Below are 72,089 nucleotides of genomic sequence, written 5' to 3' on the forward strand. Positions count from 1 at the left end.
TTGTGAGCGTTTTGATGACCAGCGTGTACAGTGCTCTGCATATTAATGAGGACAAAAAAGCAAAATGGATTGTGCTCCTTATTTTGCTCACTTAACAGACGCAATCCACTTTGCACACGTTTAGTAGATCAGTTTTGCGTGTGCTATCAGGTTTTTCCACATGTTGTAGTACACGCAAACCTTGAGAGAATCAGGCCCGAGTTGTTTGCCCTTTAGCAGAAATGGGTTAAATTCAGGTCTCTCAAGTTCTTGCACACAAACTATTTCAAATGTGTCTTTATAGTCCTTGTTTTGTGCAGGAGTACTGAGTTCAGTCCAATCTCCAATTAAAAGATTTGTCTCAAAACTTTTGTACATAGAGGGAGCTGCATGCCAAGATAAACAACAATGTCCACTTTATTAAAGTAACACAATCTGAATGAATGGAGCGTGGCAGTCAGTGTCAGTAGTGTTTAAGCGAATGTGTCGGCTAGCGTTGAAACAATACCACAAGGCGTTGTAAGATGAAAGAGTGGGCACTGGACTCGCAGTCTGGGCCAGTGGTCCAGTGTTCCCAGTTAATTCTCAAGACAGGCTCATCCAAGCAACAACATTTTTAGACACATTTAGAAAAGCCGCAGGAAATGTGAAGTACAAGACGGATTAAAAAGGGCAGTGATCTATGGGGTGCCAAATGTAAAGGTTCAGTCCCACTTTCCTCGCAGTTATATTTCTCAGCTTTAACTCACTTTTCTTACATTAAGCTCATTTTAATAACAATAAAGTGTACATTAAATGTTGACTCTAAACATTATATCTAAATGTTTAATATAAATGCTAAATCAAAATTTATACATTTAGATTTCAGATTTAGATTTAACATATATATTTAGATTAACATTTAGGTTTAAATTTAAGATTTAGATTTAACATTTATATTTATAATTTAAGTTTAGATTCAACATTTAGCGCTCACATTTAGATTTTTGATTTAATATTCATATTTCAATTTACAATTTAGGTTTGGATTAAACATTTAGATTCAGCATTTAGGTTTGGATTAAACATTTAGATTCAGCATTTAGGTTTGGATATAACATTTAGTATTAAGATTTAGATAAAAGATTTAGGTTTAGATGTAACATTTAGATTTTGATTCAACATTTAGATTTAACATTTAGATAGAATATTTACAGTCAACATTTCATTTAATCTTAAATGTGATGAAAATGAGCTAAATGTGAGAAAAGTGACTTAAATGTGAGAAAAGTGACTTAAATCTGAGAAAAATATCTGTTTGAAAAGTGTGACTGAACTTTGACATTCAGCACCCCATAGTGAACAACTATTCATCGATAAAATAGTGTTTTAAGAAATAACTAACTAAACGTTCCACTCTGTCTCACCTTGCTGATTAAATGTCATTCAATCTCGGCAAAGTCTATCCATCTCTTCCAGGCGAACGCAGAGGGCAACGTTTGGTGGACACGTGCATTGTTCTTGACAGCCACCCATCACACCTCAACGTCAGACCTCCTCTGTTTTCTGGCAGAGGCAGGAAAAAGAGACAGATAGAGAGCAGTTTGACAAATGGCGGCAGGATTTTCTCTGATGGCAGGTGTCAAGGTTGCTATTATGACTTTTTTAAGTTGCTCAGGCTACATTGAAATGTAATGTATTCTTTTTTTTTGGCACCTGACATCCTTCTCTGCAACATATTGTAGTAGTATGTTGCAAAAAATCAATGAAGCCAGTGAAGTTATACCGTGGAACCAGCAATCCATTGCACTGTTTTGTCATTTCAAATCAATTTGAAATAGTATTCTAAATTTGACTTTGAAAAGTTGCGGACGTGTTCATGTGACATGTACAACAAAATGATTGTGTGGGTTGGAGTTGTGCGTAGTTTCGCACTTTTGATACTGTAGTACAGTAGAGCCGTATAGTATTGGTATGTTTATATATACTATTTATTTATATAAAAACATTTGAGATATGATTTGTTTCGTGTTAGAGCTCACAACTCAAAATGCTACAAATACTGCAAATCTATTTGCCCCATTAAAATGAATTGAGATGCCATTGCTTTGTTTCGGGCCCCCGAAACCTAGTCATGTAATAATAAGTTACATTTACCCTGAAAAGTATCAGCTAATTTTTGTCCTTTTCACAACACTCCCTTCACCTTCCTGTTCTTTGCTGGTGTTACAGCCTTTAACTCCCTCTGCTTAAGTTAGTAAATTCGTAAAGTTATGATCTATGCTCATAATGCTTTGCAAAGTCAGCTTCAAACCTTGGTTGTAATTTTTGATGTTTTGTTTTTTTTCAATTTCTCAAGCCTGTCCTTCATATTCACACTTTCTTCGGACCCATGATTGGAAAAACAAAGTTATGTTTTTCTAGCTACAGAGGTACCTGGACTTCGGACCTCGATTGGTTCCACAACCGAGTTCGTATCTCAAAACTTAGACTTAGACTTAGACAAACTTTAATGATCCACAAGGGAAATTGTTCAACACAGTAACTCAGTTACAATGATGGAAAGTATAAGGATGGAAAGGACAATGCAGGTATAAATAGACTAATGTAGCGATAAAAAATCTAACATATATACAAATATATATATAATATGTGTACAGAATAATACAAAATACAGATATATTATATTATGTACACTTGTATAGACAGTTCACCCTCACTGTGTCAGACCCCCTGTCACGGTACAGGGAGCTTGCAAGAGATGTACCGCTCTGAACGATGTCACAACATTAGGCACACCTTGTGCGGTGCACAAAAACAGCTCTTTTAGGCAGCATTTACTGTATGTCACTGCATGTCACACGTCGTGCCGCGAATAGATGATAATACTATCATACTCTATCTTGTGTCTCTAACCAAGTGATAATGATGCAATGGCGCCGTCTTTTTGTTTGAGTTTAGCAACTAATTCAACTTTTTACTGATCCATGTGTGATGGGACACAAGTAGGGGATTTTATTTTTGATGTTTCGTTGCCATGCATGTTTTAGAGTGTTTTTATTGTTGTGGATTTTGTTTGCATGTTTTTATTGCTGTGGAATTTGATTGTAATTTTAGTTGCATGTTTTTACACTTTGTGGACTTTGATTGTATTTTTAATTGCATGTTTTTATTCTTTGTGGACTTTGCTGGCATTTTAAGACGTTGCCCCTTTTAGCTTGTTGCCCCTGACAACCAAAGCGCCGAATCGGACTGCACCTGAGAACAGCCGCACCTGTGGAGCATTAAGGCTGCACACATTTAAAAGGGAAGAGCGTCAGAGAGAAAGCAGGGACGAGGAAGGAAGAGCGACGGAGGGAAGGGACCGGGGGGACGCCCACAGGCTGGGAGGGATTCCAGGACTACACAGCAGACCCCGCAAGCTACCGGAGTGAACCCCAAGAAGCCCACAACACGCAGGGGCAGAGGAAACTCTGCCTCTGAAGTAAGTGTCGTGGATTGTGGATCTGTGGGGGTGATCAAACTGCCTTTGGCTGTGGGCTTGCGGGCTCGTGCGTTGTACGCTGGCTGTGTGGTCCTGTGGACAGGAGTGATCGGGACCTAGAGACCTGCGGTGACTCCCGGGAGCGGCCAAGAGGCGGAGCGAGACGGGACGGGTACGGCTACGTAGGTCCCGCGAGTGACCGGCGACTCACGAGGAGAGTGGGCGTACCCAATACCTCGACGCAGAACTACAGCAAGGGCAGGGGAAACCCTGCTTTGCGTGTAAGTGTGACGTCAGCCCGGAGAGCGTCTCCGTACTTTTAGAAGATTTTATCCCCGTGGCCTGCCTCTGTTTTAATTGTGTGTGCACGAGGATGCAGTGGAAGTGGGCGGAGCCAGGACGCTGACCCACTACGCCTGTCGCGGTTGTACCCTTACCATAATATTGTTTACCAATTGGTATTTTTAGTGTTATTTCCTTGACTGTTTTTAATTTGTATTGTAATAAATTTTAAATCAGCATCATTATATTTCCTTATTTTGGGACTGTTGCTCTCACTGCATTGGGTTCTTAATGTTTATTAGTTTTTATCAAAATTGTATTAGATTTTAAAATTTCCACCACTCGGGTCCATCACACATGTAAAATGCAGAGGTCAAATAAACAGGAAATAAAGTATTTTATAGATGTCAGAGCAGGCGGGAGGGCAGGAAAAGAGGATGCCATTGTTGAACATAAGTATCTATTTCATAAGTCAGAAAGGAGGAATATCATCGTAGGTCCCCTTTAAAGTGAAACTATACTCTTTGGGGAATTTTGCCTATCATTCACAATCATTATGAAAAACATGACAACGGCTAGGGATGATGTTCGTTAAGAAATTATCGAGTTCTAGCCCATTATCGAATCCTCTTATCGAACCGATTCCTTATCAAATCTCTTATCGAATCCAGATAGGTTGTTGTGTCTGCACTGAGTTCCAAAAGCCATAGATGTTATATGACTGGGCCGGCACGCTGTTTATATGGAGGAAAAGCAGACGTGACTGAGGACAGCATGCGGACGTGACTGAAGACAGCATCCGGCCGTTATAGAGTGAAGGTTTCAGGTGAGAGAGGACGCTAAAGGCACGCCCCCAATTTTGCATATAGTGCTGCTATGTGCGTTGTAAATTTAAAAAATTGCCGACAAACACATCACCAACATGGACGAGGTGCCGCTCACTTTCAACATCCCGGTGAAGCACACTGTGGAGAAGAAGTGGACCAGCACGGTAGCGAATCCATACGCACAACGGGGAAAGAGAAGTCGGCTTTAACAGTTGTGCTAGTTTGCTATGCTAATGGACAACGAGACTGACTTTGAAAATTAGGAGAGGGAATCTGGCGTGTTTGATGGAGAACTTGCCCAGCTGTTAATTTTGGACACAGAAGATGAGGACTTTGATGGATTTGTGGATGAAGATTGATCAAAAAATAATGTGAGTACATTGATAAATACTTCAATAAAGTACAACCCAACTCAGCTTTGCTCCTGCTGCCTTTTTAAAACAGCGTCCATACATGCTAGCATATGTTTTAAGCTAGCGTATGTTTTAAGCTAGCGTATGTTTTAAGCTAGCGTATGTTTTAAAGGCCTACTGAAATGCGATTTTCTTATTTAAACGGGGATAGCAGGTCCATTCTATATGTCATACTTGATCATTTCGCGATATTGCCATATTTTTGCTGAAAGGATTTAGTAGAGAACATCGACGATAAAGTTCGCAACTTTTGGTCACTGATAAAAAAGCCTTGCCTGTACCGGAAGTAGCAGACGATATGCGCGTGACGTCACCAGTTGTGGAGCTCCTCACATCTGCACATTGTTTACAATCATGGCCACCAGCAGCGAGAGCGATTCGGACCGAGAAAGCGACGATTTCCTCATTAATTTGAGCGAGGATGAAAGATTTGTGGATGAGTAAAGTGAGAGTGAAGGACTAGAGGGCAGTGGGAGCGATTCAGATAGGGAATGACTAAAACAGTAAACAAACACAAATCTATTAGCCACAACACAACCAGGTTTATATTTAATATGCCACAATTTAATCCCGCATAACAAACACCTCCCCCCTCCCGTCCATATAACCCGCCAATACAACCCAAACACCTGCACAACACACTCAATCCCACAGCCCAAAGTAACGTTCACCTCCCCAAAGTTCATACAGCACATATATTTCCCCAAAGTTACGTACGTGACATGCACATAGCGGCACGCACGTTCGGGCAAGCGATCAAATGTTTGGAAGCCGCAGCTGCGTACTCACGGTACTGCGTCTGCGTATCCAACTCAAAGTCCTCCTGGTAAGAGTCTCTGTTGTCCCAGTTCTCCACAGGCCAATGGTAAAGCTTGACTGTCATCTTTCGGGAATGTAAACAATGAAACACCGGCTGTGTTTGTATTGCTGCAGCCGGCTGCAATACACCGCTTCCCACCTACAGCTTTCTTCTTTGCTGTCTCCATTATTTATTGAACAAATTGCAAAAGATTCACCAACACAGATGTCCAGAATACTGTGGAATTTTGCGATGAAAACAGACGACTTAATAGCTGGCCACCATGCTGTCCCAAAATGTCCTCTACAATCCGTGACGTCACGCGCAGGCGTCATCATACCGAAACGTTTTCAGCTGGATATTTCGGCGCGAAATTTAAAATTGCACTTTAGTAAGCTATATAAACTATCAGACTGCGTGGTCGGTAGTAGTGGGTTTCAGTAGGCCTTTAACATAGCGTATGTTTTAAGGTAGCGTATGTTTTAAGCTAGCGTATGTTTAACCATGCCTGTGCCCAAAAATATGCTGCGCCTTATTTATGCGTTAAATACAAAAATAGCACCCGTAACTGACACGGCACCGTTTAATACGGTGCGCCCTATGGTCGCGAAAATACGGTATAGTGGCTTCGATAACGGGAACCGGTTCTCAAAAAGGGATTCAAATCCATGGAATCGGTTCTTTTCCTGTCAAACAACCGGTTTTGAACATCATCCCTAACAACGGCTGTATTTTTTTAAGCATTCTTAACTCGTAAATAAACGTGAACAAAAGTCCACGTACATCGGAGCCAGTGGGAGGTCCTCTATTTCGCCCATAAAACCCAATAAATAACCATCCAAAAAGCGTCAAAAATACTCCATTTACATTTTGTGACTTGAATATTAACCAAGTATTAGTGATATTGTTGTTATCGGCGCTAACGCAGACAAGCTTGCGTGCCAATATTGACATGATCGCCTGATCAGCTGCTTTCTCGTTTCCTTGCTCGTCAAACTTTATTGTAGATCATAAATCATGCCTCTCACCTTGACATTAGAAGAACGAGGACGTATTCCGACAAGTTGGTACACTTTGAAAGCCAATTTAAACAACATTAAAAGACGCTTGGTTGCACCTCCCCCTTTCCTCGCGAGGATTATGAGGCCCCTTCTACACTAAACCGCCTAAGGTTATCCAGGGTAAATCCCACCTAATTTTATTCGTCTCCACACACACACACAATGGTCGTTTAAGACCCCGTCGCCCCCTCCGTCCTCCGGCACAACGCAACCTAGTATGCATGCGTGGAAAAAAAATGCGAGAGTCATAGTCACCTCTGACCTGGAAGTGTATCTTTACCCTGTGTTTCAATGTAGACTATTGCCGCATTTCTTTTACCAGTAAACCTTGCCTGCCTCACCATCAGCAGCTGTTAGACTAGCCCTATTGTAGTGAATCACACCTGAGCCATCATACATGAATCATATCTTTAATGGACGTTTGAAAGTAAACATTGTGACAAAGAACATTTTACAACAATCATAGATATCTGTTCAGGACTCTCTGCTTGTAGGCTGAAATCAGCGATCGTATTTGACGGCTGCAATCACTTCATTGCTTCACAATAGTTATGGAGTACAAAACTAGACGTAGAGTAATCGCTCAACATACATCGCAGACAATTACTGCTTTGCCAGTCCAAATGTATTCGCTGCTTTTCGTAGTCTGTCGTTGTGTCCCCTTCGACAAATGGACAAAGTTTTTCCCTAAGTAGAATCACAGCTGACCTGGACATTCGAAAGTTCCCTTGCCGTTCCTCTGGCACAACACACTCGGTGACAAACATATCCCACCAGGCTGCCGCTCTTCCAGGCCTTATCCAAAACCGTCGCTCAACCGTCTATGTTGCCACCAGGGAAGTGTTGTATCCGAAATAGCTGCAATTGTGCGTTTGCATCTCTTAAGGTATTCATGTGTGATTTCCACACGGGCATGTCTGGTTGACTCACCTCCATCTTTCTGACGTCACTTACTGTGTGGTGCATGGTCTTTCTGCCGTTGATTCCTCTGCGAACTCAGTTTGTAAACAATCAATGAGTACTTACAAAGCTAAGAGCGGGAGATTCAAGAAATAGACGGTGCACTTACACGTGTAAAAAATTGTCTGAGGAGGGGGACCTTAAACGCTGGTTTAGTGTGGCTGACACGATGCTTAGGCTAAATAATTATTCGTTTAAGGGGTTATCCGGCTTAGTGTAGACATAGCCTGAGTCATTCTTCATCTAAATTGGAATAAATAAACATCCTAGCATCGGCGTCCTAATGACAGCAGACCTTGTACAGTAAGTGATGTTTTATTATGTTTGTTGGCTCTCATGAAGTCTGCAGTGAGTAATAATCAGTGATGTAGTTAAAAAAAGCAAACATTGTGATGCGTTTTTTAAATTAATGCGCAGTGGATGCTTAAAATATTAAACATTAAATGTTATTATAAATGTGCCTCTTACTACATTACATACATACTTACATCATGTATGTAAAACCCTAATGGAGGTGTTTGGATGTTTTTTAAAGGCTTATATAGGCAGAATAGAGCAGCTCCTATAGGCTCCATTGTAAGCACACTTTTGATCGCATTTATTTAATATTTAGAATGCTTTTTTTTTTTTAAATGCATCCGTAGTCATGTCTATTGTTATGATTGTGAACGACAGGCACATTTTTTGTTTTAAATTGCAGTTCCCCTTTAACATGAATGTTATTTTTTTAAATCCTGGAGATCATTGATTTACCTTAAAAACACCAACATTTCCCCCTGTGATCTTTTATTTCTGTGTTTGTATTTAAAAAGAGAAAGTGTTTTTTAAACACCCCTTCCTGTTACATTTGTTTGAATTATTTGCAGATGTTTTGTTTGAGTAGCCAACAGTATTTGGGTTTATGTGAATAGGTTTTTTGCTTGACTACATTAGGACTACTGTACTGTGCAATCTACTAATAAAAGCTTCAATCAATCAATCACTTGTGGTTTGAATAAGTAAATTGACCTTTGACTCATTAAATTATTGTTTTGGTAAGTAGCAATAGTATATGGATCATCCAGGTATTGACATACAACGGAAACCAAATATCATATGTAGTGTACACAAACTTGAATGTTAATCTGAGCTTTAACACAATTTTATTCCAAATATTTGCCTGTTTTAAAAGCAATACTCTGACTGAGGTGAAAATACTCTTATGTTATTTGCTGGGGTAGTGCTGAGTCTTTCCTAAGGGGAGAGAGGAACAAAAGGAAGAAAGGGAAGAAGAAAAACAGTCGAATGTGAGTAATGGAGCAGAGACAAAAAACTGCATATTTTCAAGGCTTTGCTGCGTGTACATTTCAGACAATCAGTGTCAGCCTGTCCGCTGTTTTGCAAACATTGTTGGGTTTGAAGACGGTTGTCATTGTGTCTTATAGCATCTCAGTTATTGTAATCTTCATGCTCCAGTGACAGTGACTTCAGGTGACGAGCTGTCAGATGCTCCATCTGTCGGGATGACTGTGGGGTCAGAAGTCATGTCGGGATGCAGACAGTGGAAAGAGATGCTTGTGGAAGCAGTGCTGTGCTGTGGCACGGCTCAAAGCTGTGTTTGAGGGTGTACGACAGGACATACTGGCAGTTTTTTTTCATTGCTCCCTGCAGCCCACGACACTGCTATCACGCTGTCTTTTTTGGTCTGAAGGAGCCTCAGAGGATACATTTGATGTAAATCATCTAGTAGAGCGTGGAGCCCTTAAGAAGAGATAACGAATCTTACTCTTTGTAATTGTATTTTGCATTTCAAGTGCTGTGCTGTCTCACTGCAGCTCTGCTTAAATCAACTAGTGACACTGTTACAATTGGGGGCAGTTTAATTTTAAAACTGAAAGATGTTTGATGGAATTAATATTGAAGTCATATTGAATGAAATTCCTACACCTGTGTGCTTACTCAAATCTTACCTCACATTTCAATTGAAACTTGCAAGCATTATAACCCGCCCTCGTCTTCCTTGTCTAACAATGTAAGCTACACACTACGAGTACGGATAACTTTATATTACAAAAGTAGTGTTTGTAAAACGAAATAATCACTCATTGTCTAAAGCATAGGGTTCAAGGCGTGGGTAAAAAGTTTCGGATTATAGATCACTATGGTATACTGTGTATACTGCTTGATTCTCAGACTACCACTAGAGGCAGAGTCATTTATAAAGAGATTATGGACAACTAAACAACAGGTGCTATGACTGCTACCACGGATGTGTGCGGCTGTGCCCATAAGCATGCAATTGTTTTGAAATTTGTTTTTCTGACAAAATAAACCAAAATAAAATGTTTATATATAGTTCATGTTTATACATAGCGCTGATGATGTGTCCCAGCGCATCCGCAGGATGTATCTTTCACCTTTGAAGCTGGTTTAGCCAGTGACACCCAGGATTAGACTGGGTGGCAACCAAGGACAGTTTGGTGACGATTGGAAAGACAATTTACAGCTCGGAAAGACGGCACCCGGGACAGGAAGGGCTCGCACCCTAACATGTGTCTTCCATGAGGGAGAAACCCAAAATTTCTACAAAAAAGGAGACCAAGAGGGGGGGAAGAATGAGAACCCCATCCGGACGGACTCAACAGTATCAAACCATGCAAACGGAATCCAAATGCATCTGCGGAAAAGTGTGCAAAAACACGCACGGCCTAAAAATAAATCCGGCCATTATGCAGGGAGACGACGGAGAACCTATTGCAACACACAGTATCTGATCCTGGTGAGACACAGGAGGAGCCCAGTCAGAAGGAGCCCCACAGAGCCCAGTCCATCCAAGCAGTAGAGCCTTCCAATTCCTGCAAAATAGTCCGACAGAAGCGGATCAAATGGCCTCCAGCTAAGAGCCAGTCAGCGTGGTCACAGTTTGACACTGACATGTGCAAGATCCTGGAAACCACTAGTAAGGGTGTAGTAGACCAGTGGCTCGAGACCATGACTGCAACCATGGTCAGCTATGCAGCTGAGAGGTTTGGCCACATTGAGAGGAGCAACATCAAGTCCAGCCACACTATGAACCGTAGAGCCAACCAGATCCACAAACCGCGTCAGGAACTTCAAAGTCTCAAACAACAGCATAAGGTGGCTAGCAAATACGAGAAGCTACTGCTTATCGAGCTTCACAACATCTTAAGGAAGAAACTCCTGACACTGCGCAGCGGGGGAAGGAAAGAGCAAGGAAGCGTGCCGCTTTCATCTCCAACCCTTTCACTTTCTCCAACAGGTTTCTGGTGGACAAGCGCAGTGGCAGCTTAGTCTGCTCAGCTGAAGAGGTAAACTCCTTTCTGCACAACACCTTGAGTGACCCAGAGAGAGAACTGGAGCTACAGCTACAGAAAGCCATCATAAGCCCACAACCACCATCAGTGGATTTTGCGCCATCTCAGTCATCCTTTTCGCCCTCGCCATGAACATGATAGTCAAGTCAGCGGAGGTAGAGTGCAGGGGCCCCTTGACAACATTAGGAATACGCCAGCCACCAATCAGTCCCTTCATGGACGACCTGACTGTCACCACTACGTCCGTACCAGGCAGCAGGTGGATTCACCAAGGCCTAAAGAAGCTCATCACCTGGGCTCGGATGAATTTTAAGCCAGCAAAATCAAGGTTTCGAGTGCTCAAGAGAGGGAAAGTAGTGGACAGGTTCCGCTTCTCACTGGCTGAGCCACCATCTTATCCATCACAGAAAAGCCAGTCAAGAGCCTTGGGAAGTACTTTGACTGTAGCCTTGAAGACTCTGCCTCCATCCAGAGAACTAGCAAAGAACTTGAGGACTGGCTCAGCCGGGTTGACAAGACTGGTCGGCCAGGGAGGTTCAAGGCCTGGATTTACCAGCATTCCGTCCTGCCTTGGATCCTGTGGCCTCTACTAGTGTACACAGTACCTATAAGAACAGTCGAGGGCATGGAGAGAAAGATCAGCAGCTACCTGTGAAGATGACTTGGTCTACCACGCAGCCTAAGCAGCTCTGCTCTGTATGGCACCAGCAACATACTGCAGCTCCCAATCAGTGGCCTCACTGAAGAGTTCATGGTGTCCAGATCACGGGAATCATTGCAATACAAAGAATCCAGAGATCCAAAGGTGGCATCAGCTGGTATCCAGATGCAAACAGGCAGGAAATGGAACGCAGGCAAAGCCATAGATGTGGCTGAGTCACGGCTGAGGCAGAAGGCACTGGTGGTGTCCATAGCAACAGGGCGTGCAGGCATTGGCTACTTTCCATCAACCAGAGTTGACAAGGCCCAGGGCAAAGAGCGTCATCATCTGATCCAGGAGGAAGTGCGGGCAGGCGTGGAGGAAGTACGAGCTAGCAGGATGGTGGGAATGGGGCAGAAAGGAGCTTGGACTAAATGGGAGAATGTTCTGCAACGTAAAATCACCTGGTCCAACATCTGGAAAGCAGACTTCCATCGAATCAGGTTCTTAGTCCAGGCTGTGTATGATGTCAAGCCCAGCAAACCTCCAAGTCTGGGGTAAAACAGAGACACTATTCTTCCCCCGTTGCTCAGGATGGTGCTCCCTGGAACACGTACTCAGCAGCTGCCCAAAAGCTCTTGGAGATGGGCGCTATCGCTGGCGTCACGACCAGGTGCTTAGGGCAGTCGCTGACAGCATCGCCACCGCCATCAACACAAGCAAAAGCCACCACAAGCTAAAGACCATCGCATTCCACAGAGCTGAAGAGAAGCCCAACCTACCACCACGGGCAAAGTCCGGCCTCCTCACCTCCTCCAACGACTGGCAACTGAAGTTCCCTTCTAGGATTACATCAACCAGGCTCCGCCCAGACATGGTCATTGTCTCAGATTCCACCAAGCAGCTGATTATTCTGGAGCTAACTGTGCCATGGGAAGAACGCATGGACGAGGCCAATGAGAGGAAGCGTGCCAAGTACCAGGAGCTGGAGAAAGTGTGTAGGAGGCAAGGATGGAAAACAATATGTAAGCCTCTGGGGGTGGGCTGTCGGGGATTCACAGGGCGGTCACTCTGCAGAGTGCTAGGACTTGTTAGGGAGGCTAAACGGAAGGCTATCAGATCCACAACTGAAGGCACAGAGAAAGCCACAAGATGGCTTTGGATTAAGAGAGCAGAACCGTGGGTAAACGCTGCTGGGACACAGGCTGGGGATTGAGGGGGTCTGATGTTGAAAGACCCGAAACCCCCGATGATCCCAGGAAACAACATCACTGATGATGTGTCCCAGCGCATCCGCATGATGTATCTTTCACCTAAACACACAACAGCTAATAAACTTACAATAAAACATGCGTCCGTATTTGACGCACTCTGCTGCTACATTAATGCAGTGTTTCGTGACCAGCACTCTTAACAAACATCCGACGGCATATTAAACGTAAAAAAAAAATACACATAACAACCAAAAAAATTACTTATTACCCTCATTTTGTCAAAACCTTTATTAGCTTTGGACCAGCAATCGTGGAGTAATTGTGACTTTTGTGTGAAAAATGTCAACTGTGGTGGTTGCCTCCAATGTATTTGTAATTACTCTATGTATCACTCATTATTAGGGTTGTCAAAAAAAATATGATTTTTGTATGGCTCACGATTCTAATTTGTAACGATTTCCAATCGATTAAAGGAAAAAATCTAAAATCTGTTTTTTTTAAAAGATATACATATATATATATATATATAATTTGGTACCGGTACCAAAATGTGTATCGATACTTTTCAAAATAAAGGGAACTACAAAAAATGTCAATTTTGGCTTTATTTTAAGAGAAAATCTTACAATACAATAAACGTATGTTTCCTATTGCACTCAAAGAACAATTTTAGAAGGTTAAAATATAAATTAAAAGGCATGTAGTTGGAGGAATGTAGTTATTCTTAGAACTGGCACCCAATATTATTAAAAAACTATTGATTGAGAATCGTTTTGAACCGAGAATCGATTGTAAATCGAATAGTTACCCCCAAGAAGCAAATCAAATTGTGTGGTGCCGAAAGATTCACCGTCCTACTCATTATGTTTTATTCCAACTGATATTTATTCTTTGTAACATGGTAAATGAATATGTGTACTTTTGTAGTTATTTCCCCATATTTCTGCACAATAACTCAATAATGGTAACACTTCTGTTATTAGTTGTATTAGCTTCTGTGTGTTCTGCCCTGGTCAAAACGCAGACATTGTGTCGTGTGTTTACCTCGCACAAGACACTTTATTCGGAGGCTGTCCAGTGTTGATGGCAAACCTTCTCTTGCCCTACTTCTTTTTTTTTCGGGTTGTTGGGAAAGCCCCATCTCGTGGTACGCCAAAGAATGTATACGGAGTATCATTATTAATTATGTTTGTGCATTGTGTGTAGGGATGTCCGATAATATCAGACTGCCGATATTATCGGCCGATAAATACAATAAATGTAATATCGGAAATTATCGGTATCGGTTTCAAAATTATCGGTATCTGTTTCAAAAAGTAAAATTTATGTTAAGAACTGGTCAAGGGGGTGACCCCGAGATGCAGAGACAGGAGGCAAGTTTGAATAACAAAAATGAATACATTTAATAAGTCCAAAAAGTGACGGGGCAGAAATGCACAACATGAATACTGACTAAAACAGGTTCCTCAGTGGTCGACAGGGGAAAAAACCAGGGCACACTCAGCACAGCATAATGTCCTTGCTGCCTCAAGGAGGCTAGAAAACAAACACAACAAAGTTAGAAATAACAGGACTAAGGAAAAGCAACATACCAGGACTGACGAGGCAAAGTAGGCGCATGCACGTGGGAGGTGCAGGATAAAATAACCGGCAAGACCCAGCTGTGGGTGACGAGCTTAAATACTCCTCTGAAGAAATAGGTTGCAGGTGTGCCTTAGTGTCCGCCCCTCGCTGGAGACTAATGAGCTGAGGAAACACATCACAATAAAAGAGAAGGCAGGGAAATAAAAACACAACAATTTATGACTTTTTAAAACGCCGCTGTGTACACAGACATATGGAGAAGTACAGAGCGCCAATAAACCTTAAAGGCACTTCCTTTGCGTACCGGCCCAGTCACATAATATCTACGGCTTTTCACACACACAAGTAAATGCAAAGCATACTTGGTCAACAGCCATATAGGTCACACTGACGGTGGCCGTATACACAACTTTAACACTGTTAGAAATATGCGCCACACTGTGAACCCACACCAAACAAGAATGACAAACACATTTCGGGAGAACATCCGCAGCGTAACACAACATAAACACAACATAACAAATACCCAGAACCCTTTGCAGCACTAACTCTTCCGGGACGCTACAATACACCCCCACTGCCCCCCGCTACCCCAAGCTCCCCCCCCCCAACCCCGCCCACCTCAACCTCCTCGTGCTCTCTCAGGGAGAGCATGTCCCAAATTCCAAGCTGCTGTTTTGAGGCATGTTAAAAAAAAATAATGCACTTTGTGACTTCAATAATAAATATGGCACTGCCATGTTGGCACTTTTTTCCATAACTTGAGTTGAAGTTGTTCTCTTATTTTGGAAAACCATGTTACATTGTTTAATGCCTTCAGCGGGGCATCACAACAGAATTAGGCATAATAATGTGTTAATTCCACAACTGTATATATCGGGATCGGTTGATATCGGTATCGATAATTAAGAGTTGGACAATATCGGAATATCGGATATCGGCAAAAAAGCCATTATCGGATATCTCTAATTGTGTGTCATGTTACAGTGACCAAAAATATTAAACATACTTGTTAAATAAAACCTCTGCCTTGTTTTTATTGAACTCTTAGTTCTACTACGCTACTGCATTTTAATGTTGGTCATTTTGGTGGTACTTGGAGAGCCAAGTGTTTTTTAAGGAGGTACTTAGTGAATAAACTTTGAGAACCACTGCTGTATTCTATATACTAGCAATTGTTCTTCTTATGTTTTTGATTTGAAAATTGTTTAATTGGAGCCCATTGCAATAAACTGCACCTTTAGGGACACCGTTGAAAACGAGACGCTGCCTCTCTGAGGGCTATGCCAAATACATTAAATCAAAAACTCTGCAGACAAATCTTTTTAGAAACACCAAAAAGAGGTTAAATGACAGCACTTTACTGTCCCACTCACATCTGGCATCCTTTTGCAACAGTATGGCAAAACTTTTCCCAACGATTGCAAGGAGATTGGTATTTTGTAAAGATACACTTCAATTCCCATGGTCTGAAAAAGGAAGGAAGGAAGAAAAAAGATAATGAATGTGAAACACAAAGCCTCTGAATGGCAATTACCACGCATTGCCTGGTGCAGCTGACAGTTTGAGAGAAGAGCTCTTAGCACGTTTTATTTCGGCCAACAAAAGAGACACCAAGGCAGTTGCACAAGAGTAGTGTACAAATGTTCCACTGCCAAGCCAGCTCTCCAAATGTGTCCTATATATTTGAAAAAACAAGTTGTTGAACTTGCACTTGACCCCTGTGACCTCCTCATAACTTAACCTCAGATTGCAGAGACGTCACAATGTTGTTGTGACAAAAATTGTTGGACACCAACTTCTACAAAAACACAGACTACTGCCTGATATGCTTTTTACTCCATGAGGTACAAACTTTGGATTTCAAGTGTGGGGGCCGGAGGAGGGAGGTAGGGGTTTAATGAATGGGAAACAAATTGTTCAATAATTTATTCTTGTATGAAATGAAATTAGCCTCAGAAAGACAATTAATGAGCTTGTGGGTGGTCTAAAGGGACAAGCTTCACCCTGAACAGCTGTTTTCTGCCTGGTGAAAAAGTGCAGCAAATGACATCCATAACTCCATTGGCAGTGTTATAATGTTAGTGCACTGCTTCCACAGCACCTGTGACCCTGAACAGGATGCCTTGAAGTAATGAATGAATGAATGACATTGTATGCAGTACCTCCACTTTCAAGGACTCAACTGTATTTGGACAATTGACACACTTATGCAAAACCAACTTTTCTTACCTGAGGGCACCTGTTTTTGTGTACAGTATTTGGAATCCCCATAAGTCCTAAAAATGTATCACTTTTGCCTTGTTCCAAACGAGTCTTTCGGAATTGGAGAAGATTGTGACGCATATTGTCATTATTACTGTATATCAGCAGATATGTCCATACTTGGTAAAAGGTATACCCAAAAAACGCTGGGCGGGTCCACCATTTTTTTTCAACACAGCCTTTATAGTGCAAACAAAAAAATGTCCACAGTCCAAACAATGACCGAAAATGGTCTGTTTTTGTTTGTATTACCAGCACAGGTCACTACATATGTACAGTATATGTACAAACTTGGAGTATCTAATGCGAGGACCAAGGAATATCACAGCCGGACATGAAGCTCAGAGCCTGGCTAATGCTCAACATACCGCCTTGGTTGTAAGACAATATACTGAAAGATTTACCCAAATCTACATTTATTCACTCAGACTGTACTTACAATTTATCGCGACTGCGTATACAAAGAAGTGGTAAATACAGTAACAGTAGATTGACAAATGTACAGTAACTATATACATCTGTAGAATTTGCGTGCAAATGCCCCAATTCTGAAGCTGAACTGAAATTTTGAAGGAATGTAAAATGCATTTTTGAAAATGTTTGAATGTAGAAATGGTTTCGATATTGAAAAACTTACGCTCAAAGGAAATGTTAGTGGAATGTAGATCAAACGGTAGAAACGGTTGGACTGTGAAAAGGTTTGAAGGTTGAAGAGCGGAAACTGTATGGAAAAGTAGTATAAATATTGAAATGTTAAATGTATGACGTAATAGTTGGAATTAATTCAACCTTTAAATGTAAACACTCCATTCGATTTGCCTAATGTACACAGTACTTTGGTGACTGCACAAGTCTCGCCATCATCCATCATAAGGCGCATGCATAGAGACTTGCACATACTGTACCTAACAAGTAATACTATTTACTAACACCTGCAAAAATTAATGCTGCACAACTTTAGAGGTACCAGTTCAGATAGATAGACAGACAGACAGACAGACATATAGATAGATAGATAAATAGATATAGATAGATAACCTGTATCGTCTGTTACAAAAAGAAAAATTCATATTCGACAGGCTGTAAGAGAACTTACAGGACAGAACAATAAGAGATAAGATATAAAAATATAACAAAACATTGACACAAAATGTAAGAGATATAAAAGATGACGCAAGAGTGTTCATCTTTTTTTGTTTAAAATGATGATGGCTCTGTAAATGAAAGTTTTTTTTATTTATTTTACAATTGTGAAAACAATTGAAGATACTGTAAATTCACTTTGTCTTGATAAACTGCAGCCTTTATTCACAGTTGATCTGCAGTTCACATGTATTTGATCTAATTCCCATGCTTCCTTCCTGTCAAGTCTAGTGATGTTATTCCATTCTGTCAATTACATATTCACAGTCAAAATAGTGAACGCACTTGTAGTTTTTTCAAACCACTCCTCATGCTTCTCTCTCTGCCTGTGGCTTCTCATGCAACTAATAATATTAATGCAATTTGAATCACTATGTACAAACCCCATTTCCATGAGTTGGGAAATTGTGTTAGAGGTAAATATAAACGGAATACAATGATTTGCAAATCCTTTTCAACCCATATTCAATTGAATGCACTACAAAGACAAGATATTTGATGTTCAAATTCATAAACTTAATTTTTTTTTGCAAATAATGATTAACTTTTAACGTTTTAAAGTGATTCCGACGTCGCAGAGTGATATAAGTTGACAGGCTGACACCCAAAATTGATCTCTGAACGGCGCAAGGTACGAAATTGTTGAAAAAACAAGTGAAAAGTACCGCAAGTTGCGAAAGAAGTAACTGCCGCTAAGACATAAGAGGCACTGACGTCATCGACTGCCGCGATGCCAAAAGGTAAAGGAAAGACTGAACAAGATTTGAGGCTGGACACAGGACATGATGGGAATCAAGAATGGATACAAAAAATACTCCATGATTTTAAAGAAGAAATGTTAGAAAAATGGAACTACACGATGGAGGGATGGAAAGAAGAAATGAAAGAAATGAAAGAAGAACACAGACAAGATGTGAAAAGTCTGCAGCAATGTATAGAAAGTCTGCAATCTCACAAAACCATCAGAAATAATGAAGCCACTGAAATGGGCAAACAAATAAAGATCCTTCAAGAAGACAACAACATGCTGAAGAATATCATAGATGGAATGGATCAGGATAAACGGATGAATGATATCATCGTGACAGGGTACCGAATTATACCAAGATCCTATGCGAAAGCTGTGAATAATGAAGGTGAACCAGATGAAATGGATATGGTCTCAGCAGAACAGCAAGTGGTCAACTTTCTGCAATCAAAAGAAATTGAAATTGACATTAATACCATCGAAACATGCATCCCACTGAACGGAAGAAACAACAACGCCACTCCAGTCGTGCTCGTGAAACTTGTAAACAGAAAATCTAAAATGGCATTGCTGAGACAGGGAAAGAAGCTGAAGGGAACAAATGTGTACATGAATGAGCATCTCACAAAACGTAATGCTGGAATTGCCAAGAAAGCACGCGACTTGAGAAAGCAGGGAAAAATCCAGGGAACTTGGAGCGCCAACTGTAAAATCTACATCAAGCTGAATGGAGGTCCAGAAGCAAGAGTACTTGCTGTCCATGACATCAAGGACCTGGACAATTTTTAAAGTTTACACAGCTTCCACAACAACGATGATAATGAACTCTGACAGAAAACAAGCACCTAAATTCAGCATCAACACTACTATGTTCCAAGGAACGACTAAACAAGAGGACCTAGATTCAGGATTGCATCCACCTACACTTGTAGAGATTATTGAAACAACATCAAAGATTGTTGAACAAGAAAACATGGAACTAAAACATTTCTGCAACAAAGATCACAAAAATCAGGATTTGGAAAATGATATAGATCCAGATACACATTTTTTCTCCCACTTCAGTAATAATTGTTTTTATTATACGGATGATCAATATAACAGCAACATTAAATGTGATAACAAATTGTCAATTATTCATTTTAATAGCAGAAGCTTGTATGCAAACTACAACAATATTAAGAACTTTTTGGAACACATCAACGAACCCTTCAAAGTGATTGCTGTCACGGAAACATGGATTGATGATAAAAAAGGAATAGATTTTGATCTGGATGGATATGAACTAAACTACATCAACAGAAACAACAAAAATGGAGGAGGAGTAGCTGTGTACGTGATGAAGAACTTGAACTACAAAGTGGTAAAAAACATGTAATTTGCTATAGATAATATTTTAGAATGTATAACAATTGAAATATGTCAGGAAAAAAGCAAAAACATATTCATCAGTTGTATATATAGATCACCTAAGTCAAGTATAGAAACATTTGAAGAATGGATCAAGGCTACTTACATGGACAATGGGCAAAGAATAATTTTCTTATGTGGTGACTTTAATATTGACTTATTGAACCCTAACAAGCAAAAGTCTATTGATGACTTCATTGATACAATGTACAGCATCAGTTTATATCCTAAAATCACAAAGCCAAGCAGAATTACAGGACACTGTGCCACGCTTATTGATAATATTTTTACCAATGATTTTTATAATAACACTACAAGTGGTCTACTTATAACCGATGTTAGTGATCATCTGCCAGTTTTTACAATATATGATGGAAACTACAAGAAGAACATGGAAGACAAAAGGACATTTCGAAGACTGTGCACAGAGAAAAGGATGATTGCTTTCAAAATTGAGCTACAAAAGCAAGATTGGGACAATGTGTACAATGAAAATGAGGTTGATGAAGCATATGAACATTTCTTAAACAAGTTCATAATACTTTATAACAAACATTGTCCATGGATACAACTCAGTAATAAGCAGAGAAAGAATAATCAACCATGGATGACAAAAGGATTAAAAAATGCTTGTAAGAAGAAGAATACACTATATAGGAAATTTATAGCACAAAGAACTACAGAGGCAGAAATTAAGTACAAAAAGTATAAAAACAAGTTAACATACATACTACGATTATGTAGAAAAGAATATTACAGTGAATTATTGGACAAGAACCAAACTAATATGAGAGCAACATGGGGCATCCTCAATAGCATTATTAAAAATGGCACTAAGAGGGACTACCCTCAATACTTAGACGGAAATAAAAAAATGACAACGTAAAGGAAGTAGTTGAAAGCTTCAATAATTATTTTGTAAATATTGGACCAAAATTGGAAGAAAGGATTCCAGACCCAGTTTCAATTGAGGACTATAATGATACCATAGAGCGAAATCCCAACTCCATGTTCCTCAGTAATGTGACACAGGAGGAAATAGTTACAATCGTGAAAAAATGTAAATCCAAGACTTCAACTGATTGTAATGAAATTTATATGGAAACGATAAAAAAGGTTATTGAAGAGATCTCAGGACCATTAATGTATATTAGTAACCTATCATTTCAAACAGGTACATTTCCAAACAAAATGAAAATAAGGTAGCTAAAGTTGCACCAATTTACAAGACTGGCGACAAGCATCAATTTACAAACTATAGACCTGTTTCCTTACTTCCACAATTTTCTAAAATCATTGAAAAACTGTTCAATAACAGATTAGAGAGTTTCATAAATAAAAATAGAATACTCGAAGAAAATCAATATGGATACAGAGCTAATGTTTCAACTTCGATGGCTTTAATTGAAATTACAGAAGAAATTACCAATGCTATAGACAATAAAAAATGTGCGGCAGCAGTTTTTATGGATCTAACTAAAGCATTTGACACAATTAATCACAATATTTTAATCAAAATACTAGAACGATATGGCATCAGAGGGTTAGTCTTAAACTGGATAAGAAGTTATCTAATGAACAGGAAACAATACGTGAAGGTAGGCGAACACACCTCTACAACGCTAAATATATGCTGTGGTGTACCTCAGGGATCAATACTAGGACCTAAATTATTCAATCTATATATAAATTACATTTGTAAAGTTACAAAAGATTTAAAGTTAGTATTATTTGCGGATGATACAACAGCGTTTTGTTCAGGAGAGAACACACAGAAGATACTACAAATAATAACAGAAGAAATTAACAAATTAAAAAGATGGTTTGACAAAAACAGACTATCGTTGAATCTCAGTAAAACTAAAATAATGCTATTTGGTAACAGTAGAAGAGAAAGTCAAACACAAATACAAATAGACGGAATAGAAATTGAAAGAGTAAATGAAACCAAATTTCTAGGTATAATGATTGATGATAAATTGAACTGGAAATCTCACGTAAAAAATATACAACATAAAGTAGCAAGAAACACGTCAATAATGAATAAAGCAAAACATGTTCTAGACAAAATATCACTCCATATTCTCTACTGCTCACTAGTGTTACCATATCTGAGTTATTGTGCAGAAATATGGGGAAATAATTACAAAAGTAATAATAATACCTGTGATTTATATAGCGCTTTTCTAAGTACCCAAAGTCGCTTTACATGTAGAACCCATCATTCATTCACACCTGGTGGTGGTAAGCTACTTTCATAGCCACAGCTGCCCTGGGGTAAACTGACGGAAGCGTGGCTGCAATTTGCGCCAACGGCCCCTCCGACCACCACCTATCATTCATCATTCAATTCACCGGTGTGAGTGGCACCGGGGGCAAAGGGTGAAGTGTCCCGCCCAAGGACACAACGGCAGCGATTTTTGGATGGTAAGAGGCGGGGAGCGAACCTGCAACCCTCAGGTTTCTGGCACGGTTGCTCTACCCACAACGCCATGCCGCCCCTGTAGTACACTTCATTCATTAACGGTGTTACAAAAAAGATCAGTTAGAATAATACATAATGTTGGATATAGAGAACACACAAATCCTTTATTTATTGAATCAAAGATTCTGAAATTCTACGACATATTGAATTTGCAAACAGCTAAAATTATACACAAAGCAAACTATAACCTGCTACCCAAGAATATACAACAATTCTTCTCAAAAAAAGAGGAGAAATATAATCTTAGGGAGAAATGTAATTTAAAACATTTGTATGCACGTACAACACTTAAGACCTTCAGTATATCAGTATGTGGAATTAAATTATGGAATGGATTAAGCAAAGCAATCAAACAATGTACTAATATGATCCACTTCAAGAAACTCTTCAAACTTAAAGTGTTTACAAAGTACAAAGAAGAAGAACCATGATAAACATTCTGAATTTATTTAACTCATCCATTCTTTCATTCTTTCACTCACAAAATAATCTTACTTATCTCAACATATGAAATGTAACTTACTTCACCAATTATTATTTATTTACTTATTTTATTGTGATTACTTATGGAGTATATTGTGAATAAATTGAGAACAGGAAGTGAACAAAAGTTTTAGCAACTGTTATGTAAAAGAAAAGGGGTAGGATTAAATAAGCTCTGCTTCTTCCTACTCCTTTTCGAACATGTTGAAAAGAGAAACTGGAGATTGTGATGTATCATGTTGTATACTTGCATGTTCGAAATAAATAAACTCAAACTCAAACTCAAAACTTAGAATTTTATGGCTGCAACACGTGCCAAAGTAGTTGGGAAAGGGCATGTTCACCACTGTGTCACATGGCCTTTCCTTTTAACAACACTCAATAATCGATTGGGAACTGAGGAGACACATTTTTTAAGCTTCTCAGGTGGAATTCTTTCCCATTCTAGCTTGATGTACAGCTTAAGTTGTTCAACAGTCCGGGGTCTCCGTTGTGGTATTTTAGGCTTCATAATGCGCCACACATTTTCAATGGGAGACAGGTCTGGACTACAGGCAGGCCAGTCTAGTACCCGCACTCTTTTACTATGAAGCCACGTTGATGTAACACGTGGCTTGGCATTGTCTTGCTGAAATAAGCAGGGGCATCCATGGTAACGCTGCTTGGATGGCAACATATGTTGCTCCAAAACCTGTATGTACCTTTCAGCATTAATGGCACCTTCACAGATGTGTAAGTTACCCATGTCTTGGGCACTAATACACCCCCATACCATCACAGATGCTGGCTTTTCAACTTTGCGCCTATAACAATCCGGATGGTTCTTTTCCTCTTTGGTCCGGAGGACACGACGTCCACAGTTTCCAAAAACAATTTGAAATGTGGACTCGTCAGACCACAGAACACTTTTCCACTTTGTATCAGTCCATCTTAGATGAGCTCAGGCCCAGCGAAGCCGACTGCGATTCTGGGTGTTGTTGATAAACGGTTTTCGCCTTGCATAGGAGAGTTTTAACTTGCACTTACAGATGTAGTTACTGACAGTGGGTTTCTGAAGTGTTCCTGAGCCCATGTGGTGATATCCTTTACACACTGATGTCGCTTGTTGATGCAGTACAGCCTGAGGGATCGAAGGTCACAGGCTTAGCTGCTTACGTGCAGTGATTTCTTCAGATTCTCTGAACCCTTTGATGATATATCGGACCGTAGATGTTGAAATCCCTAAATTCCTTGCAATAGCTGCTTGAGAAAGGTTTTTCTTAAACTGTTCAACAATTTGCTCACGCATTTGTTGACAAAGTGGTGACCCTCGCCCCATCCTTGTTTGTGAATGACTGAGCATTTCATGGAATCTACTTTTATACCCAATCATGGCACCCACCTGTTCCCAATTAGCCTGTTCACCGGATGTTCCAAATAAGTGTTTGATGAGCATTCCTCAACTTTATCAGTATTTATTGCCACCTTTCCCAACTTCTTTGTCACGTGTTGCTGGCATCAAATTCTAAAGTTAATGATTATTTGCAACAAAAAAAAAAAGTTTATCAGTTTGAACATCAAATATAAATGATAAATGATAAATGGGTTATACTTGTATAGCGCTTTTCTACCTTCAAGGTACTCAAAGCGCTTTGACAGTATTTCCACATTCACCCATTCACACACACATACACACACTGATGGCGGGAGCTGCCATGCAAGGCGCTAACCAGCAGCCATCAGGAGCAAGCAGTGAAGTGTCTTGCCCAAGGACACAACGGACGTGACTAGGATGGTAGAAGGTGGGGATTGAACCCCAGTAACCAGCAACCCTCCGATTGCTGGCACGGCCACTCTACCAACTTCGCCACGCCATAAATATGTTGTCTTTGTAGCATATTCAACTGAATATGGGTTGAAAATGATTTGCAAATAATTGTATTCCGTTTATATTTACATCTAACACAATTTCCCAACTCTTATGGAAACAGGGTTTGTACATATAACATGTTTAGAAAAGTGATCTCCTCTGGACAAAATAAAACCTAATTGCAAAAATCAACCCAAACAATAGTGCAATATTACAATAAGATTTAACAGTCCAATATTAAGTAAAATAACTAACTCTAACAGAGGAAAACAGGCTCACACAATCAGTTTTGAATGTTTCCTTCCTGAGTGTCTATAAATCATTGTTCAACACTGAATGATCATTCAGTGGACTCGTTGTTCACTCGGTATCTGTGATTCAGTGAGTCATAGTCAAGCACCCGCAGCAGCACCCACCAAATTGTGACACACCAAGTTATTCAGATCAGGCAGGAAGTGGAAAGAAGAGTTGATCAGGCAGGAAACATATGTGTTGCTATTTCTATGGTGCTAATATATTTGTACAAATGCTGTTAGACTATCACGCATGCTTAATTACATCCCATAGCAAGGATGTGCTTGCTCATCTGTTGCTTGATCTCGTATCTTGAGAACATTTTGAGCTTCTCATAGCTGTCTAATTCTGTGATCAATTGTTTCTCTTTTATTGCTCCTAAGGGACCCTTAGGAGCAATAAATAAGCTAAAAAGAGACAAGACATCACTAAGACAAAGGAGGTTGAGTTGAGACAACCATTTGAGCAATATTTGAGAAGTGGGATACACTGAGGAGAGCTCATATATGTATGCCACTGATCTCAATTATGTCTCATTTATTTTGAAGGAGAATTAAAGAGAAATGAATGAGATGTATGAGCAATAAAAGAGATCTTATGTATGTCTCTTTCGTGTCTTGATTATTTCTCTTAAATGTCTTAACAAAGCCATCATATCTCAAATTTGAGAATAATGAGAACAAATTGAGAGGGCAATTATCTGACTTAATTAGAAATAACAGTAAAAAAAATACTCAAATATTGAAAGGTGTATCACTTTATTTGGCTATACAAAAAAACAAAACATAAGGTATAAAAATAGATTAAATACAACAATTTAAATGTAATTAATTATTACATACATAATGTACATATTGACATTCACAATAATTAAAACAACATAGAAAACAATATACGAAAAATAAAACAAATACAAATATAAATGAATGTAACCCTAAGTACTCACTTAGTTGTTGTGAAAAAGTCAGGTGTAGTTTTTTTTAACTCCTTGTCGAGCAAACCATGTACCGTAGTTAAAAAAACCCACCTGACTTCATCTCAGTAAGAGGGTGAGTAAATGACTACATTTTCCATTTATTAAATATTCCAAGCAAAAACTGAAATACATTTATAAAATAGTAACCGTGCTGTTTGGAACTGGTGTACATACAAAAAATAATCACACATTGAAAACCAGGGTTACTTAACATTTTTTACCTCGGGGCCCGACCAACTTTTTCACTACAGGGGGGTGTGGGGCCCACGCAAACACAAACACTGAATTAGTCATCTTACACTAAAGTGTGTTAAAACTGAGTACCATTGCGGCCCATATGGACGGACCACAGCTAAGAAACAGATATTTATTGGCGGCCCCCAAGGGGTACTCGCAGCCAAACAGTGGGCCCCAGCCCTGTGATTAAGAAACAATGTTGTAAACAATAGAAAAGCCTTCTACGATAACAATATAACATTTGGTACATAAATTAATTGAAACATTTTGAAATTGGTTTGCACTGTGAAGGGATATTAGCTGCTAGCTTGTTAGTGAGGTTGCATCGGTGCCAAATTTGCGAGACACAGCAAAGCTCAATATGCATTGTCACAGTATAACGTGGTACTAAAAGCTACATCATAGGGCAATTTTATACAATATATACTGTGCAACCCCAGACCAAAATATTAACATGTTTATAAAGGAAACATCCTACCCCAGAATGAACTTGGCAGGTACAAGGGCCTACTTAAAACCTGCTCTGGCCCGACATTTGTTTACCAAAGCTTTCTTGAGCTTGGCCTCCTCAATATTGTCCCAATCAGGAAGGGTACCGCATCTCAGGACATACGCTGTAAGGCAAGAACATAATAATCAGGCATTCGTAATTTTGCCACATCAGAGTTTCTACAAGTATCAAACCTATGCAATGCAATAATAATAATAATGCAAATCTAATTTAATGCTTTTTAATCCCATTTTTTTGGTACTTAAAAAAATGTAATGCCCATGTGCAACTGCATATAGTTATTATATATAGTCAAAAGCCGACAATTATCTGTATACACACAGTTGTAAGCATTAGACAAGTTAATTAGTTGAAAAGTTTACATTAATTGTTACTATCTAGTGTATTAGAATTGGCCATACAAAGCTGTTTAATTGGAGAATGTATTTGTATTTATTTATTTTTCTGGAGTAGCATCTGGTGTTTTGACTAAGCATGGCCGTAGACATTTTAGAAAAACACAGAACGATATTTGGAAAAATGCCAATAAGATGCATAAAAAAAAAAAGCTATGTCATTGAATATATTGTATTTTACACCCTCTCTGTTGTTTAAAATGTTTACAGTAAATAGCAAGTTTTGTATCGAGTGTCATGTCTTGTATTCATTTATTGTGGGAATGTCAGAGAATAAAAAAGTTGTGGTCTGCTGTGAAAATTGCCTTGTTTGTCCATCCTAAGCCAGCGTAGATCACTTGAGGCGCCTGCGTCACGACAGTTGCTAATGTCAGCCAAGTTAGCTCATATGTGTTGAAGTGGAGGTGATTGAAATAAACGAGTTGTGTATGAAAAAAGCTCAGCTTCCCCATTATCCTGATATGGTGTCACAGTTAAGGACTACACGCCTACAGTGACCAAAGAATGGAAAAATTTAGGCCCCCAGTGCAGTTTCATTTTGCCGTATTGGGGCAGTGCTTTTGTCGCGTTCCCACCTTACAATACTTCTTGTATGCAGTTTAACAGCTACAGCTATAAAAAAAAAAAAACACACAGACAGACGTAGCAATTTCGATGACCGTAACGTTCTTAAGTTAATTTTCATTTACCGTTTGACATACCGTATTTTTCGGAGTATAAGTATGCATAATAAAGAAGGAAAAAAACATATATAAGTCGCACTGGAGTATAAGTCGCATTTTTTGGGGAAATGTATTTAATAAAACCCAACACCAAGAATAGACATTTGAAAGGCAATTTAAAATAAATAAAGAATAGTGAACAACAGGCTGAATAAGTGTACGTTATATGACACATAAATAACCAACTGAGAACGTGCCTGGTATGTTAACGTAACATATTATGGTAAGAGTCATTCAAATAACTATAACATATAGAACATGCTATACGTTTACCAAACAATCTGTCACTCCTAATCGCTAAATCCTTTGAAATCTTATACGTCTAGTCTCTTACGTGAATGAGCTAAATATTATTATTTGATATTTTACGGCAATGTGTTAATAATTTCACACATTAGTCGCTCCTGAGTATAAGTCTGGCCAAACTATGAAAAAAACTGTGACTTATAGTCCGAAAAATACGGTATTGACTATCGGCCATGTCCTACAATTGTATCACATTTTTTAAATGCCTCTAGACAACGCATTTAATGCTTTTTATTGCCGTTTAAGGCCTTAATTTACGCAAAATCCATTTAATGACTTAATGCCTTGCGAAAACCCTGAACATACAGTACATTAATACACACAACCACACTTCAAGTTGATGGACATAACACTATATTGCTTATCACAAAGCTAGTTTTTTGGCTAATCACAAACTGTAATTATGTAACATTCAGTTATGCTTCTAGTGTGATGTAATCAATAAGGGATCAAACTTTCTCGTATTGAACTTCTATTTAATTATTGTTACACAATTTTGGCCTGAAAACACCCTCAGTTTGGGAAAACTTACTTTCCAGGGTGACCAAAAGGGACAGCATTTTGACACTCCTCAACTGTAAAAAAGTGATCAAAAAGTGCGTGGAATAAACGCATACAATTGGGCTTTGAAGCATGACTCATGGCAGCAAGGCAGAACGATGATATGAATACGCCGCTCTCAGGAAAGAGCTCCTGCTGGCCCAATTGTTGAGGAGGGCCCTCGCTGTATTTGTCTACAACGAGGTCGCAGAGAGTTTGGAGTACTCTGACTTGGCCTGGATCTGAAAGGGAAAAAAATAGCACAAATACCAGAATGAGAAAAGAATGTGTTCAAGGCCCAATCACAAATTTAAGTAAACAAAACAATTACCTCATGAACAAATTAGCATGAATTACTTGCCTATTTTCAAGAGGACTTCTTCAATTCTTTGCTTTTCTCGCAGGATTTTTTCGAACTCCTCCCTACATCCATCACATGGCGTCCATGATTTTTCTGCCTGCGGTCGATATGAGATAGTGTCCTCAACAGATGGGTTGCCTGCATCTCTCCTGTCTGGTGCCAGGAAAGCTGGGTTTTCATTGTCAGGTGGATTCACCCTGCTAGCTGGCAAGCTATTGTGTACGCCGGGTGAAGGACCAGAGGTGTTGTAGACATTTGGTGATGGGCCAGCGGTGTTGAAGTCATGCAGTGATGGGCAGGATGCATGGCCTTCGTAGGGAGATGGACCTTTGATGTTGAGGCCATACGGTGGTAGGCTAGATGTATGGCCTCCATAGGGAAATTGACAATTGATGTGGAGACCATACGGTGATGGTATGGCTGTATTGCCGCTGTAGGGTGATGGACCAATGGTTCCCTCTTTGGTAAACCTATCATGAAATTTCATTGAACCATAGCTTACTATTCTATAAACTCAATTTGTCCATATATATATACAATATCAAAAGAGATGAGAAATACTGAACTACAAAAAAATGACTGAATTGACCCGCATTTTAACCTCCAGTGGACAAAGGAGAACAAGTATTTGATAGACTGGCGATTCTGTAAAATATAAAACAAAACAAAAAATGACATTGTATGATTTTCAGGTAATTTGCATTTGTTTCCTCTTTTTTACCTCTACTTCTCTGAAGTATAAAATATGGATTTCATGCAGTAAGATGCACATTAATTACTTAAAAATCAATACGATGTGATTTTACGGATTTTTGTTTTGGATTCTATCACTTACAATTGAAGTGTGCCTATAATGATATTATTAATAATAATAATAATAATAATAATAATATAAGTAAAAGACCTCGTACTACAAAATCAACAGTGTATAAATTATTTGTTCTCCTTACTCTATGATGGACGATACCAATAATGAAAAGGAATGTACCATGACCAAAATTGAACATATCTATAATCGTTCTGTACAGTACTCCTAAACAGAAACATTTCACATCAAAAACAAAGGAACTGGACCAATACTGAAGATGAAATCATCTTGACTGCAAGGAAATAGACAACTCACTTAGTCAACAATACCAACTAACAGATTATGACAGATTTTTTAATATGAAGTTATACATAACATTGACTATCACCAAGAAGTTATTACTTTATATATCTCAGGATTATTTATGAAATGTACAATTAAGTATAAACTGTCAAACCAGTACTTATATTTGGTTTAAATATGTTTTTTTAAACTATTGCTTATTGAGATTTCCGCCCTACCTCCTTTCTTTCACAGAGGAAGTACAGGCATGTGAGCAACCTTTGACAAAAGAAAAGGAAAATTCACAAAACAGAGGAACATTTCTATCCGCACGTAGTGCTCCCATGCAAGCCCCATTTTTTTTTTTTAAAGAATCAATACTACATAGCACCGGGGCAATAAAACAATAAATATATATCGCGATATACACTTAATCATATCAATATTAAATGTGTTCGATAAAAAATTTGAGCAAGCAATAGATTCGCTGCATTAGGTCACTCGTGCTTTGGGAACCCAGAAAACAGAAAACAGGAAGTGTCACTGAGCAATGGGAGGGACATACTATAACAGCATACTTGCCAACCTTGAGACCTCCAAATTCGGGAGATTGGGGGGGCGTGGGGAGGAGTATATTTATAGCTAGAATTCACTGAAATTAAAGTATTTCTTACATATACGTATACATATATATATATATATACATATATACATATACAGTATATATAGATATATATATATAACTTTTATATATGTAACCTTCAATACCTTCTCAAAACACACCTATCTCCGCTCGGGATGGTTTCCTGCTGACCCCACTGTGGACTGGACTCTTACTGTTATGCTGGATCCACTATGGACTGTACTCTCACAATATTATGTTAGACCCACTCGACATCCATTGCATTCGGTCTCCCCTAGAGGGGGGGGTTACCCACATATGCGGTCCTCTCCAAGGTATCTCATAGTCATTCACATCGACGTCCCACTGGGGTGAGTTTTTCCTTGCCCTTATGTGGGCTCTGTACCGAGGATGTCGTTGTGGCTTGTGCAGCCCTTTGAGACACTTGTGATTTAGGGCTATATAAATAAACATTGATTGATTGATTGATATTCAGATCTGCTTTTAACCAGTGATTAGTGATACTGTATTTTATATTATTACTTTAAACTGTTTCATATTTTAATTTTTTCTCCTGTAAAGCGTCTTTAAGTGCTTTGAAAAGCACTATACTAAATAAAATGTATTATTATTATTATAATTCAACCACACAACAGCTCCAATGTGTGTCTATCCCTTTTCCCGGCAAAACTCGATCACCCATTTCCTATTAACTTCCCTATCTCTCCCGGAAGTCCCGCCCCCCAGCCAAAGTCATTGGCTAACACCCCGTAGCCCAGTATTAACGTGCCGGCTGGAATAAACACATGCTGAGAAATAGCTCCGTGCCTGCCTACTTTATGGATAAACCTATAGATAACGGAGACATATACAGTATAATAGTCTCCTTTTCAGGTGAGAGATGACGTTAAGGGCAGTGCCTTTAAGGCACGCCCCCAATATTGTTGTCCAGCTGGAAATTGGGAGATTTTCGGGAGAATGGTTGTCCCGGGAGATTTTTGGGAGAGGCACTGAAATTCGAGTCTCCCAGAAAATTTGGGAAGGTTGGCAAGTATGATAACAGACAATCAGTTAACAGTATTTACTGAGCGATGGAATGGACACACCAACAGCCAATCACGTAACAGTATCAACAACAAGTAAGCTAGCACGATGATGCTAATTATGCTAACTAGCAAGCTTGTTTTGGTTTCCCTGTCCTGAAATTCAGTGCGGAGCAACAGCAAGTACCTGCGGCCGAGGCGAGCGTTCCACAAATTTTGCTTGGATCCTATTTTTTTATATTGTTTACTTAATTCATCCATGGAACTTTTGTTATTGTTGAAAGCTCCGGTCGGACAGGTTTCACAGGACACATTTCCGGTGTTGTGTGTTGCTCTGAGAACCCAAGGGTGTTTCGTTAATGCTCGATTGCTGATAAGAAAGCAAAGTTAGCTCTGTTTTTGACACTCATCCTTCAACTCCCATCCTTACACTACTTTTATTTATATTTGTATTTATATTTAATTTTAAAAATGCGGAATTTATATTTTGACGTCAAACTGAATGTTTAAAAACTTTGATTTCTTCTGTTAAGAAAGTATATATTGTGTAACCATTTTTTTCTCTCAATAAAACTTGTTTATAAGATTTCAGTGTGTGTTCAAGTACTTCTTGAGCACATTCATCAATACTGTGATAACAATTGTAACCATGACATGATATGTTCATTTTGTTACTCCCTAGTTTTGACACATGAGATTGTAGAGTGGATATTAACACTCTATGAACATTTTGACCATGGTTAAAAAGTAATAAATTATGGCAAATAATTGTTTTCAGGGTCCACAAGTTCAGAACTTTTAATCCTGAAATGAAAGTGGAAACAGATGTTGGGTTTTGGGCAATTAAATACATTAAATATTTGTATTTGTCATTCACATTCTATTTACTGAAACAATTATTTGATGGCAGATAAAATAATATTTCAGTTAATGCTGTTTTTTTGGTTTGGAAATACACCAAATTTGATTTTATAAAGATTAAAAGTTTTGAACTTGTAGCCCCATAGGCATGAGGTAAAAAATATCAAGCTTACCCATAGGGTGGTGGTGGTCCAACAGTGTTGCTGCCTGTTACAAGTCCCCTGTCACTTGATAGATTCAGCGCTGTGATATTATCATGTTCAGACAGTGGGTTCCGATCTACTGTAATGGTGTCAGACCCTGATGTTGAGTGTGATGGCTCAATGGCTTCCAACATATTTAAAAATGACTCCTGTGGAGTTTGGCAGCCTTTTGGTGACTGAGTCTGATCTTTTCCTGAAATATATTCAACAGTTGCCCTATAAAATTTACCATCTGACCACTTTGCTAAAACAGAATCTCCTGTTCTAAGATCTAAGATCGGCACAGGAGCTTCATCTCTTGACAAAATGTCTGCTCCTGTAAAGATTTTGCCGGTATAACCGTCCTCCCATCTGACGAATGCCAAACACCCTGAAAGAGAGAGTGCAAAAGAGAAAGTGTTTAAAATGTTTTATTTGAGTATGTGTACAGCTCCACTAATGGACATTGGAGTGTTACTTTCAAAGGCAAAATTAAAGTATTGCTAGAAACATAATTTTATATGGGACTTTATTGTATTATATGTATAGTACATGTTCCAAAAAGAAAAAAGCATAAAACACCACCAGAATTAGAGATATTACAAGTCAAAGTGATGGACCTTAGTGTTACGCTCATGACTTGGTGTAACTAAACATTAAAGTTAAAGTACCAATGATTGTCACACACACACCCTAGGTGTGGCGAAAATTATTACCCTATAAGATGAAGGCAATTGCATTTTATTGATATTTGAAATGTATTCAATGTTTATAAATTAATATTTAAATATACTAAATGTAAAAAAGGGAATACATATTCAAAATAAGATCATTAAATGAAATCTAGTTTGGTTACGCCATCATGAGCGCAACACAAGGTTGTAAAAGTTTCTGTCACGGCCCTGACGCGCACCAGTGCGCGTTCATCTGGGAGCCGCGCTGAGCACACCTGCGCTCGCGCACGCGTCACTCAAACTGCTGCAGGCAGCTGCGTTTCTTCAATCAACACACCGGCAACTGATGAGAGGGACGACTACTTAAACAACCGCCACCAGAGATCCTTTGCCAGAACGTAGCAATCTGTACATCGTACCCTTCCTGTGTGCGTCCCCGAGTCACGCTGTGTGTCGTGTGCTCCTGGATCTTCCCTGTCATCCTCTTGCTTCCTGGTTCTGGACTCATCGCTTCTTCCCCCCCCCCCCCCCCCCCGGACTACGACGACCCACTCCTGCCTCTCGACCAACGCTTCCGCCCCTGGACAAACCCTGTCTGACAGCACCGCTCCTCTCAACACGCACCTCCAACACTTACGGTAATACCCTCCAGTTAAATTCCACACATAGTCTGACACCCATTTCCTGTTTGGTTACATATACATCTAATATATATATATATATATATATATATATATATATATTGATATATATTGATATATATAATATAATATAATATAATATATAATATCATATAATATATTGGATAATATATTGTATGAATTATACATATATATTATTATTATTATTATTATTATTATTGTTATATAGATATATATTTATATAGAGATATATATATAATTCCCTTTTGAATAAATACGCCCCAGGCTAAACGCTCTCCCTGTCTCAGTGCCGTCTCCTTCTACCCGGTACCATCACAGTACGTTCTGGCCATGTCGGAACCAGACGGCACGAGAAGAGCACGCTCCACTCCCTCTCCCCGACCCCCCACGAACCCCGATCTTCCCACCGTGTACACTATTGTCCAGCAGCAACAGTCCCGCTTCGATCACTTGGAGACCCAGCTTACTGCTTGCTTTGCCAACCTGCTGTCAAGGCTGGACACCATTGATCCAAGACCCCCCCCTCCACCTGCGCTGAATACGGGTGCCTCAGCGGCTGCCTCAGCGGCTGCCACATGGGACACCTCCCTCACCAGGGAACCCAAGATTGCCACCCCCAAGACATTTGAGGGAGATTTTGAACTCTGCCGGGGATTTTTGGTCCAGTGCGAGCTCATATTTCAGCACCAGCCTTCTCGCTACTCATCTGATGGGGCAAAAATTGCCTTCCTGTTCTCCCTCCTGTCAGGCAGAGCGCTGCGATGGGCCACAGCGGCAATCGACCAGAGCAACGGACTCGGTACTGACTACTCAGCCTTCCGCGCCGAGTTCCGCGCTGTTTTTGACCACCCAGTGGACGGGGGGGATGCCGCCTCCCACCTCCACTCCATTCAGCAGGGCTCCCGCTCCGTTGCTGATTACACCCTGGAGTTTCGCACCCTCGCAGCTGACAGCGGGTGGGGGGACAAGGCACTCCAGAGCGCGTACCGACGCGGGCTCAGTGACTCAGTGAAGGACGGACTTCTTCGGGACCGACCAACGTCCTACCAGGCCTTAATTGACCTCGCTCTCCAGATGGACCAAAGACTAATCGAGCGAGCGGCAGAGCGAGCACACAGCAGGTCAAGCCCAAGTGCTCGCACCAGAACGCCCGCTGTCATGTGGCCACCACTATCGGCCCCTGAGACCACCGGCACGGATGATCCCATGCAGCTAGGCAGATCCCGCCTGGCAGCCGAAGAACGAGAGAGACGCTTCCGGCAACGCCTCTGTCTCTACTGCGGGGTGGCAGGTCATGAGATCAGGAACTGCCCGATACGGCCAAAAGACAAGGCTCACTAGTCAGGGGAATCCTGGTGAGCCATACGTCCGTTCCCCACAAGCTGAAGAATCCAGGCATCCTTTTCCCAGCGACTTTATCATGGAACTCCAAGAACTTAACCATCGGAGCCTACCTGGATTCTGGAGCGGACGACAGTCTCATGGATCGGGAGTTCGCACAACAGGCTGGTATACAGCTTCTACCCCTTGAGACCCCCCTACCGGCTCAAGCCCTGGACGGACACCCCCTCGGTCCCATAACCCACCGGACGGAACCCCTCTCACTTACCCTCTCAGGGAACCACACTGAAACTATTAGTCTCTGGGTTCTGGATGCCCCCATTGCCCCCCTAGTCCTTGGTCGCTCTTGGCTCTGCAAGCACGATCCCCACATTGCCTGGTCTACAGGCAAAATCCTGGCCTGGAGCGCTACATGCCACGCTAACTGCCTCGGATCCGCAGTTCCTCCGAGTGGCAGCCCCAAGACCACCTTACCCCCCACAGACCTCTCTAATGTGCCCCCCGTCTATCACGACCTTGCCGCGGTCTTCAACAAGGAACAGGCACTCTCCCTTCCCCCGCATCGACCATATGATTGCTCCATAGACCTAGTTCCCAATGCTGTCCTCCCATCTAGCCGCCTATACAATCTGTCCCTGCCCGAGAAGAAGGCCATGCAGGACTACATTTCGGACTCTCTCGCCTCCGGCATCATTACTCCCTCTAAGTCCCCGGTGGCAGCAGGATTCTTCTTTGTGGGCAAGAAGGACGGATCTCTACGCCCCTGTATTGACTATCGGCAACTAAATAACATCACAATCAAGAACAGATACCCCCTCCCCCTCCTGAGCTCTTCCTTCGAGCCACTCGCACCCGCCACAGTTTTTAGTAAATTGGATCTCCGCAACGCGTACCACCTGGTACGCATCAGGAAGGGGGACGAATGGAAAACCGCCTTCAATACGCACCTGGGCCACTTCGAATACAGGGTAATGCCCTTCGGCCTGACGAACGCCCCGGCGGTTTTCCAGGCTCTGGTCAACGACGTATTGCGGGACATGTTGGACCAGTTTGTGGTGGTGTACCTTGATGACATTCTTATTTTTTCTAAAACCCTACAGGAACACCAACAGCATGTCCGACTGGTCCTGCAGCGTCTACTGGAGAACCGCCTGTTCGTCAAGGCCGAAAAATGTGAGTTCCACAATTCTGCAATTAACTTTCTGGGTCACATTATACAAAAAGGGACACATCAAGGCAGACCCCAAAAAGGTCGAGGCAGTAATGGAGTGGCCACAGCCCTCCACACGGACGGAGTTGAGACGCTTTCTGGGCTTCGCAGGATTCTACCGCCGCTTCATAAAGGACTTCAGTAAGGTGGCCGCCCCTCTCCATAACCTCACTTCCACCCTCATCCCATTTCAATGGACCAAGAAAGCCAATGTCGCCTTCCAGGGGCTGAAGAGGAGCTTCACCTCCGCACCTGTGCTCGTCCACCCCGATCCTGATTGTCCATTTATCGTCGAGGTGGACGCATCAGATTCGGGTATCGGGGCAGTACTCTCCCAGCGTGCCCGAGAGAATAATGTCTTGCATCCATGTGCATTTTTTTCCAGAAGACTCACACCATCGGAGCGCAACTACGACGCAGGTAATCGGGAACTGCTGGCAGTTCACGACGCCCTAACCAAGTGGAGACACTGGCTGGAGGGGGCAAAACATCCGTTCCTGGTACTCACCGATCATCGCAACCTCATCCATATTCGCTCTGCCAAGAGACTTAATGACCGTCAGGCACGATGGGCACAATTTTTCAGTAGATTTGACTACACGCTCTCATTCAGACCAGGCTCCCGCAATACAAAGACTGATGCCCTCTCCAGACAGTTCTCTGTGGAGACCATCAGCACACACTCAGCGGAACCCATTCTCCCCCCTGCCCGGGTGGTGGGGATGGTCACCTGGGAGATCGAGGCACTGGTAAAAGCGGCACTCCTCGTGAACCCAGGACCTGGTGGTGGACCCCCCGACAGACTGTTTGTTCCACCTGACCTTCGATCCAAGGTACTGGACTGGGGTCACTCCAGTATTTTCGCTTGCCATCCGGGGGTCCACCGCTCGCTATCATTTATCCGGCGCTCATTCTGGTGGCCATCTATGGAGACCGACACCAGAGAGTTCATTGCCGCTTGTTCCACGTGCGCCCGCAACAAGGCTTCCCACAGCCCTCCGGCGGGACTCTTACGCCCCCTACCTATTCCTGGTCGACCCTGGTCTCACATTGCTCTGGATTTTGTGACCGGATTCCCCGCCTCCCAAGGTAATACCATTATCCTAACCATAATTGATAGATTCTCCAAGGCTGCACATTTTGTCCCCCTCCCCAAGCTTCCCTCCGCAGCTGAGACTGCCGATTTACTCATCAGACATGTGGTCAGACTGCACGGCATCCCCCAGGACATCCTCTCTGACCGTGGCCCCCAGTTCACCTCCCGTGTGTGGCAGTCATTCTGCAAGGGAATTGGGGCAACAGTCAGCCTTACCTCTGGATATCACCCACAGAGTAACGGACAAGCAGAGAGAGCCAACCAGGGGTTAGAGACAATGCTCCGCTGTGTCTCCGCCCGCCAACCCTCTCACTGGAGCAAATACATACCCTGGGTGGAGTATGCCTTTAACTCCATGACCAGTTCCGCCACAGGTATGTCCCCTTTCGAGTGCTCTCTAGGCTACCAACCACCCATGTTTTTACAGCAAGAGGTCGAGGCAGCGGTACCCTCCACCCGGGCCCACCTTAAACGTTGCCAGACCATTTGGAAGACTGCTCGGGCTGCCTTAGTGAAGACATCAGACAGGATGCGCCGCAACGCCGACCGGCACCGCATCCCGGCACCCTCCTATCAGCCCGGGCAGCAGGTGATGTTACGGGCCAAGGACCTCCACCTCAAGGTACAGTCCTCTAAATTGGCACCCCGCTACGTGGGACCTTTCCCCATCAACGCCATTGTCAACCCTGCTGCCGTTCGTCTCTCTCTCCCATCTTCCATGAAGATCCACCCAAGTTTTCACGTGTCCCAAATCAAGCCTGTGTCTATCAGCCCTCTCTCACCCCCCACCCTTGCCCCCCCTCCTCCCAGGGTCCTCAAGAGCGGTGATCGGGTTTGGACTGTTAAGGAGATCCTCAGGGTTCGTCGGCAGGGTAGAGGGTTGGTCTATCTGGTCGACTGGGAAGGCTATGGACCGGAGGACCGATCCTGGGTGCCGGCCTCCTACTTCGCGGACCCCTCTCTTATAGAAGATTTTTACCATGCCAACCCGGATGCACCCCGTAGCTCGTCTGGAGTCTCGCATAAGGTGGGGGGTACTGTCACGGCCCTGACGCGCACCAGTGCGCGTTCATCTGGGAGCCGCGCTGAGCACACCTGCGCTCGCGCACGCGTCACTCAAACTGCTGCAGGCAGCTGCGTTTCTTCAATCAACACACCGGCAACTGATGAGAGGGACGACTACTTAAACAACCGCCACCAGAGATCCTTTGCCAGAACGTAGCAATCTGTACATCGTACCCTTCCTGTGTGCGTCCCCGAGTCACGCTGTGTGTCGTGTGCTCCTGGATCTTCCCTGTCATCCTCTTGCTTCCTGGTTCTGGACTCATCGCTTCTTTCCCCCCCCCCCCCCCCCCCGGACTACGACGACCCACTCCTGCCTCTCGACCAACGCTTCCGCCCCTGGACAAACCCTGTCTGACAGCACCGCTCCTCTCAACACGCACCTCCAACACTTACGGTAATACCCTCCAGTTAAATTCCACACATAGTCTGACACCCATTTCCTGTTTGGTTACATATACATCTAATATATATATATATATATATATATATATATATATTGATATATATAATATAATATAATATAATATAATATAATATAATATATAATATCATATAATATATTGGATAATATATTGTATGAATTATACATATATATTATTATTATTATTATTATTATTATTGTTATATAGATATATATTTATATAGAGATATATATATAATTCCCTTTTGAATAAATACGCCCCAGGCTAAACGCTCTCCCTGTCTCAGTGCCGTCTCCTTCTACCCGGTACCATCACAGTTTCAACTACAATTCTAAATAAGATGTCAAAAGCAAACTGAAATCAAATACACACAGCTTAAAGATTGATCAATACCTATTTAAATGTAGTAATACATAAATATGATGATTTATCAAAATATAAAAGAAATATACCTAAACAGAACACTCATGATGGTTACACCAAAAAGTAACGCTATGAATCGCGTTTTTCCGAGTTTTTGGGGCATTTTTATGCTATTTCCAAGCATCTCCTTTTCATTATCGTTGATTTTAAATAGTGAAACTAATGCATATTATATATGCATGCCCTAGTAAACAAAAAAAAAGTCATATTTATTTTGATTGTTACATTTTGAAGTACATTTGTGCAGGTGGGTGCAAATGTACCCATTACCAGAGCTGTACACGTATACAAATTTGGACTGGTATTTGTCGCCTCATTTGGACAACAATATTATGATTATTCCCTCTCCCCATCCCTATTTGCATTTTAAAGCATATGCAGTAGGATGAGCTTGCCCATCGCTGTCTTAGAGGTGTGTGGCCTCATTACAATTAGGGTACTGTTACCTAACTTCCTTGGGGCGACTTTTTCAAGGTGGCATTCTCAGCTGTTCTTTAAATACTAAACAAACTAATAAAGTCATTTTTCCAGTTTGTTAGCTACATGTAACACTGCAATTTGGCTTAACCGTAGTCCGCTTTGCCACACATACATAGAGACTTACCAGATTGCCCATTTGGGGGAGGAGAATTATGCAGGTCCTTCATTTTCTTTGTGGGAACTCTTAACCTCTTTTTTGTTGTCATTTTCTTTTTGTCCATCCTGTTAATGAAAAAATAAATTTTGGATCACAAACTGGGGATAGGTTGATTGGCAACACTGAATTGACGCGAGCGTGTGAATGTTGTCTGTCGATCTGTGTTGACTTGTCCAGGGTGTACCCCGCCTTCCTACCGAGCGCAGCTGGGATAAGCTCCAGCACCCCCCACGACACGGAAGGGAAAAGCAGTAGAAAATAGATGGATGGAACTATAATATAAATGGAAAGTATTTACATATATGGGGTCACTCCATATGGATGTTAACTTTTTGAGTGAATCATATTTAACTTCTGTCAAAAACAAGTAAACAAAATGATCGTTTATGATCATTCTGGCTATAGTAAAAAAAAATCTAAAATCAGACAGTTTAATTCTTATTTTAATTTGTATCTATTTTGGGGTGCGGGGGGCTTGATGGCACTTTTTTATAATAGGGTACATATTAAGAAAGTTATGGCATTTTTAACAAAAAAGGTCATGAATAAAATCTCGAGCCCCAATGACTTTGTATTGAAGAGTTTGACCATAAATTAGTACATTTTGACCAGGTTAAAACAATCATAACTTTTTAAACATGTATCACAGCAAAATTATTCTTATATCACGTAACTAGTCTTAACAAGACCTGTCTGATAATACTGGTTTTATTTAAATGAATGAATGTTTAAAATTTTACACACATACCTACTTTATTTTCAAATATATATGCAGTTTATATAATCAATAGCATGATACAAAACTGCCACTGCCAGCGAGTAAGCAAATGTTTGCTGCTTTCAAAATGGCGGGGAAAATTGGTTAATCATTGAACACTTTTGGATGTCATCTCTTATCAATTACAACTAGCCAGCCATACCAATAAAATGCAGCCCTGACCTTCTTTGTCGATTGTTACTTTACCTACAACAGTATTATAAAACATTTTAAAGTCAATGCACTGTAGAATCTAATCATGAAGGTCATTATGTATACTAACATTACTTGTTGGGCAGACGCCATTAGCGTCACTGCAACCTCCCAAAGGACCACTTCGTTGTCACAACAGTTAAATATTTTCACTTCACAACATTACATGGTTGAACAACTAAACAATATTAGGATACTTTCCTCTCCAAGTCTAATGTCGCAGGCATTGTGGTCGTCGTTTCCAAAAACGTTCCCGCTCCTTCTTCTCTTTCTTCTTCTTCTTCGTTTTAGTTTAAGGTTGGCGCAGACAACGTTACAATTTTACGCCACCTACTGTTTTCCCGCTTCTTCGTCTTCTGACGTTAATTGATGGCAAACAACGAGTGATGTCCGCCACTGTCTGGTAGAAAGCGTGAATTTTCTGAATTGCCTTCCTTTGAAAGTTACACATAGTCAAAAATGGCTATTTTCAGATGGACATATAAGGAGAAAATAAACTTTATCTGAATTCTGAGATGTGGATTTGTCTCAACAACATTCTCGCGAGATTTGGCACGGCGCCCCATGAATCTGTCCAATCATATTTGCTCTTCCTGGAAAACACGCATGCGCGGTTCACACTCCATTACAGTAGGTGGCGGTAATGCACATTACAAGGTTGATTGCCAACCGCCATAAAAAAAAAAGAAGAAGAAGAAGAGGAACACGCGTGCACATTTAGTGGGCGGATGTGACTTTTTCGATTGGAAGAAGCAATTCAGCATCGAAAGAATAACGACTGAAAGTAAGTAATACCATTTATTGTTTTTGTTTTGGTATTTAAATAACTTTAACACACACGAGTTATTATTTATTAAACTAATGTAACGTCACTGTGTTACGAAAATATAGCTATAAATGTCGCATTCAACGCCACAAATACCTTGCTAAAAGCTATGATACTTTCCTCCACCGAGGCATCGCAAGTGATAAGCTACACTATACATCCCATAGTGAAATAACAATGATATAAATAAATGTACAGAGAACATTGGAAGTGGAACAATATAAATTACTGAACATACACTGCTTCATCATAATATAGAGTTTTACATTTACAAGAATTTCCACTGTATATTCCAGCAACCTTTGTCTGTATTTACATAGTATTGGTGTGTCAAAATGACAAAACGAAAACCTGGAAAACGATGGAGAAGAACTGGAAAAGAAGTCGACTCAAATAAACGATCAAGAAGGACTGTACAATTGGTGAGTAGACTGGCATAGTGGTGGTGCATTAAACTGGCAGCAGATATACGGTATGTGATACTTTATTTTTCCTCCTGCAGTCATCCCGTCCTGCAGCCAACAATGTGAATGTCGAGACTGATGAGCAATGTCTAAGTAAGTTATATGTATATGCATGTTCTTTGTTTATGTGAATTAGTTCTGATTGAGATTTACAGACCAGATAGATGGATAAAAAGCTGTCCACAGTTTGTCAGGAACAAGCATGGCAATATTGCTTTCTTTTACCCTGATTACAGTAGCACATATATGAAGAATGAAACTTGAAATATAAGTTATCTCAGCATGTGTAATTATTCTTCTTTGAACCTTTCATCTTCAAGTTAAGGCTGGTAGGTAACATCAAGTCATGATTAGGGATGTAACAATATCAAAATTTCATGGTATGATATCGTCACAGTGTTAAAGCCACGGTAAGATATTGTTACAAAAATGTCAAAGTGTGTTAAATGAAGTGGCAGGAATGTTTAGGATAAACACACTTACTGTAATTGAACACAAACATAATGTTCATATGTTGTAGTCCTATTTATTATTATAAACAGGTATTTTAAGTGCAAGTGAATGGTGCAAAATCATCCAGAATTTCAAGTAACACACAAAGACAAACAAAACACAAAACTTCCAAATAAGTGTCTTTTAAACTGACATAAACAGTAAGCATCCAGTGTAACAAATGTATAATAATGTTTATTCTGCCAAGAAAATATATTGTGTGTCTGGTAAGGTTTTTTTTAATACAACTTGGTATGATTGTGGGTATGATTACTTTTTGAGCACATTCAACAATACTGCAATGATAATGCAAACAGTAATCATTTTGGTCACAGTAACGGTGATATGGCATTTTGATATTGTTACATCACTGCTGTTTAGTTTATTGTCTTTAAACTTTTAACTTCCTAAAAAACTGTCCTTGGCAGTGGACATTTTTATATTAGTTGGTAGAATACTGATTCTTAAGAGTTAACTAATTATTTGACTTTTAATCATTAATCCTGTTTGAACTTTGTTGTCCCACACTGTGCGGGTTATCATGGGAGATCGAGTTTACTTCTCAGATCAGCCGACTTAATATTGTCAGAAAAAAACACACTGACAGGAGTTCTCATTTGATAGCGTCACACATCACGGCATTATTGTGAGAATTTTGAAACCAAAATAACGCAATATTTACAATAATGTTGCATCCCTCGTCAAGATCCTTTCTCATAGGTTTGGTTTGCTGCTGTGTATTTACTAATCATTGGCATTGTTTATCACTGAAGTTCCACAATTTCTTTTTATAGTGCGTGTTGTATTGTGATGAGTTACATTTAATACTGTGGATTATGTGTTACCACAAACACAGAAGATATGTAAACATGAACTACAATGTGATCAAGATGTGGGGAAAAAGTAAATGCATTCTATTAGCTGGATTTGTATAATTAAGGCTCTGGATGTTGTGGGGCTGTCTTGGTTGACAAGACTCTGCAACATCGCGTGGACATCGGGGGCGGTACCTCTGGATTGGCAGACCGGGGTGGTGGTTCCTCTCTTTAAGAAGGGGAACCGGAGGGTGTGTTCCAATTATCGTGGGATCACACTCCTCAGCCTTCCCGGTAAGGTCTATTCAGGTGTACTGGAGAGAAGGCTACGCCGGATAGTCGAACCTCGGATTCAGGAGGAACAGTGTGGTTTTCGTCCTGGTCGTGGAACTGTGGACCAGCTCTATACTCTCGGCAGGGTCCTTGAGGGTGCATGGGAGTTTGCCCAACCAGTCTACATGTGCTTTGTGGACTTGGAGAAGGCATTCGACCGTGTACCCCGGGAAGTCCTGTGGGGAGTGCTCAGAGAATATGGGGTAACGGACTGTCTTATTGTGGCAGTTCGCTCCCTGTATAATCAGTGCCAGAGTTTGGTCCGCATTGCCGGCAGTAAGTCGGACTCGTTTCCAGTGAGGGTTGGACTCCGCCAAGGCTGCCCTTTGTCACCGATTCTGTTCATAACTTTTATGGACAGAATTTCTAGGCGCAGTCAGGGCGTTGAGGGGATCTGGTTTGGTGGCTGCAGGATTAGGTCACTGCTATTTGCAGATGATGTGGTCCTGATGGCTTCCTCCGGCCAAGATCTTCAGCTCTCACTGGATCGGTTCGCAGCCGAGTGTGAAGCGACTGGGATGGGAATCAGCACCTCCAAGTCCGAGTCCATGGTTCTCTCCCGGAAAAGGGTGGAGTGCCATCTCCGGGTTGGGGAGGAGATCTTGCCCCAAGTGGAGGAGTTCAAGTACCTCGGAGTCTTGTTCACGAGTGGGGGAAGAGTGGATCGTGAGATCGACAGGCGGATCGGTGCGGCGTCTTCAGTAATGCGGACGCTGTATCGATCCGTTGTGGTAAAGAAGGAGCTGAGCCGGAAGGCAAAGCTCTCGATTTACCGGTCGATCTACGTTCCCATCCTCACCTATGGTCATGAGCTTTGGGTCATGACCGAAAGGACAAGATCACGGGTACAAGCGGCCGAAATGAGTTTCCTCCGCCGAGTGGCGGGGCTCTCCCTTAGAGATAGGGTGAGAAGCTCTGTCATTCGGGGGGAGCTCAAAGTAAAGCCGCTGCTCCTCCACATCGAGAGGAGCCAGATGAGGTGGTTCGGGCATCTGGTCAGGATGCCACCCGAACGCCTCCCTAGGAAGGTGTTTCGGGCACGTCCGACCGGTAGGAGGCCACGGGGAAGACCCAGGACACGCTGGGAAGACTATCTCTCCCGGCTGGCCTGGGAACGCCTCGGGATCCCCCGGGAGGAGCTGGACGAAGTGGCTGGGGAGAGGGAAGTCTGGGCTTCCCTGCTTAAGCTGCTGCCCCCGCGACCCGACCTCGGATAAGCGGAAGAAGATGGATGGATGGATGGATTTGTATAATGTGTTCAATTTATGTAAACTTGCTTCTTGTTTTGCATGTTTTCTTTTTTTCTTTTAATTATTTTAATCTTTAGAGTTTTTTGGTTCCTCTCCTTTGTGTCAGGAGGTAGCAGCAGGGGAACACTGCAGAAGGCAGTGCCTCCTGAAGGAGCCCAAAACACTGCTCTTCAAATGGAACACATCCAACCTCCAGGTGTCCATGCAGGATGTACCACTCTGGAACACCAAGCCTCTCCCTACCAGCCAGGTACACCCACCGTCTTCTGTGTCTGACTAATGTTTTGTTGTGAATTTTGTCACGAAGCATATCCTGCTAAAATATGACAAACTTTTGAGTGGAAGAATGTGAGCAATATGCTGAGATGTTATACGTTTTGTCTTGTGACAAAATGTTCTAAAAACCTTTAATGATTGTTATTCTATTTTAATTTCAGCACATGAAAATATTTCTACTTTTCCATTTTCCAGATCAGCCCTCATAGATCCTCCTGATGGCCTAACAACTGAACTACATGTCGATGCTGAGTATGATCCATCTCAATCATTTGAGGAATCTCTCCCTGATATGGGGGATTGGATGTACAATGACGGACATACGTTTAATGAAGGATTTGAAGATAGTTTGAGTGAGGAGTGTGCAGAAGAGTCACATTTAAAGGACACAACAGACAAACCAATATATGACAATGCATGAGTAACTGTGGCAGAGTGCCTTCTGATCATCATGGGTTATGTAAACTGTCATAAAGTCACTGATAAGGCCCTAAGCGATTTGTTGAAAATGTTCAAGTTGCTTTGTCCCGATAGTCTGAATACAGACTGCTTAAACAGTGTGCAGAAGTTCAAAAAAATTTTTTTATCCCGCTCTGCATCATCGCCTATTTTATTACATAAATACTGCAGTAATTGTTTTGGGCCATTAGAAAGTAAACAAATGAAATGCCTGTCTTGTGGGACCAGTGTGTCAGAAGAAAGATCCCCATCCTTTATAGAGGTTCCAATTAAGGCTCAAATAAGGTCATTGTTCCTCAAGCCAGGTTTTCAGGAGAAGCTTAACTTTAGATTAAGCAGAAAGAAGGCAAAAGCTAACAACATTGAAGATATATATGATGCAGAAGTTTACAAACAGCTTGTCGATAGGGGTGGTCCTCTTAGTGACCCTAAAAACATCTCACTTACTTGGAACACCGATGGGGTACCTATTTTCAAATCATCCAAGTTTTCAGTGTGGCCTTTTTATTGTATCATCAATGAATTGAGCTTCATGGAACGCACAAAAAGAGAGAATATGATATTTGCTGGACTTTGGTATGGGGATTCAAAACCATCCATGGTTACATTTTTGAGACCACTAAGTGACACACTGAGTAAGCTTGCAGAAGATGCAATTATTGTGCAACCTGCAGAGTTGACATCTGAACCTTTTGTGTGTAAAGTGCTCACCATTGCTGGAACATGCGACTTGCCTGCGAAAGCATTAGTCCTTAATTCAGTGCAATACAATGGAAAATTTGGATGTCATAAATGCGAACAGCCAGGAAAGACTGTGAAAACTGGGAAAAGAGGACATGCCCATGTATTTCCATTCCAACATAGAGATCCAAAGGGGCCACTGCGCACCAATGAAAAGTTTGTACTGGATATGAAAATCGCAAATGAAACCAAAACCATTGTGAAAGGGGTAAAGGGTCCCTGTTGCCTGAGCAAACTTAAAATGTATAACCTTATCAAAGGCACTGCCGTAGATTACATGCACTCAGTCCTCCTCGGAGTAATGCGCCTTTTGATGGTGTTGTGGTTTTCTACAGAGTTTTCTCGTCAGCCCTTTAGCATGGCAAATAATACCAAAGAAATTGACAGGCGATTTCAGGAAGTCTGTCCTCCATCCTCAACTAGATATCCTCGATCAGTGGCATCTCACAGAATGTTTTTAAAAGCATCAGAATACCGGGATATTTTGCTGTTCTATGGACCGGTTATTTTCCATGGAATTCTTGCAACAATGTACTACAACCACTTCTACTAAGTGAAGCCATTTTCATTTTGTTGATGGAATCTATATCGGTTGAACAGATCCATCATGCAGAAAAACTATTGTGAAATTTTTGTTCTCAAATGGCTACACTCTATGGTGAGCGGTACGAAACTGCAAATGTACACCTTCTCGTGCACCTGGCAGACAGTGTCAGGGCCCTTGGTCCATTATGGACTCATTCATGTTTTCACTTTGAAGACAAAAATGGATATTTGTTAAGGCTCATACATGGTACTCAAAATATACCTATGCAGATGGTAAATGCAGTCAAACTTGTGCAGTCTCTTCCTGTTATTTCACAAACTATTAAACCAGGGAATGTCATAGCTGAATTTTACAGACATATGACTAAAGATGATAGTTTCTGTCAGGAAAACAAATATTTGTCTTGGATTAAACTATATGGAGCATCTAGTGAACTTCTATTGGACACAGTTCACCTCTCTGCATTGCAAATACATGCTGGTCACTGCATCAATTCTGGAACAGTAAGCATCTTTCACAGGGCACAAGTTAAGAGAAATTATCTCACATCAAAACACTATGGTAAAGGTAATAGAAGAAACAATTTTACAGGTTTTTTTTCAAATGACGGACAAACAAAGTATGGACAGATTGATTTCTTCTTTACCATAGCACAATCATGTTCCAAATGGGCCCTCGTTCGTGAATTTAAACATGCAGGTTTTTCTTTGCTGCAAGATAGTGTAACAAATGGTACATGCAGTCATGTTATTCCCCTATTGGAAACCTCCGCCAGTACAGTAGTATCCTTGGATGACATATTGGGTAAAGTTGTTTTCCTTGACTTCACATCTATGCCTGGCATTGTGTTTGCAGTTCATTTCCCAAACACACTTGAAAAGTTTTAACTAATCAAGAACTGAACTGGCTTAAGAAGCCACAAATCAAATATTTGATAATTGTTATAAATGCTCTGAAAATACACACCGTTGTGATGTTGCCGTGGATGCTGTAAAAGTCTGTAAATATGTACTGTATATGGAGTATCATTGTTGATTAAGTTTTTGCATTGTCGGTAATATTTCAGTGGCCAATATATTAAATTTACTTGTTAAATAAAACCACTGTCTTTTTTTTAATGCTTATTTAGGCCTACTACGCTACTGTATTTTAATATTAGTCCTTGTCATGGTGGTTGGAAAGCCAAATGTTTTCTGAAGTGGTACTTTGTGAAAAGAGTTTGAGAACCACTGCTCTAGAAAGTTCACAAATGTTAAAAGGTCTCAAAAAGTGTCTTGTGATCATAACAGTATTGTTTGGGTTCAGTTTTAAATCTCACAATTGTAGTCACTGTACATGGCATGTGTATAAGAAATCAACAAATTAAGTAGAACATTATGTAAATAAACCATATAGATTACAGACCATATATCCATATTGCCTGAATTAATTATTTTCTCCAAATGTTGGCATGAGATAAACTGGAGTATGATTGAGGTATAATTAAATTGCCAATTAAAATGTATTATTCCTAAGATAGAAAAGAGGCATATCTGACAACTCAAATGGTGAGCAGTGAGAGACAAAACCAAGTATATCTCTCACTGAGAGATCATTGAGAGATATTGAAACCAATACTCATCAATTTTCTTTTTGCCGAAATAGAAAAGAGACATCTGAGAACTCAAACAGTGAGTAGTGAGAAACAAAACCATGTGTATCTCTCACTGAGACATAATTGAGACATATTGGAGACCGGCTCATTCATCTCTCATTTTGCTCTTAGTTGAAATCAGGAAAAGAGATAACTGTTAGACAACTTTGAGATCTCTCACAGTGCTCACTGTGAGCCTTATTTCTCAGGAGATACATCTGAGAAGAATGAGAAAACTACTTTGGTCTCGATTAGTGCTCTTTTATGTCTAGGAGATGTATATAAGACACACATGAGATCTCATCTTCAATTTTGCTTTGCTATGGGATAGTTTATTCCCCTAATTTTGCTAGCATAGCAGGGCTGAGCCATTGACCGTGTTAATGACGACGAGAACCCGTGAGTGCCGATTCAGTAAAAAGACTCACACATCACTACTGCGTACACTTAATGCAACAGGTCAGAGCGTCATGCCATGATGCATTGCAGCAAAGGTAATAAACTATGTTTTTGGCTAATTTCTGTCTAAAATGTTTTAAATATATTTCCTGATAGTGTTGAACATTTACTTGCAGACATGGTTAGTTTTATGGGGAAAAGGGAACGGTAAGTAAGAATGGTGGAAGGAGTGCCGATTATTTTGTCCGATGTAGAAGAATGTGAATATCTAACAAAACGTGAATTTTCCCAGTTAAAGAAATAGCAAGTTTTATTGTCCTGATAAATATGAATGTTTTGATGTTTGAACGGTTGAAAAATGTGGGAAGAGTAGTCGAAAAAAAAGGTTAGAAATACCAGAAAATTATGAATTCCGGTGAAACCGGTAATTTGGGAAAACATTGTTGAATGAGCCAGCGTGTCCTGAATGCAGCATCCACTTCCGCAGTTGTAACATTGTTAGCTTGTAGCATTAGCTTAACCGACCTGCAGGAGATTTATACAATATTCTTACATCCAGTGTTAAGTCGTATGAAATAGGGAGACACACATTATAATAAAACAAAACTTGTATACTTAAAGCTTTACGGACTAAAATAAATAAATTAACATTTGAGAAGCCTTTATCTCTTTGGTTCTGAAGTTCCTTACTTTTCTCTGTCCTCTTGTTGTGGGGCAGACTGTCTCGTACATGCACATGCATGCTAAAATCCTCTGCAGTTGCCATTTCTAATAAAAGGTAGCGTATAGTTCTAAATATAGTTCGAACTTATATCTGTCAGTGAACTCGATAAGGAAGTTCAAGTCAGAAAGCAGCTTGAAAACAGGCTGTAAAACTAAATCCATGCAAATATTTGGCAAAGCACCACGATTAGATGTTGTATAGACCACAAGGAGAAATCATATGACCCCTTTAAATATTATTATTAATACTTGATTGGAATTATTTTGCTCCCAATAGCTATGTGCACATGCACACAATTAATCAGAATTAAAGCCTAAATGGAATAAAAATGCTTAATGTAAACATGCCATTCGGAATATTCCGACTCTATCAAACACGTTCGAATCAAAATGTAATTCCCATCGAGACCTGTGGTTTATGCCGATAGTAATTCAGATTGGAGCGAAGTTTAATATTCTCGAAATGAAGCGATCATCTTGCTGCTGTCTCCCCCATTCAACATGTACAAAAGTAGCGTTATATACTGTTTAGTTTGTTGCTCTAAAGCCGAGACGAGCAAAAACAAAAGTATGGTATGGAGTGTAGGGCAGCACGGTGGAAGAGGGGTTAGCGCATCTGCCTCACAATACAAAGGTCCTGAGTAGTCCTGGGTTCAATCCCGGGCTCGGGATCTTTCTGTGTGGAGTTTGCATGTTCTCCCCGTGACTGCGTGGGTTCCCTCCGGGTACTCCGGCTTCCTCCCACCTCCAAAGACATGCACCTGGGGATAGGTTGATTGGCAACACTAACATGGCCCTAGTGTGTGAATGTGAGTGTGAATGTTGTCTGTCTATCTGTGTTGGCCCTGTGATGAGGTGACGATTTGTCCAGGGTGTACCCCGCCTTCCGCCCGAATGCAGCTGAGAAAGGCTCCAGCGACCCCCCTGCGACCCCAAAAGGGACAAGCGGTAGAAAATGGATGGATGGATGGATGAATATAGAGTGTCATGTGTTGATGTAACAATAAAAGAAGGGATCCAGTTGTCGTCTTAACTAGCTGTTTTATTCACGACTTCACAGCTACTCCAAGTGCTAACTGCTAGCCTCAAACATACACAGACTGTTGTGATATGAAGTCGCATTGCAACCCATATCACAACATGGAGTGCACAGAAAAGTTGTGTTTCAAAAAGAAAGGTTAAAAAAAAAGTAGCAAACAAAAGAAAAATTTAACGTGACAACGTCGGATAAACATAAATGCACAGAGCCATGTTTGTTTACTGCGAAAGTCACTGCTTCTTCTTCTACTTCTGTTTACGGTATGTGCTGCGCATGTCAAAATAAAGGTGTGATGCATTAAAAATGCATCACAAGATTACAGTTGGTACAAAATGCGGCTGCTAGACTTTTGGGCAAGAACAAGAAAGTTTGATCATATTACGCCTATACTGGCTCACCTGCACTGGCTTCCTGTGCACTTAAGATGTGACTTTTAAGGTTTTACTACTTACGTATAAAATACTACACGGTCTAGCTCCATCCTATCTTGCCGATTGTATTGTACCATATGTCCCGGCAAGAAATCTGCGTTCAAAGAACTCCGGCTTATTATTTACCATGAATTGATTTATGTGGACCTCGACTTAAACAAGTTGAAAAACTTATTCGGGTGTTACCATTTAGTGGTCAATTGTACGGAATATGTACTGTACTGTGCAATCTACTAATAAAAGTTTCAATTAATCAAATTCAATCAATCAATAGTGATTCCCAGAGCCCAAAAAAAGTCTACGAGCTATAGAGCGTTTTCTATTTGGGCTCCAGTACTATGGAATGCCCTCCCAGTAACGGTTAGAGATGCTACCTCAGTAGAAGCTTTTAAGTCCCATCTTAAAACTCATTTGTATACTCTAGCCTTTAAATAGACCCCCTTTTTAGACCAGTTGATCTGCCGTTTCTTTTCTTTTCTGCTTTGCCCCCCTCTCCCTTGTGGAGGGGGGGGCACAGGTCCGGTGGCCATGGATGAAGTGCTGGCTGTCCAGAGTCGGGACCCGGGGTGGACCGCTCGCCTGTGCATCAGTTGGGGACATCTCTGCACTGCTGACCTGTCTCCACTCGGGATGGTCTCCTGCTGGCCCCACTATGGACTGGACTCTCACTATTATGTTAGATCCACTATGGACTGGACTTTCACAATATTATGCTAGACCCACTCGACGTCCATTGCACTGGTCTCCCCTAGAGGGGAGGGGGTCACCCACATCTGCGGTCCTCTCCAAAGTTTCTCATTGTCATCCCACTGGGTTGAGTTTTTCCTTGCCCTGATGTGGGCTCTGAACCAAGGATGTCATTGTGGCTTGTGCAGCCCTTTGAGACACTCGTGATTTAGGGCTATAAACATTAATTGATTGATTGATTTCATAATCTGATCATTTTTTTCATTGTCCATGTACACAGTAACATTCTAATCTGAATTATAATCAGATTAAATACATGCCCATGTACACACGGTTAATGTCTTCCTGAAGTCTGAAACTCATGGATTCGGGTTTCTGGGTTTTCTTCCTGGAAATGTTTTGCCAAGCCAACACTGCAGTCGCCTTCACTTCTTTTTTCTTTCTATCTCGGTCTACTTCCGTTCAAAAACTTCACTCAATGGCACGGAAGCAGCGTGCTCTGGTAATTTATTATGCAATTGAATCATTACTTTGTATTACTTTTACAATACATACAATAATAAATAAACATGGTGGTTACTGCTGGAACTAGTGAAGCCTTTCCCCTATCATATTCTGTTCCTTCTATATATTCAATCGACTTCAAAGTGTTATTGCTTGTAAGGACGTTTGCAAGCTCTCAGCTGCTGCCTTTGTCTTCCTCCTTCACCCCAACAACTACTCCCACCAATTGTGATGCTGTGCTGCTGAAAATCACAGGAAAAAATGTGGGAATGAAAGCGGGGGCATAGTGCGGGCTCTGGCTCCGCCGCTGCTAATGAGCAGTAATCTGGAGCAGCAGGAGGCAGCTCAAGGAGTGGGCTACGTTTGTTCACTAAAAGAGGGGGAGGCCTCAGAGCTCAGGTGCTCATTTCCTGAGACCCAAGGAAATGAAAGGAGGAGGCGCGAGAAGAAATCTCGTTGGGGATCATAAGCTTCCAGGGATGTTTGTACCTTCGTAGCCGTGCTGGGTATGTGGGTGGAAACTGAAGACGTCTGTTCCACTTTACTTGCTCCGTTATTTTTCACCTTGGACCTTGAATGCAACATCTTGCTTGATCACCTTATGAGTTCCACATCAACAACAAGTTGGTCATGTGGAAATGATGATTAATAAGCAGATATTTTCTTGGAAAGAGAGAACTGTCATGAAATACTCCTTAATTCCCATTGACAGCCTTAGAAATATGACACTACTTGTGAAGTAATTTAAAACATTTCTACGCACGTACAACACTTAAGACCTTCAGTATATCAGTATGTGGAATTAAATTATGGAATGGATTAAGCAAAGCAATCAAACAATGTACTAATATGATCCACTTCAAGAAACTCTTCAAACTTAAAGTGTTTACAAAGTACAAAGAAGAAGAACCATGATAAACATTCTGAATTTATTTAATTCATCCATTCTTTCATTATTTCACTCTCAAAATAATCTTACTTATCGCATCATATGAAATGTAACTTACTTCACCAACTATTATTTATTTATTTATTTTTATTGTGATTACTTATGGAGTATATTGTGAATAAATTGAGAACAGGAAGTGAACAAAAGTTTTAGCAACTGTTATGTAAAAGAAAAGGGGTAGGATTAAATAAGCTTTGCTTCTTCCTACTCCTTTTCGAACATGTTGAAAAGAGAAACTGGACATTGTGATGTATCATGTTGTATGCTTGCATGTTCGAAATAAACTCAAACTCAATAGTAAGTAAGTAAGTACATTTTTATTTATAAAGCGCTTTTCACAGATAAAATCTCAAAGCGCTGTACAAATTATAGGTGAAGTAAAACAACAATTCAATTCAAAACATCATAAAAAGGATACAAAGTGGATTCAAAACGATAGTTGAAAGGTGCATTAATTAAAAGCTTTACTAAAAAGAGAAGTTTTCAAATGTTTCTTAAACATTTCAACAAAGTCAAGATCATGGAGGGACTGGTGCAAATTGTTCCAGAGTCTGGGAGCTATAGCCTGGAATGCCAGGTCTACACGGATTTTAAAACAAGTTTTTGGGATCTTTAGAAGACCCTGGCCTGAAGAGTAGAGGCATAGCAAGTCAGTGATGTACTGAGGGGCCCCACCATGCAACGCACGGAATGTCAGGACTAAAATCTTAAACTCAATGCGGAATTTGACTGGAAGCCAATGAAGACTGGATAAAACTGGGGTGATATGGGCGGTTCTGGGTGCACCGGTCAAAATAGGTGATATGTTTCAATGACAGCCCTCTCTGTTCAATAAAGAAAATGGTTTATGTGTATGGCAGCACCAGCTTGAAAGGGAACAGAAATTAATTTATTTCAATTCAGACCTGCCTGAGAGAGAATAAAAGGCAGTACCAAAGCAAAACAAAGTGCTTGGAAGAAGAAAGATGTGAGTGCAAAAGAGATGAAGAAAAAAGGGACGACGGAGAGAGCACAATCTTTTTTCACCTCAGGGTAGAGTGCTAAAAGCTATGTGTTCCCCTGGTGAAAAAGCACAGTAGGTCGGCGAACAGAAGAAGAAGAAACACTCTCCCCTCGCCTGTACTTCGCCGTATTTTTCCCCAATACAGCTTCCCATGGCCCTTTCACCCTTCCTGTCCACACCTCATTTGCAGGCATCTGTTAGCCACTAATTACATTTTTGCAGAGAACATACATACTTCTCGGCATCTCTCCCCCTCCATTCCGCTCCAGAAAGGAAGCCAGGCTCAGTCGGCAGCCACAGCCAGCATTAGCCCCAAACAGTATCAGGCGTTCTTTATTACATGTCAGCATCTCTTCCTTTCATTTTTTGTCAGGCGAGGAGATTATGCCTCAGGCCAGAAAGATATGCAGCAGCAGGGGTGGGAGGGAGTGGCAGTGTTGGTGAAATGGAGGATGAGCGAGGCAATGATAGCAGGACGAGAGGAAAAAGAGAGCAAGGGGGGCAGCCAGGGATCTCTTCTATAGCTCAAACCACAGGTGTTTATTTAATACCTTGCTTTGTTGGAAATGATGAGGAAATGAGGGGAGTTCTTTCCTCTCTCTTTTCCTTCCTCAACCCCAAGGAGCTTTAACATATTTTCTAGATCTATTTCCCTTTTACACAAAGTCAGTTTAATCTCCGCTTTGCAGTCCATCGGTGCCACCCTCGCTCTTACAATCGGGCCACTTTCACTGTGTATTCCGTTTCAGTTATTTCAAGCTTCGTCCACAAATTGAACAAGGTTGTAGCAGAAAAAGAAAGAGCTGAAACATGGAAATGTTTTTCGTTTTATTTCAAACATGCACTCAAGGAAGGGGTACAGCTCAGTGACACAATTCAACATGTCCGAAAAAGGAGTAGGAAGAAGCAGAGCTTACTGTACTTATTATGCGTTCCATTAACCTCGGAGCTGGGCATGACATCACAGTCCAGCTATGAGCGTTCCAGTTACAAGGTCTGGAATCAAGATGGCTACATCCACGTAAAATGTTTTTGCATTTGCCTTATCTGAATATAAACAACTTATGGAAAACATATGGATTCCTTCTGCAACCTTCAAACATAGAGGATTAAGAGAAAACACAGACGCTGTTGATAGCGATGTAGAACGTATAAAACACATTAAAACATTTTAATTTGCACGAGGGTAACATTCCTATGTGACACAAAATAGTCAGAAGTGAAAATAACGGATATTACAGAAGCTTCTTGTGGTGTTTGTCTCCGCTGCTCTGCTGCCGCCTGTCTGACTTCCTTTGCAGTACCGTATTTTCCGCACTATAAGGCGCACCTAAAAACCACAATTTTTCTCAAAAGATGACAGTGCGCCTTATAACCCGGTGCGCTTTATTACGATTAATTTTCATAAAGTTTCGATCTCGCAACTTCGGTAAACAGCCGCCATCTTTTTTCCCGGTAGAACAGGAAGTGCTTCTTCTTCTACGCAAGCAACCGCCAAGGTAAGCACCCGCCCCCATAGAACAGGAAGCGCTACCGCCCGCCCCCGGAAGAAAAAGAAGCGCGCGGATATTTCGTTTCATTTCCTTTGTTTGTCTACATCTGTAAAGACCAGACTACAAAATGGCTCCTACTAAACGACACGCTTATAACGCAGAATTTAAACTTAAGGCAATAAGTCATGCCGAAGAACACGGAAATAGAGCAGCAGCAAGAGAATATAACATAAATGAATCAATGGTGCGTAGGTGGAGGAAGCAAGAAGATGACCTGCGCCAGGTAAAGAAGACAAAACAGAGCTTCCGAGGGAACAAAGCACGATGGCAACAGTTGGAGGACGAACTCGAACAGTGGGTTGTTGAGCAGAGAGCAGCAAGCAGAAGTGTCAGCACCATCACTATTCGAATGAAGGCAACAACGCTAGCAAGCGAACTTCACCTGGATGATTTTAAAGGTGGTGCTTCTTGGTGTTTTCGGTTTATGAAAAGACGCAATCTCTCCATCCGCACACGGACCACTGTTTCACAGCAACTGCCTAACGACTTTAAAGAAAAGCTGGCTACTTTCCGTGCATATTGTAAAAAGAAGATAGCGGAAAAAAAGATCCGGCCAGAGAACATTATCAACATGGACGAGGTTCCACTGACTTTTGATATTCCTGTGAACCGCACTGTTGATACAACGGGAGCACGTACGGTGAATATTCGCACCACTGGGAATGAAAAGTCGTCCTTCACTGTGGTTCTAGCTTGCCATGCTAATGGCCAGAAACTTCCTCCCATGGTCATATTCAAAAGGAAGACCTTGCCAAAAGAGACCTTTCCAGCCGGCGTCATCATAAAAGCTAACTCGAAGGGATGGATGGATGAAGAAAAGATGAGCGAGTGGTTAAGGGAAGTTTACGCGAAGCGGCCGGGTGGCTTTTTTCACGCTGCTCCGTCCATGTTGATATATGACTCTATGCGCGCCCACATCACAGATGGTGTCAAAAAACAAGTGAAGCACACAAATACAACACTCGCCGTCATTCCGGGTGGATTAACCAAAGAACTCCAACCGCTGGATATTGGTGTCAACAGGGCATTCAAATCACGACTGCGAACTGCGTGGGAAAAATGGATGACCGAAGGCGAACACACCTTCACTAAGACGGGCAGACAACGCCGGACGACATACGCCAACATCTGCCAGTGGATTGTAAATGCCTGGGCAGATATTTCTGTCACAACTGTGGTCCGAGCTTTCCGGAAGGCAGGATTCACAGGACTGCTGCACAACAACAGCGACACTGAATCCGATGATTTCGAAGAGACGGAGCCCGCCATTTTGGAAGCCACGCTAGCGCAACTTTTCAATTCGGACACCGAAGACGAAGAATTCGAAGGATTTACCGGTACGAATGAAGAATAACTTCAGAAAGTGAGCGCTATGTTTATTTTGTGTGTTGTGTGTTGTGACATTAACGTTCGAGCAACATTACCGGTATGTTGCTATTGCTCTACACCATTTTGAATTTTACTATGTTTGTGATTGCACATTTGTACATTTTGGGACAGAGTTGTTAGAACGCTGGTTTTCAATATATTATTAAAGTTTGACTGAACTATCTGACTGTTTTTTTGACATTCACTTTAGCGCAGCGTTTTTTTGACATTCACTTTAGCGCAGCGTAGGCGCGGCTTATAGTCCGGGGCGGCTTATTGGTGGACAAAATTATGAAATATGTAATTCATAGAAGGTGCGGCTAATAATCCGGTGCGCCTTATAGTGCGGAAAATACGGTACTTCTCTGGCATGGAGCATAACTCTAACACTTGCTGGCAGTTGATAGTTGCTAAACGGCTCCCCAGCTATCGTGTATTCCGCCCACATAGCTTTTCTCTGTGTAGATTCCGTGTTGGTTACTACTCGTTTTCTGGACACTGTGTGAGTAATCGTTTCATAGTTTTCCCCCACACTCCTTTTGTTCTGTCCTTATTTATGTGGCTTTGTCCCCTTTATGTTTGTACTTTGTATTTTTCTACACTCGATCAGGGTTCACTTTTTTAAATTAAAACCTTTTTATATTTTTGTAACCTGTCTCTCTGTCTCTGCTTTGTGGCCCTTAAATCGATCTAACACTTCTATTATTATTTAAATTCAGAGCAGCTATCTTTGAAGCCAAGTCAGTGGGTGGTGAGGACTGTCCGACTTTCCAAGTAGGAAAACCGATCTCGGAATGCGTTACAGTTAAAACTTCCGACTGGGAACTTGGCAATTCTGACTTCCCAGTACAAATAGAACACACCATTATCCTTTCCCAGTTCTCTGTATCAAAGTAATCACTTATAAGCAGAGGTGGTTAGTAAATGATAAATGATAAATGGGTTGTACTTGTATAGCGCTTTTCTACCTTCAAGGTACTCAAAGCGCTTTGACACTACTTCCACATTTACCCATTCACACACACATTCACACACTGATGGAGGGAGCTGCCATGCAAGGCGCTAACCAGCACCCATCAGGAGCAAGGGTGAAGTGTCTTGCTCAGGACACAACGGACATGACGAGGTTGGTACTAGGTGGGGATTGAACCAGGGACCCTCGGGTCGCGCACGGCCACTCTTCCACTGCGCCACGCCGTCCCAGTAAGGGGCTATATTTACTTCATTACTAACTTTTTGGATAAATTGTATTTGTCAGTGTAGTTTTAATGCAACATACTTTTTACTTTGACTTGAGTATTTTTGTGAAGAAGAAACACTACTTTTACTTTTTCAGGTCGCTGCATGTTTTTGCGTCAATATATTTATTTATAAAGACAAAGTAGTTGGTTTGTCAGGGAGACTTCTTCCCGCAAGCACAGTCACATGACTTGGTTTCACCAAAACAACATAAACACTATTGACGTTTGACTCCATTTCCTCAATTAAACAGAGCCTGGAAGTCACATGACCTCACAGTTGGTCAATCAATCAATCAAAGTTTAATTATATAGCCCTAAATCACGGGTGTCTCAAAGGGCTGCGCAAGCCACAACAACATCCTCGGCTCAGATCCCACATCAGGGCAAGAAAAAAACTCAACCCGATGGGATGACAATGAGAAACCTTGGAGGGGACCGCAGATGTGGGTCTCCCCCACCCCCCGACCTCCTTGGGCGACCGGTGCAATGAAAGTCGAGTGGATCTAGCATAATATTGTGAGAGTACAGTCCATAGTGGATCTACCATAACAGTGTGAGAGTCCAGTCCATAGTGAGGCCAGCAGGAGATCATCTTCAGTCCCAGTGACATGACTTCGAAAGGCCGAACAGCAATGGAACTTTAATTCTTCCCCAGCCAGAGGAGCAGCTTTTAATCCTGTAGCTGCACCAGGTGACCTCAACCCTGAGCAAGATCTACATCAACAAGAAGGCAGGAACAGATAAGATGTAAAGAACATCAAGGACACTAAGACCAGCTAGGAGTTGATTTCTTGGACATTTTCAAAATGTCCCTGCGTCTGTCCATGGTTCCTGTCTGCCTCAAGTCCTACATTTTTGTACCTGTACCAACAAATTATACTATCCCCTTCCTCAATGACTATTTCCCCGTCGCTCTCATCCTGGTTATTATGAAGTGCTTTGAGAGGATCCTTCTGAAGAACATCTAGGACACTGAGGGTGTTGTCTCACTAGTACTTCATACAGCCCTGACTCACCTATAGCACCCTAACACGCATGTTATGGTACTATTTCTGGATTTTACTTCAGCTTTTAATACTGTACTCCCAAACCTTTTGGCCCTAATGCTCTACTACCTGGGACTGTCTACTTCACTCTGCTTGTGTATCAGAGATTTCTGAACCAACTGGCCACAGGCGGTGTTGATAGGCGACTCCACATCTTCCCTACTGATCCTTAACACCGGCAAACCGCAGGGTTGTGTGCTAAGCCCTGCCCTCTTCATGCACGATTGTTCTGCCACCACTCCAGATATATGGTTGTAAAGTAGCCTAAAAACACAACGTAGTAGATCTTGTATCCAGTAATGATAAGACCCACTACAGCAGTGGTCCCCAACCACTAGTGCGGGGACTGTTACCAGTCTGTGACACATTTACGACCAGACATAGAAACATAAATCATTTCTAAACAACCACATTTTCTCCGGCTTAACTTTCACCTGTTCCACTAGACACACCAAAAAGCTTGTTCATAGATATATAATAAAACTGCTGATAGGAAGTCACCATTTGTTATATCTTTGTTGCTTGAGCCAATGCCTATTAATGAACATGAATATGCCTGATTGTAGCCAAAGGCTAAGGTTCATTTGCAGTCTGCCGGCTACCTTCTCATCGTAAAGAAATAAGCCAAGGGCTCCCACTAATGCAGCGTTATGGGTTGTTGTATTTTTAATGCGCTTATTTTTGCTGTATTATTCTGTCACACATGACAGTCGGTCCGGGAAAATAATGCCTAAATTAAACTGGTCCCTGGTGCAAAATAGGTCGGGAACCCCATGCACTAGAAAGGACACGGTGGTGCTGAAGCCATAACGTTGTCCTGAACACCAGCAAGACCAAGGAGGTCATAGTGACTACAGGAGGTCCAGGACCACTGAACACGCTTCTCTCTGTATACAGGGGGAGGTGGTGGACGGTGTGGACAACAACTTCCTGGGCATTTATAGATCCTCTGACTTCTCCTGGAAGCTTAGTACTAGACACTGGGTGAAGAAGGCCCAACAACGGCTCTTTTTCCTCAGGAAGCTGAAGCGGGCAGGACTCTCCTCTCAGCTGTTTGTGAACTTCTACAGAGTAACCATGGAAAGTAGCCTGTGTCTAAGTGCAACAGTTTGGTAAGGCAGTTACACTGCACAAGAGACAAAAGGCCTTAACTCGAGTGGTAAAGACAGCTCAGTGGATCAAAGGCCGTTGTCTGCCAGAGCTGGACTCAGTTTATAGTTCACAAGTCAAGAGGAAGGCCGGATGTATTGCCAAGGCTCCCACCCACTTGGGATATGGACTGTTTGTACCGTTTCCATCAGGAAAAAGGTACAAATACTTTAAACTTACACTACATGACTTTGAAACACTTATTTTTCCAGGTCTGTGAAGGCAATCACAATTTGTCAATCGCCACAACAGAACATTAACAGAAAATAAGATAAAACTTCTGTAGAGAACCCACAAGAAGAACATCAGAGAAGCTTATCCGGAAAGCCAAAGTTAAGTGGCCAAAAGCCAACGACAAAGACTCCTGGAGCAGCTTCGATTTGAACTTATGCACCATCCTCCAAAGTGCGCTAAGAGGCAGTATAACTTCCAAACTAAACATTATAGGAGACATAAACTACAAAGAAGGGAAAGAGCGTTTTGGATTGATGCCACAGAGGAAGATCGTTCCCAAACAGAGCGGGAGACGGGAGAGGGAAATCCTCCAGCTCGTAAAGGAACGCCGCCTCTTGCGCAAGCAGTGGAGGAAAGCCAATGACCAGGAGAAAGTCGGCCTGAAGAACTTGTGGAACCAGATCAAAGTAAGACTCACACAACTGAGGAGAGCTGAAAGGATCAAGAAACGCAGAAGCCGCAGGGAGAAAGCAAGGGCAAGCTTCTTCCGGGACCCCTTAAAGTATGCTCGAAACCTGTTAGAGAGGAAAAGAAGAACGGGACACTCCAGACCAGTGAGCAGGAGTTGGAGGAACACATCACAGTCCAGCTCAGTGATAGCCAAAAGGACCTCCCTCTCGGATCACCGGGGCACGTACCTCGCCCACCTGAACCTTCCTCGCCGTTTGACACCCTTTCTCTCTCATTCTCAGTGGATGGTGAATTAATCCCACGCCTCGTCGACTTACCTGTGCGGAGCCTCGGAAGGCGTTACACTGCTGACATGTCTAATAAGCACATGGCTGCCTCTGTCACTTCTCAGCTGAAGGATGGCCTGAACAAAATTGACCAAAGCTATCTTCCAGGGAAATTCAAGGTCTGGTGTTACCAGTTCACCTTATACCATCGCCTGATGTAATCCTTGAAGTTGTGCGACATCTCCTCCACAACAGTCCTCAAGATGGACTCAAAAGCCAACAACTACATTCGCAAGTGGCTGGGCCTTCCCAGATGTCTTTCCAACACGGCGCTGTTTGGAAGAACCATTCTGAAGCTGCCACTAAAATCCATCAGCTTAGGCTACAAACAGGAGAAGGTGAGGCTTGTGTTCGAGCTCAGAGACTCACCTGATCCGTCTGTCCGTAACACCGAGACCCAAGTCTGTACAGGGCGTAAGTGGAATGCGGCGCAGAGAGTAGACCAGGCCATCGTCCGACTCAAACACCAGGAGATGGTAGGACAGATACAGTCTGGCAGAGCCGGCTTCGGATAGGGAACAGCATCCAAGATGTGGTCCAAAGCCTCAAGGAAGGAAAGAAAAGATCTGGTGATCTCAGAAGTGGTCAAGATGGAAGAGGAGAGCTACATGATCAAGGCTGTGGGCCAACAGCAGCAAGGGAGATGGACCAATTGTCAACAGAGTTGTTACGTGGGCAGACATGTGGAAGATGCCCCAGGCGAGGCTAAGTTTCCTCATCAGGGCCATGTACGATACCCGCCCCAGTCCCACGTATGATACCTTCCCCAGTCCCGGGAACTTGCATGTGTGGTACGGGGCAGAGGTGACCTGCCAGCTCTGTGACTCCCAGAACACAAGCTTGCATCACATTATTTCTGGCTGCAAGGTAGCTTTGTCGCGCCACGACCGCATCCTGCGGAAGCTAGCTGAAATCCTGGAGGCACGCACAGTGGAAGCAAATGGGGCCAGTCCGGGAACAGCTCAGCGGTTGATTAAGTTTGTCAAGGAAGGTGGCCAGCCTCAGAGCAGCAACAAGAGCATCCAGTCCCTCCTGTCAGCTGGCGGAGAATGGAACATGAGGGCTGATATAGATCGTCAGTTGAAGTTCCCTCAAGAGATCACAACAACCTCGTTACGCCCAGACATTGTCCTGTGGTCCACCTCTACTAAAACTGTCATCATGGTAGAATTAACGGTACCATGGGAAGAGGGAATGGAGGCTGCCTTTGAAAGAAAGAGGGACAAATACTCAGAGCTGGCAAGCGAGTGTGCACAAGCAGGATGGAGGCCCTTCACCTATCCAGTAGAAGTTGGTTCTAGAGGCTACACTGGAGCGTCCACCCAGCGGCTCCTAAAGTCCCTCGGGATCAAAGGCTCCAATCTAAAGAAGGCCCTCAAAGCCCTGGCAGAGGAGGCAGAACAAGGGAGCTTCTGGTTGTGGCTCAGAAGAAACAACAAGGAGTGGGGAAAGCAAGGCGCGTAGACAGGGGGAAGTAGAGAGGCTTCTCTGCTGCCATGTTATGGTATGCGGTCAGGTCCACGCTTGACTCAGGGAGATGGACATCCCTGCAATGCATAGTCCCTTGGGACTCATTCCATATACACAACAGCAATAACACCGGGGTTAGAATGTGGGTACGGTATGGATCCTTCAGCTGGCTGCGGGGGTCGGAAGGGAGACGTCCCTGTCGCTGCTCCACCACCCAGAGATGTTCCGGGATTAAAGGAGCGAAACATCCGTGAAAGGTGGCTCCCGGCTGATGACCCTGCAGCCAGCACCACATGGCACTGTCGGAGGTGCGTCAGGCAATAATGCCCTGCAAGTGTTAACTTGTGCTTACATCTGATGCTTTCTTAGCAATAAGGTTCAGGTCAATGATATCAGACACTGTGGTTCATCATTCCTTATACCTTGTAAACGCAACATATTTATAATTTATATTTGCTTCCATATTTTAATTTCACATACAAACATGCAAATTTTTTTAATGCCGTGCAAGTGCTTCAAATTATATTTTTCCCGAAAGTCATATTTCTCAGCTTTTGTTGAGAAGTATTGTTTTACATTGTTATGCTAGCATATGCAATTAAATAATTACTCAGGGATATTTTCCGGATAAGTATGTTGTGCCATAGGTTAACGTCCCTGGAATGTCACAGGTCAACAGGACACACAGAAAAATCAAATGAGCATTGGGAATGCTGAAGAGATCTCGACACAGACACATACACAGTAAATTGCCGTCTCACTACTGTAAAACTAAAATGAGGGATCATACTTTCTTCTGCTACTTTTGTCTATATTGTGTGCATGAAGCAAGCTGAAAATGCATTCTGTTTAACATATTCATAGTGGACCACCCATATGGCGAGAGAAAATTAGGTTGCCCTGTTTGCAGTCGACAGCCTGTACAGCGTGACTCACTATGTTCATTACCAAATGCTGCCAGACGACCTCGCTTGGTGATAAATATGGGTAATACGTGTGATGCATTAGAAGATTGAGGTTTTTTTTTTTATTCAACTGAGAGACGTATAGCTATTGATCAGATGGTGAGACATTGTTACATCGAGCCATCTGTCGCACGCTGCAAATACAACCCAAAAGCACCGTGGTAAAGTAATTATCTTCTGTACATGAATATTTTCATTCTTCACACTTCACACACTTTACATGCACTATAGAAAACCAAATGATTGCATGCACATGCACAAAATTGGATTTTTACAACACATTTGAATGTGTTACGTTGATTGTGTTTGTGTTTATTTATTTATTTATTTACAGACAGACATAGTTTTGTATTTCATTATTGTTTATTTTGTTAATATCAGAGTCTGTGTGGTAATCTGAAACCTCCTTGTTCATTTCTGTTGTTGTTTGCACACAATGTTCACTCTCTCTCTCATCCTCAGTATGGAGTGCAGCTGGTGCGAGGCAGCAGCACACACCTGACATTAATTAGGAGCAGCCTATTTAACCTGGCTGCTGACGGCCTGTGAGCGCCGGAACTTTGTTACTGCTTGCTACCTGTTTATCTTGCCAGAGAACTCACTAGTTCGTCGTGTGCCCTTCATATCAGGTTTGCCTGTATATTTCCTAGCCTTGTCTAGCGTTTACATTTTGTACTTTGTTTATCTATTTACTTCTTTCATGAAGTATGTTTTCCTAGCCTCGTCTAGCGTTTTTAGTTTGTACTTTGTTTTATATTAACTTCTTTCATGAAGTATTTTTTCCTAGCCTTGTCTAGCGCTTTTAGTTTGTGTGTTATCTCTCGTAGTAGTTTTTTTACATGGTGTGTTTTGTTGTGTATACCACCATCGCCTTTATTTTGCTACTTTGTGCTTCCTCCTAAATAAAAGGAAGAGCTATTGTACACAATAAGTCTCTGCATCCTTGGGATCCACCCTACCAATTCCTAACAGAAAAGTTCCGGCCAAACTATGGAACCCGCAGAGACAGATGCCTGGAAAAGAGCATTACAAGGCCAGGCTCAACGGATCAACCAGCAGGGGGACCAGCTAGACCACCTGAGCCGAGGTCTACAGGGACTGTCGGAGCGTCAAGACACCATGTTGGAGCGAGTCAACATGTTGCTAGCCACTGTTGTACCCACCTCGACCACCGTGCCTGACCAGACATCCGCCCAGCCTACACAACCCGCAAGTACCAGCAACATACGGCTATCCCGACCCGAACGTTTTTCCGGAGAAAGGGAAGACGTAAGACAATTCCTGACTCAGTGTGAACTACATTTCGAGCTAAACGCTTCCGCTTTCACCTCTGAGCGGGCTAAGGTAGCGTTTGTTATCTCCCACCTGTCTGGCCGTGCGGGCACCTGGGCGACTGCTGAATGGAACCGTCAGACCACCTCCAGCTCCACATATGCGAACTTTTCCAAAGCCATGAAGCAAATCTTCCAACGACGACTCCCAGGTAGAGAGGCAGCGAGATCCCTTTTTCGGCTGCAACAGGGTTCACGACGGGTCGCAGATTACGCGATCGAGTTCCGCACCATGGCCGCCGACTGTGACTGGGGTCCCTCGGCGCTGTTGGACGCTTTCTTCCTGGGTCTCGCGGACGAGATTCGTCACATGATGATCCCGCTGTCACTCCCGACGAACCTGGATGATCTCATCGAACTGGCGGTGCAAATCAACTTCCGCCTATTGGAGGAGAGGCGGGATCGACGAGGGAGACAAGCCCCACCTAGCAGCCAATCAGCACCTGCTAGACCTGCCATCTGCAAAACTGAGCAATTCGTTCCCGAAGACACCTCTCCTTCGGGGCAGATAGATGAGCCTATGCAACTGGGAGGTCGTCGACTCACCACTGCCGAGAGGGAACGCCGTTTTCGCCTCCAACTCTGCCTATACTGTGGGGCCGCTGATCACCTCATCTCCCGCTGCAAGGAACTGCCGTGCCCCGCCGCACGGCCAAGAGTGCGCCCTCACTCACCAGAGGACACGTCCACCAGAGGTCGCCGTTCTCCTTCGTCGGCCGCAGGCAGAATGCAGCTAAAAGGTACTTTTTCTTGGTCTAACCAACAAATAGACATTTGCGCTCTCATTGACTCAGGAGCAGATGATAACTTTTTGGACTTTGAGTTCATGAGACTCCATAAGATTCCAGTTGTAAAACTGTATGTGCCCAAGAGGGTGTATTCTCTAGATGGGCGCCTATTAGCCAGTATAACCCACCAGACCCTCCCGCTCAACCTGCGCTTGTCTGGTAATCATTGTGAGAAAATAATTTTTTTTATCGTGCCATCACGGTCCGCGCCTGTCATTTTGGGGATAACCTGGCTACATAAGCATAACCCGCACATAGACTGGCCTTGCTCGGCCATTATTAATTGGAGTGTGACCTGCCACATACATTGTCTTCGTTCCGCAGCAGGATCCCACACACCGCCACCTACCTCCGTTATAGAGAACATAGACTTAACAAACGTGCCCACAAACTACCATGATTTAAAAGCGGTATTTAGCAAGGATAGAGCACTCTCACTTCCCCCCCACCGACCCTACGATTGTGGTATCGATTTGCTAGCCGGCGCGGCTTTACCATCGACCCGTTTGTACAAGGTGTCTAATACCGAACTCAAAGCACTAGAAGAATACATAAACACATCACGAGCTGCGGGCCTCATTCGTCCTTCTACTGCACCGGTAGCTGCTGGATTTTTTTTTGTCGAAAAGAAGGACAAGTCCCTACGGCCTTGTATAGACTACCGTGCTCTTAATCAGATTACTGTCAAGAATAAGTATCCTCTTCCCCTCCTTGATTCTGCTTTTACTCCCTTACAGTCTGCAAAGTTTTTTACTAAACTCGATCTACGTAACGCGTACCATCTAGTTCGCATCAGAGAGGGGGATGAATGGAAGACCGCATTCAACACCCCTCTCGGACATTTTGAGTATTTAGTCATGCCTTTTGGACTTACAAATGCACCTGGTGTTTTTCAGGGTTTCATTAATGACATTTTTCGGGACATGACAGGTCGGTTTCTCTTTGTTTACCTGGACGATATATTAATTTATTCATCAACATTTGACGAACATGTGCAGCAGGTTCGATTAGTCCTTCAACGATTGCTCGAGAATAAACTGTTCGTCAAAGCGGAAAAATGCGAGTTTCACTCATCCTCCATTCCCTTCTTAGGATTTATCATTGAGGAGGGTAGACTCAGACCGGACCCTGCTAAGGTAAAAGCAGTAGTAGATTGGCCCACTCCAGTTTCCAAGAAGCACCTTCAGAGATTCTTGGGCTTCTCTAATTTTTATCGGCGATTTATTCGTAATTTTAGTCGTGTCGCTGAGCCACTTACGAGGCTAACCTCTACTAAGGTTCTGTTTGAATGGACACCCGAAGCCAATTCCGCGTTCTTGAGGCTGAAAAGATTGTTTACTTCGGCTCCTGTTCTTTGTTACCCTGACCGTTCTCTCCAATTTTTTGTTGAGGTGGACGCTTCTGATTCAGGTGTAGGGGCCGTACTCTCCCAGCAATCTATCTCCGACCAGAAGTTGCACCCCTGTGCTTTCTTCTCTCGTCGCCTATCCCCTGCTGAGAGAAATTATGACATTGGCAACAGGGAGTTCCTGGCGGTCATCTGGGCCCTTCAGGAGTGGAGACATTGGCTGGAAGGGGCGGAGCTACCATTCATCATCTACACGGACCACAAGAACCTGTCCTACTTAAGGACTGCACAGAGACTGAACCCCCGCCAAGCCAGGTGGGCACTATTTCTGACCCGTTTCAATTTTATCATCATTTTCCGACCTGGTTCTCAGAATGGGAAGCCCGATGCCCTGTCCCGTCTCTACTCTTCGTCCTTTGAGAATTCTTCACAGGAACCAATTGTTCCCCATACCCACATCATTGGGGGACTCCAGTGGGACATCGAGCGGCAAGTCTTGGAGGCCCTGAAGTCGGACACATCTCCTCGGGGCTGCCCACCAGGTCGGTTATTTGTGGTTCCTTGGCTTCGTTCCAACGTTCTGGATTGGGCACATGGGTCGAAGATCGCTTGCCATCCAGGTATTCATCGCACCAGTTTTGTCCTCTCCCAGCGTTTTTGGTGGCCGTCCATTCTTGCAGATACAAAGGCGTTTGTGGCAGCATGTCGGATCTGCGCCCGGAACAAGGCATCCCACCAGGCTCCAGCAGGACTGTTACACCCATTACCCATCCCCTCCCGCCCGTGGTCACACATAGCTGTGGACTTTGTCACAGGACTGCCCCCTTCCGAGGGAAATGACACGGTCTTGACCATTGTGGACCGGTTCTCAAAGATGGCCCACTTCGTGGCCCTCCCCAAGCTGCCTTCAGCTCTGGAAACAGCCCAACTACTAGTGCTCCATGCTTTCCGGCTGCACGGCATCCCCACTGATGTGGTATCCGACAGAGGGCCACAGTTTTCCTCGGCTGTCTGGAGGGCATTCTGCAAGTCTCTGGGGGCCTCCCCTAGCCTATCCTCCGGCTACCACCCTCAGAGCAATGGACAGACCGAGCGGACCAACCAAGACCTGGAGGCGGCCATCAGGTGCACATGTCATCAGCAACCCTCAACCTGGTCTGAGAATCTCCCATGGATCGAATACGCTCACAATTCCCTCATTAGCTCCGCCACCGGCCTGTCTCCATTTCACGTCGCCTATGGTTTCCAACCCCCAGTTTTTTCTTCTACCCAACCCAATGCTGACGTTCCATCCGTAACGGCACACCTGCGCCGGGCTCATCAAGCTTGGCGTAACACCAGGGCAGCGTTAAGAAGAACATCGGCCAGGAACCAACTCTTAGCCAACCGCCATCGCACACCAGCCCCACACTACCAGTTGGGACAGAAGGTCTGGTTATCGTCCCGGGACCTACCATTGGCCACCGACTCTAAGAAACTGGCTCCCAGGTTCATTGGACCATACCCCATTGTCAAGATCATCAATCGTGTTGCAGTCAGGCTCCATCTCCCAAAATCTCTCAAGTGCCATCCTGTTTTTCACGTGTCCCGCATCAAGCCTGTCGCATCCAGCCCGCTCAGTCCTCCTGAGGTACCGCCTCCTCCACCCAGGCTGGTTGAAGGTCACCCAGCATTTACAGTAAACACCATCTTAGATGTGAGAAGAAGGGGCAGGGGTTTCCAATACCTGGTAGACTGGGAGGGGTACGGCCCGGAGGAGCGGTCATGGATTTCTAGATCGCTTATAATTGACAAGGACTTGATCAAGGAATTTTACGTTCGATTTCCAGACAAACCAGGTAGGCCGCCAGGAGGCGTCCGTTGAGGGGGGGGTACTGTGGTAATCTGAAATCTCCTTGTTCATTTCTGTTGTTGTTTGCACACAATGTTCACTCTCTCTCTCATCCTCAGTATGGAGTGCAGCTGATGCGAGGCAGCAGCACACACCTGACATTAATTAGGAGCAGCCTATTTAACCTGGCTGCTGACGGCCTGTGAGCGCCGGAACTTTGTTACTGCTTGCTACCTGTTTATCTTGCCAGAGAACTCACTAGTTCGTCGTGTGCCCTTCATATCAGGTTTGCCTGTATATTTCCTAGCCTTGTCTAGCGTTTACATTTTGTACTTTATCTATTTACTTCTTTCATGAAGTATGTTTTCCTAGCCTCGTCTAGCGTTTTTAGTTTGTACTTTGTTTTATATTAACTTCTTTCATGAAGTATTTTTTCCTAGCCTTGTCTAGCGCTTTTAGTTTGTGTGTTATCTCTCGTAGTACCGTATTTTCCGCACTATAAGGCGCACCGGATTATTAGCCGCACCTTCTATGAATTACATATTTCATAATTTTGTCCACCAATAAGCCGCCCCGGACTATAAGCCGCGCCTACGCTGCGCTAAAGTGAATGTCAAAAAAACGCTGCGCTAAAAGTGAATGTCAAAAAAACAGTCAGATAGTTCAGTCAAACTTTAATAATATATTGAAAACCAGCGTTCTAACAACTCTGTCCCAAAATGTACGCAAATGTGCAATCACAAACATAGTAAAATTCAAAATGGTGTAGAGCAATAAATAGCAACATAATGTTGCTCGAACGTTAATGTCACAACACACAAAATAAACATAGCGCTCACCTTCTGAAGTTATTCTTCATTCGTAAATCCTTCGAATTCTTCGTCTTCGGTGTCCGAATTGAAAAGTTGCGCAAGCGTGGGATCCAAAAATGGCCGGCTCCGCCTCGTCGAAGTCATCGGATTCAGTGTCGCTGTTGTTGTGCAGCAGTTCTGTGAATCCTGCCTTCCGGAAAGCTCGGACCACAGTTGTGACCGAAACTATCTGCCCAGGCATTTACGATCCACTGGCAGATGTTGGCGTATGTCGACCGGCGCTATCTGCCCGTCTTAGTGAAGGTGTGTTCGCCTTCGGAGCTGTGTGAAAAAAGCCACCCGGCCTCTTCGCGTAAACTTCCCTTAACCACTCGCTCATCTTTTCTTCATCCATCCATCCCTTCGAGTTAGCTTTTATGATGACGCCGGCTGGAAAGGTCTCTTTTGGCAAGGTCTTCCTTTTGAATATCATCATGGGTGGAAGTTAGCATGGCAAGCTAGAACCACAGTGAAGGATGACTTCTCATTCCCTGTGGTGCGAATATTCACCGTACGTGCTCCCGTTCCACAGTGCGGTTCACAGGAATATCAGCTGTGAAATACGGTAGTAATCCGTGTGCGGATGGAGAGATTGCGTCTTTTTATGAACCGGATCGCTTAGTAGGAGCCATTTTGTGGTCTTTACAGATGTAAACAGGAAATGAAACGTACGGTGATATCCGCGCGTTTTTTCTTCTTCTTCCGGGGGCGGGTGAAGCGCTTCCTGTTCTATGGGGGCGGGTGCTTTCCTTGGCAGTTGCTTGCGTAGAAGAAGAAGCGCTTCCTGTTCTACCGGGAAAAAAGATGGCGGCTGTTTACCGAAGTTGCGAGACCGAAACTTTATGAAAATGAATCGTAATAAAGCGCACCGGGTTATAAGGCGCACTGTCAGCTTTTGAGAAAAATTGTGGTTTTTAGGTGCGCCTTATAGTGCGGAAAATACGGTAGTTTTTTTACATGGTGTGTTTTGTTGTGTATACCACCATCGCCTTTATTTTGCTACTTTGTGCTTCCTCCTAAATAAAAGGAAGAGCTATTGTACACAAT

The sequence above is a fragment of the Nerophis lumbriciformis genome, linkage group LG06, assembly GCF_033978685.3.
Source record: "Nerophis lumbriciformis linkage group LG06, RoL_Nlum_v2.1, whole genome shotgun sequence".
NCBI classification, from domain to species: domain Eukaryota; kingdom Metazoa; phylum Chordata; class Actinopteri; order Syngnathiformes; family Syngnathidae; genus Nerophis; species Nerophis lumbriciformis.